Source organism: Pleurodeles waltl, chromosome 5, assembly GCF_031143425.1.
Source record: "Pleurodeles waltl isolate 20211129_DDA chromosome 5, aPleWal1.hap1.20221129, whole genome shotgun sequence".
NCBI lineage: Eukaryota > Metazoa > Chordata > Amphibia > Caudata > Salamandridae > Pleurodeles > Pleurodeles waltl.
This window is the reverse complement of record NC_090444.1, coordinates 1761760267-1761832355: the sequence shown is the minus strand read 5'-3', so window position 1 is coordinate 1761832355 and position 72089 is coordinate 1761760267.

The following is a 72089-nucleotide window of genomic DNA, read 5'->3' as shown; positions in this document are numbered from 1 at the left end:
TTCTTGAACCTGTCAACAAACCCATTGGTACGCGGGATGGCAGGGTTTGGAGAGTGGTGGAGCGAAGCTGTCAGGTCGGGTGTAGAAGGATAGCCGTCTGTTGAGGTATTCTGGTCCGGTGTTGTGCAGTGCCTTGTGAGCGTGGGTGAGGAGTTTGAACGTGATTCTCTTGTTGACAGGGAGCCAGTGTTGGTCTCTCGGGTGGGCTTTGATGTGGCGGGGGATGTCCAGGATGAGGACTGCAGAGGCGTTCTGTATGCATTGCAGTCTTTTCTGGAGTTTGCCCGTGGTTCCTGCATAGAGGGCATTGCCGTAGTCCAGTTTGCTGCTTACAAAGGTTTGGGTGACCGTCCTTCTGGTTTCAGTGGGGATCCATTTGTAGATCTTCCGAAGCATGCAGAGGGTGTTGAAGCAGGAGGAGGAGATGGCGTTGACTTGCTGGGTCATAGATAGTGAAAAGTCCAGGATGAATCCCAGGTTGCATACGTGGTAGGCGGATGTCGGTACAGTTTCCACTGTGGCAGGCGACCAGGAGTTGTCCCATGCGGAGGGGGTGGAGCTGAAGATAATGACCTCAGTCTTGTCAGGAGCAATAACACTGATCTGGTCAGTAAACCGCTCTGCCTCCCGTAGCTCCACCTGTAAGTAGAGCCCTTGTTCCTCTGAACTCCTGACCCCTGTCAGGAGTTCGAGGCCCTCCTCCACCTGCAGGCTTCTGCCTGCACCTCATCCCTGGTGTCTAGTGTGAGAGCTCTGCTTTCCTACTCGGCTGCCCTCTGCCTCTCTGCTTCGCTCTCTGTGTGCTCTCTCTTCTGTGTCTGCCCCCTTGTGCCCCTTTTGCCGTTCGCTCCCCACAGTGCTCCTTTTGACTTTTGCTTTCACTCTTTCTTTTCTTTTCCCTCCACTCCGCTCTAAGTGTGCTTTCTCCTCCGTGTCTACCCCTTTGTGCCCCTTTTGCCGTTCGCTCCCCACAGTGCTCCCTTTGAATTTTGCTTTCACTCTTTCTTCCCTTTTCACTCCACTTCACTCCACTCTCTCTCTCTCTCTCTCGCTCCTCCTCTCATTCTCCCGCTGCTGCTGCACCTGCCCCTGCCCCTGCGGCCCACCCCCTCCTCTCTCTCGCGCTGCACTCCTGCCGCTGCAGCCCCAGCGCCCCTGCCCCCTTGTTCCACGCTGTTTTCGCCCCATCTCCCAGCTGTCCTCTCCCTCCCCCTCCCTACTCAATGGCGGCCGCTGAGTGGTAGGTCGAGCAATATCACTGACCTGGTCAGTGAACTGCTCTGCTCCCGTATCGCCACCTGTAAGTAGAGCCCTCGTTCCTCTGAACTCCTGACCCCTGTCAGGAGTGTGAGACCCTCCTCCACCCGCAGGCTCTGCCTGTGCCTCATCCCTGGTGTCTGGTGGGAGAGCTCTGCTTTCCTGCTAGACTGCCCTCTGCCTCTCTCCTTTACTCTGCTTCGCTCTCTCTGTGCTCTCTCTTCCGTGTTTGCCCGTTTGTGCCCCTTTTGTCGTTCTCTCCCCACAGTGCTCCTTTTGACTTTTGCTTTCACTCTTTCTTTGCTTTTCCCTCCACTCCGCTCTCTGTGTGCTCTCTCCTCCATGTCTGCCCCCTTGTGTCCCTTTTGCCGTTCGCTCCCCACTGTGCTCCTTTTGACTTTTGCTTTCACCCTTTCTTCTCATTTCCCTTCACTCCGCTCTCTCTCTCTCTCACTCTTGCTCTCCCCCGCTGCTGCTGCCCCTGCGGCCCGGCCCCACTCCTCTCTATTGCACTGCCCTCATGTCGCTGCTGCCCCCACAGCCCCACCCCCTTTTTTGCACAGTTTTCGTCCCTGCTCCCGCCTCTCAGCTGTCCTCTCCTCCCCCGCCTACTTAATGGTGTCCGCTACGCCGCTGGTGCGCCAAAGACAAGCCCATCTGCACCTATCTGTACCTAGACCGTTGCCTAGCGCAGGAACCTCTGGTTCTCGTCCCCCCCACCACTGCTACACCTGACTCCGCTACGACACCACCACCCTCCACACACTCAACACCAGCCGCTCATCCACCTGCCATCATGCCACCCCGCAGCTCACCCACTAACCCGTCTCCTGCTGAACTGCACCTTCACCAGCCTCCACGCCAATGACCCATGCACCAAGGCAGGACGCAACCATCTCAGATGCATCCTACTCAACACCCACTCCGTCCACAAACACGCCGTCGAACTTTGGAATCTACTCGACTCAGCCTCCCCAGACGTCGCCTTCCTGACTGAGGCCTGGATGAACCCCTCCTCTTTCTGGCAGATACCTGGGCCATTTTTCCTGGCTCCGGGTCCTCTTACCTACCCTCTTCGACTGCAGTAGTCTTTGTGGTGAGGCTCTCAGGCAACCTTAACATTTCCAGGTGGGACTGTACCTCCACTTCTTTCCAGATGGTGTGTTCCAAGTCATTACCAGTCAGATAATCCACTGGTCTGTTAGCACTCACAGCTAGAAGAAGACATCTAACAATAGTCATGCTGACTACTGTGTTTCTCAGAGCCTGACCCCTGCCTGTTGGTGGTGACACAATGTCTATACTGAAAAGTAATGGTTGGCAGGTGGCTTTTTGCACCATCTCTTTATCACCCAGTGACACCAGGGTAATGTGAGAAATTGGGTTCCTAGTTGAGGGCGTGTAACCGTATTAGCGCGTAGTAATCACACATGAACCGGCTGTTCCATGTACAAGGTGTTTATTTGTTGATATTGTGGGTTAGAGTCAGGATACTTTTAGGTCTTTCTTCTCTTGGTGTTTGTTTCTTCTGGCTTGTTATGGATGTTTTAAGTATCGGATTATGTTCTTCACCCTTCTCCTTTATCTCCTCGCCTCACAGGTTCCCCGGGAAGCGTATGTGGAGAGAAAGAGAGGAACAGAGGTAAGTGACTTATTTGAAGATACTCTTGGATTTTGTTATTCTCTTTTCTGTCTCCTTTCTTGTCTTTCCTTCTTTTGGTTCCTCTCCACTTTGGTATCTTTTCTTCCTTATTCGTTTTCTATAACTATGGTCTATCTCCTTCTACTGGGTTCTTCCCAGTTCCATCCTTTTCCCTTTTCTTCCTTTTAATGACATACCAATCTAGTAGTCTCCTATTGGCCTCCTTGTCTGGTGAGTCTCTGTGCGCGGTGCCTTGGTGCTGCCTCTATTCTGGGTGCTTGATATTTCAGTGAATTCATGCGGTAGTGCTCCCCTCACCCCTTTCCCCTTCGTTCTTTAACCCTCGGTTGCTCTTTCTCTTTCTTCCCCTCCTTCCCCTTTTCTCCCCGCCATCCCGCTCCCCCAGGGCAGGGCCCTCACGCACCTGGAACTGCCACGCTTCTCCAGAAGCGTGGCGGGGTGCAGCGTTCCATCTTCCTGGATTCCTGCAGGTATGGGCCCCGTCTCTGGTGTCTGGTCCCGTCGTTGGGCTGAACTCCGCTCTTCCTTCTCCAGGTTCCTCTCGCGTCTCCAAGCTTCTTTGTCCTCCTCCTCGTCGTCCTCGCCATCCTCGCCATCCTGTCCTTCAACACCGGTGCCGTCTCCGCCTTTTCTTCCGTCTCCTCCGACCTCTTGTTCTGCTACTGGGGTTTTTGACCTCCCGGCTTCCTGCGCCGAAGGTCCCGTCAGCCAATCACGGGAAGGGAAGCCGGGGAGGTCGGAACAGCACGGGCAGCGCCAGCACCAGTCAGTTCAATGTGCGGGCGATCCACATCGAGCCCATCACAGGGCGGTGTAAATCCTTATGAAACAACAACCACAGTCCTTGTCAGGGTGAACCACAAGAGTCACTAATTTAACCTAAATTAGCCTAAATGAACTCTCTGGTTGATTGCACAAAAGTAGTCTGGCTTAATTTAGAGGCAATCAGTAAAGAGTTTATGCAGAACACAGTCTATAATATAGTGCAAGCTCAACACAAAGGATATCCCATAGAGTAACAATTAATAAACAATTTGGGACCAAAGCGAATAAAATCCAAATTGTAGAACCGCAGATATGCAATTTCAAAGATTTAGGTATGTATAGTACCTAGAAACACAAAGTGCCGCTCGCGGTCATCTCATCATGCTAGACTGAGGGGAAGTCACAAGTTTAAACCAATGAAGTTGGGCACGCTGAAAAAGCTACATTATCAAAATATGGTGTGGAGAGTCAAGTTTGTGGTGGAGGAGGTCACGAGGATCAGGAAAAGCATCGTTGATGTTCACCACTGTAGCGCAAAGAGCAGGCAGGGCGTCATGAATGGTCGTTGCTATAGCACGAAGATTCTGTCAGCGTGACAGACGGTCTTTGCTGGAGCTTCATGTGGCAGCCACTGGAGGCTGTCGATGCTGTAGCACACAAAGGTTGGATCAACCTGAACTTTTCGTTTGCGGTCATCACTGGTGGCAAGACTTTTGTGCATACGGGCCTGTCTGTGTCACATAGAGCACAAAAACTTCAGGATTTCTCTTTTTCTTCAAAGGAGATGCCCAACTGATGCTAGCAAAGGGTCCAGGACATGGGGAGTCACCTCTTGTGGATCGGTAACTCACTCCAGCAGAAGCCAGCAGGGCTCAGGCACATCCAGCTGCAGGTTCAGGCAGGTGCAATGCAGCAGGTCATCTGGACAGTTGCAGGGAGGCATCTGGAGCTTGGTGTGTCCCCATAGATCAGAAAAGGATGTCAGCCAGCAGCCCCTTAGACTTACTGAGCTTAGCTTGGCGTGAAGGGAGCAGGTCCAGTCTTCCTTCTCAGAGAGCAGGGCAAGCTTCAAACAGCAGGACAGTCCTTTTTCTTTAATGTCATCAGGTCCAGGAATGTACTGAACAGTTGGTCTGAAGTCCCAATATTTATACCTGGTGCCATCTTTAAAGTGGGAGGGGAAAACATTTAGACTTCCCCTGCCCAGGCTCCAAGAGGTCTGGGTGACAATAGGCTTGTGTCGAATTCTTTTTGAGTGTGTTGAAGGCAGCCTCTTTGAAATGTAACAGGGGCAGGGTACAGCTCTGCCCCTCCCTTCTGGGCGGGATGGTCCATTATGTGAACACCTAGTCCCCCTTTGTCTCACTGTCTATGAAGAGTGCACAAAGTCCAACTGCCAACTACGTCCAGTCATGTGACCTAAAATACAGGGTGCAGGTACCAAATGGTTAGGACAAGAAAATGGCAACTTTCTAAAAGTTGCATTTTCAGAATTGCGACTTAAAATCCAACTTTACCATTTAGGAGGGGTTTAAACTACAATTCACTTGAGTGTAGAAATGGCATTTCTATCTGCTCCCAGTCACCAGTTATCCCTTATTAAATGTAATAAGATAACCCAATGTCACCCAATGTGAGTGATAGACCTTACAGTAGTGAAAAACATTTTTTTGATATTTTTACTACCAGGGCATGTAAAACTTAAACAGACATATCCTATTTTTTAAATACAATGGTCCATGTCCAATGGGCTGTTTATGACCTAACCTAGGGATAATATAGTTTAGGCCAGGGAAAAAGTTTGTTTTACCAGGTCGAAATGGCAGTTTTAACCTGCACGCAGGCTGTAAGGGCAGCCCTGAGACATGTTTTACAGGGCTACTCAAGTGGGTGGCACAGTATGTGCTGCAAGCCCACAAGTAGTGTTTAATTTACAGGCCCTGGTACATGTAGCACCACTTTACTAAGGTCTTAGAAGTAAATTATATGTGCCAATTAGGTGTAGCCAGTGCTAACATGTATAGAGAGAGAGCACAAGTGGCAAAGTGCACAGATTCCTAAGTCAAAATAAAGAAGAATTTTAGCAAACAGGAGGGGAAAAAGGCAAAACTTTGGAGGAAGACCACACCACAAGCTGACAGAACTAACATGTGTCTCCCACCTAGCTGAAAGTGGGGAGAGCTATCTACTCTCATGGGAATTCTCATCACTTAGGCAGAATAACCTAGATAGACCATCAGCATTCAAATAATCTGACCCATGGCGGTGTTACACCATGAAGTCCATTACCTGTAGAAATATGGACCACCTCAACAATTTGAGATTCTTACATGATCCATCTGAGGGGTCTGTGATTTGTCTGAAGTGAGACCCAGTCAACAGCAAAGGCTTCTCTCTCAATAGCATGCCATCTTTTCTCCCTGGGTAGTAACCTCCTACTGATGAAAGCTACAGGTTGGTTTAGGCCCTCCTCATGCACTGTAGCATTTGTCTGCACAGTTAATCCTCTGGATAATAAGTTAGAAGCCTTGAGTACAGGTTCTGTCTGTACGCATAGCCTCCTTGAGGATTCCAAGACTTTCTGGAAAGCCTCCCTCTAGATTAGCTACTTTGGCTGTTTCTTTGAAGTCAGCTCAGTCAGAGGGGCACCAATGCTGCCATACCACTTGACAAACCTAGTCTAGTATCCAGTGAAACCCGGGAAGGCCCTTGAATATTAGGCGATTCCCATGCCACAATAGTCTCTATCTTAGCCTGGAGGAGCTGCACCTTGCACTCCACCACTAGGTGTCCCAGATACACCACAGAACCCTGCCCTATCTGGCACCTGCTAGCCTTGATAGACAGGCCTTCCTGTTGCAAAGCCTGGAGCCCCTCCTGGAGATGAAACAGGTGATCCTTGCAGCTGAAGATATCTATTGCATCAAGATAGGCCACATTGAAAGCCTCCATCCCAGCCAGGACTCTGTTTACCTAACTCTGAAAGTTGGCAGGAGCATTCTTCAACCCAAAGGGCATCACCCTAAATTGGAAGTGGCCCCCTGGGTTGAATGCAGACCTCCCTTAGTTCCCTCAGTCAGGGCAACCTGCCAGTATCCTGATGTGAGATCAAAGGTAGTCAGGAACTTGGCAATTCCTAACCTGTCCATGGGCTCATCTGCTCAGGGGATGGGGTGAACTTCAGGCTTGGTAACTGAGGTGAGTGCCCTGTAATCCACACAGAACCTGAGATGTAGGGCAGCACCTGAAGTGGTGACTAGGCTGGACCAGGGACTACTGGAGTGCTGAACCACCCAATTCAAGCCTCTTGGAGACCTCCTCCTTAATGCTATCTCTCACCTTGCAAGATAGCCTGAACATTTTATCCTTCACAGGCATACTGCCCTCTTTGCCCATGCCATGGGTACATACATGTGTAAGCCCAGTAGTGAGAGAGAACAATTAGGCAAACCTTCCCAGTAACTGGTGACGGCCCCTCTGCTGTTCTGAGGTCAGTGTAGGGGAGAGGTTTATACCTTCCACTGAACCATCCTGCTCCTTTGAAAAAGGGAGATCTGGGAGAGGTTCACTCAACTCTTCCACTCCATCATCTGTCACCAGGAGCATGATGAGTTCAGACCTCTCATAATGGGATTTGAGGAGATTGACATGGGCTACTCTTAAGGGGTTCCTGTGGTTTTTGAGGCCCACCAAGTAGGAGACCTCTCCCTTTCTCTCTTTCACCTCATAAGGCCTTGGCCAACAGTCTTGAAGAGCCCGGGGCTCCATCACCAACATGTTTTGTCCAAATTGAAACATGACAAGAGTGGCCTTCCGATTATACCAGAACTTCATCACCTCGTGGCTGGCTTCCAGAATCTCACTCACTCTAGTAGAGACCAGCAGAAGCACTGCACCTGGTGTCTAAGAGCCAACATGTAGCTGACTACATCCTGGTATGGCTTCTTGGTAGCTTGTTCCAACCTATCCTTTACCATATTGAGAGGTCCTCCTAACAGGGTGGCCTTGGAGGAGCACAAATGGGCTAAACTCAACTCCAGCCCCTGGCATCTCCCAGTAGGCAAAAAGCAGACATGGTAAGAGAAAATCCAACTTCTGCCTCATGGGTTCAGGCAGGGCCATGATAATACCCTTAAGGGTCTTGGTGAACCTCTCTACAAACCCACTGATCTGAGGTGATCTGTGGTGTTGAACTTATAAGTCTTCTACACTCATCCTACTGCTTCCTGTATGCAGAGAAGACGTCTGTGCCCCTGTCAAATACTACTTCTTTGGGGGAACCCTACCCAGATAAGAATCCTAATCAGGGCCCTAGCCCTAGCCCTAGCCGTATGTGCAGTCACCAAGACCAGGATAAACATGTTGCCCAGGACAGTCTTGGCATCCAAGAGCCCAACAAGGTCTAGACCCATCCTTTTAACCCCTTCGCTGCCAGGCCTTTTCCCCCTCCTGTGCCGAGCCTTTTTTTGGCTATTTGGAGCAGTTCGCGCTTAGGCCCTCATAACTTTTTGTTCACATAAGCTACCCACGCCAAATTTGCGTCCTTTTTTTCCAACATCCTAGGGATTCTAGAGGTACCCAGACTTTGTGGGTTCCCCAGAAGGAGGCCAAGAAATTAGCCAAAAAAGAGTGAAAATTTCGTTTTTTTCAAAAAAATTGGGAAAATGGGCTGCAGAAGAAGGCTTGTGGTTTTTTCCCTGAAAAGGGCATCAACAAAGGGTTTGCGGTGATAAAATCACCAGCTTCCCAGCTTTCAGGAACAGGCAGCCTTGAATCAGAAAACCCAATTTTTCAACACAATTTTGGCATTTTACTGGGACATACCCCATTTTTACGATTTTTTGTGCTTTCAGCCTCCTTCCAGTCAGTGACAGAAATGGGCATGAAACCAACGCTGGATCCCAGAAACCGCAACATTTTTGAAAAGTAGACAAAAATCTGAATTCAGCAAGGGGTCATTTGTGTAGATCCTACAAGGGTTTCCTACAGAAAATAACAACTGAAAAAGAAAAATATTGAAATTGAGGTGAAAAAAACATCAATTTTTCTCTACGTTTTACTCTGTAACTTTTTCCAGCAATGTCAGATTTTCAAAAGCAATATACCGTTACGTCTGCTGGACTCTTCTGGTTGCGGGGATATATAGGGCTTATAGGTTTATCAAGAACTCCAGCTACCCAGAGCCAATAAATGACCTGCACCCTGCAGTGGGTTTTCAATCTATGCCGGGTATACAGCAATTCATTTGCTGAAATATAAAGAGTAAAAAGTAGCTATCAAGAAAACCTTTGTATTTCCAAAATGGGCACAAGATAAGGTGTTGAGAAGCAGTGGTTATTTGCACATCTCTGAATTCCGGGGTGCCCATACTAGCATGTGAATTACAGGGCATTTCTCAAATAGACGTGTTTTTTACACACTCTCTTACATTTGGAAGGAAAAAATTTAGAGAAAGACAAGGGGCAATAACACTTGTTTTGCTATTCTATGTTCCCCCAAGTCTCCCGATAAAAATGATACCTCACTTGTGTGGGTAGGCCTAGCGCCCACGACAGGATATGCCCCAAAACACAACGTGGACACATCACAGAAAACAGAGGTGTTTTTTGCAAAGTGCCTACCTGTAGATTTTGGCCTGTAGCTCAGCCGCCACCTAGGGAAACCTACCAAACCTTTGCATTTCTGAAAACTAGAGACCTAGGGGAATCCAAGATGGGGTGACTTGTGTGGCTCAGACCAGGTTCTGTTACCCAGAATCCTTTGCAAACCTCCAAATTTGGCTAAAAAAACACATGTTCCTCACATTTCTGTGGCAGAAAGTTCTGGAATCTGAGAGGAACCACGAATTTCCTTCCCCCCAGCGTTCCCCTATGTCTCCCGATAAAAATGATACCTCACTTGTGTGGGTAGGCCTAGCGCCCGTGACAGGAAACGCCCCAAAGCGCAACGTGGACACAGCCAAATTGGTGAAGGAAAACAGAGGTGTTTTTTGCAAAGTGCCTACCTGTAGATTTTGGCCTGTAGCTCAGCCGCAACCTAGGGAAACCTACCAAACCTGTGCATTTCTGAAAACTAGAGACCTAGGGGAATCCAAGATGGGGTGACTTGTGTGGCTCGGACCAGGTTCTGTTACCCAGAATCCTTTGCAAACCTCAAAATTTGGCTAAAAAAACACATGTTCCTCACATTTCTGTGGCAGAAAGTTCTGGAATCTGAGAGGAGCCACGAATTTCCTTCCACCCAGCGTTCCCCCATGTCTCCCGATAAAAATGATACCTCACTTGTGTGGGTAGGCCTAGCGCCCGCGACAGGAAACGCCCCAAAGCGCAACGTGGACACAGCCAAATTGGTGAAGGAAAACAGAGGTGTTTTTTGCAAAGTGCCTACCTGTAGATTTTGGCCTGTAGCTCAGCCGCCACCTAGGGAAACCTACCAAACCTGTGCATTTCTGAAAACTAGAGACCTAGGGGAATCCAAGATGGGGTGACTTGTGTGGCTCGGACCAGGTTCTGTTACCCAGAATCCTTTGCAAACCTCAAAATGTGGCTAAAAAAAAACATGTTCCTCACATTTCTGTTGCAGAAAGTTCTGGAATCTGAGAGGACCCACGAATTTCCTTCCACCCAGCGTTCCCCCACGTCTCCCGATACAAATGATACCTCATTTGTGTGGGTAGGCCTAGCGCCCGCGACAGGAAACGCCCCAAAGGGCAACGTGGACACAGCCAAATTGGTGAAGGAAAACAGAGGTGTTTTTTGCAAAGTGCCTACCTGTAGATTTTGGCCTGTAGCTCAGCCGCCACCTAGGGAAACCTACCAAACCTGTGCATTTCTGAAAACTAGAGACCGAGGGGAATCCAAGATGGGGTGACTTGTGTGGCTCGGACCAGGTTCTGTTACCCAGAATCCTTTGCAAACCTCAAAATTTGGCTAAAAAAACACATGTTCCTCACATTTCTGTGGCAGAAAGTTCTGGAATCTGAGAGGAGCCACGAATTTCCTTCCACCCAGCGTTCCCCCACGTCTCCCGATAAAAATGATACCTCACTTGTGTGGGTAGGCCTAGCGCCCGCGACAGGAAACGCCCCAAAGCGCAACGTGGACACAGCCAAATTGGTGAAGGAAAACAGAGGTGTTTTTTGCAAAGTGCCTACCTGTAGATTTTGGCCTGTAGCTCAGCCGCCACCTAGGGAAACCTACCAAACCTGTGCATTTCTGAAAACTAGAGACCTAGGGGAATCCAAGATGGGGTGACTTGTGTGGCTCGGACCAGGTTCTGTTATCCAGAATCCTTTGCAAACCTCAAAATTTGGCTAAAAAAACACATGTTCCTCACATTTCTGTGGCAGAAAGTTCTGGAATCTGAGAGGAGCCACGAATTTCCTTCCACCCAGCGTTCCCCCACGTCTCCCGATAAAAATGATACCTCACTTGTGTGGGTAGGCCTAGCGCCCGCGACAGGAAACGCCCCAAAGCGCAACGTGGACACAGCCAAATTGGTGAAGGAAAACAGAGGTGTTTTTTGCAAAGTGCCTACCTGTAGATTTTGGCCTGTAGCTCAGCCGCCACCTAGGGAAACCTACCAAACCTGTGCATTTCTGAAAACTAGAGACCTAGGGGAATCCAAGATGGGGTGACTTGTGTGGCTCGGACCAGGTTCTGTTACCCAGAATCCTTTGCAAACCTCAAAATTTGGCTAAAAAAACACATGTTCCTCACATTTCTGTGGCAGAAAGTTCTGGAATCTGAGAGGAGCCACGAATTTCCTTCCACCCAGCGTTCCCCCACGTCTCCCGATAAAAATGATACCTCACTTGTGTGGGTAGGCCTAGCGCCCACGACAGGAAACGCCCCAAAGCGCAACGTGGACACAGCCAAATTGGTGAAGGAAAACAGGTGTTTTTTGCAAAGTGCCTACCTGTAGATTTTGGCCTGTAGCTCAGCCGCCACCTAGGGAAACCTACCAAACCTGTGCATTTCTGAAAACTAGAGACCTAGGGGAATCCAAGATGGGGTGACTTGTGTGGCTCGGACCAGGTTCTGTTACCCAGAATCCTTTGCAAACCTCAAAATTTGGCTAAAAAAACACATGTTCCTCACATTTCTGTGGCAGAAAGTTCTGGAATCTGAGAGGAGCCACGAATTTCCTTCCACCCAGCGTTCCCCCACGTCTCCCGATAAAAATGATACCTCACTTGTGTGGGTAGGCCTAGCGCCCGCGACAGGAAACACCCCAAAGCGCAACGTGGACACAGCCAAATTGGTGAAGGAAAACAGAGGTGTTTTTTGCAAAGTGCCTACCTGTAGATTTTGGCCTGTAGCTCAGCCGCCACCTAGGGAAACCTACCAAACCTGTGCATTTCTGAAAACTAGAGACCTAGGGGAATCCGAGATGGGGTGACTTGTGTGGCTCGGACCAGGTTCTGTTACCCAGAATCCTTTGCAAACCTCAAAATTTGGCTAAAAAAACACATGTTCCTCACATTTCTGTGGCAGAAAGTTCTGGAATCTGAGAGGAGCCACGAATTTCCTTCCTCCCAGCGTTCCCCTACGTCTCCCGATAAAAATGATACCTCACTTGTGTGGGTAGCCCTAGCGCCCGCGACAGGAAACGCCCCAAAGCGCAACGTGGACACAGCCAAATTGGGGAAGGAAAACAGAGGTGTTTTTTGCAAAGTGCCTACCTGTAGATTTTGGCCTGTAGCTCAGCCGCCACCTAGGGAAACCTACAAAACCTGTGCATTACTGAAAACTAAAGACCTAGGGGAATCCAAGATGGGGTGACTTGTGTGGCTCGGACCAGGTTCTGTTACCCAGAATCCTTTGCAAACCTCAAAATTTGGCTAAAAAAACACATGTTCCTCACATTTCTGTGGCAGAAAGTTCTGGAATCTGAGAGGAGCCACGAATTTCCTTCCACCCAGCGTTCCCCCACGTCTCCCGATAAAAATGATACCTCACTTGTGTGGGTAGGCCTAGCGCCCGCGACAGGAAACGCCCCAAAGCGCAACGTGGACACAGCCAAATTGGTGAAGGAAAACAAAGGTGTTTTTTGCAAAGTGCCTACCTGTAGATTTTGGCCTGTAGCTCAGCCGCCACCTAGGGAAACCTACCAAACCTGTGCATTTCTGATAACTAGAGACCCAGGGGAATCCAAGATGGGGTGACTTGTGTGGCTCGGACCAGGTTCTGTTACCCAGAATCCTTTGCAAACCTCAAAATTTGGCTAAAAAAACACATGTTCCTCACATTTCTGTGGCAGAAAGTTCTGGAATCTGAGAGGAGCCACGAATTTCCTTCCACCCAGCGTTCCCCCACGTCTCCCGATAAAAATGATACCTCACTTGTGTGGGTAGGCCTAGCGCCCGCGACAGGAAACGCCCCAAAGCGCAACGTGGACACAGCCAAATTGGTGAAGGAAAACAAAGGTGTTTTTTGCAAAGTGCCTACCTGTAGATTTTGGCCTGTAGCTCAGCCGCCACCTAGGGAAACCTACCAAACCTGTGCATTTCTGATAACTAGAGACCCAGGGGAATCCAAGATGGGGTGACTTGTGTGGCTCGGACCAGGTTCTGTTACCCAGAATCCTTTGCAAACCTCAAAATGTGGCTAAAAAAACACATGTTCCTCACATTTCTGTGGCAGAAAGTTCTGGAATCGGAGAGGAGCCACGAATTTCCTTCCACCCAGCGTTCCCCCACGTCTCCCGATAAAAATGATACCTCACTTGTGTGGGTAGGCCTAGCGCCCGCGACAGGAAACGCCCCAAAGCGCAACGTGGACACAGCCAAATTGGTGAAAGAAAACAGAGGTGTTTTTTGCAAAGTGCCTACCTGTAGATTTTGGCCTGTAGCTCAGCCGCCACCTAGGGAAACCTACCAAACCTGTGCATTTCTGAAAACTAGAGACCTAGGGGAATCCAAGATGGGGTGACTTGTGTGGCTCGGACCAGGTTCTGTTACCCAGAATCCTTTGCAAACCTCAAAATGTGGCTAAAAAAAAACATGTTCCTCACATTTCTGTTGCAGAAAGTTCTGGAATCTGAGAGGAGCCACGAATTTCCTTCCACCCAGCGTTCCCCCACGTCTCCCAATAAAAATGATACCTCACTTGTGTGGGTAGGCCTAGCGCCCGCGACAGGAAGCGCCCCAAAGCGCAACGTGGACACAGCCAAATTGGTGAAGGAAAACAGAGGTGTTTTTTGCAAAGTGCCTACCTGTAGATTTTGGCCTGTAGCTCAGCCGCCACCTAGGGAAACCTACCAAACCTGTGCATTTCTGAAAACTACAGACCTAGGGGAATCCAAGATGGGGTGACTTGTGTGGCTCGGACCAGGTTCTGTTACCCAGAATCCTTTGCAAACCTCAAAATTTGGCTAAAAAAACACATGTTCCTCACATTTCTGTGGCAGAAAGTTCTGGAATCTGAGAGGAGCCACGAATTTCCTTCCACCCAGCGTTCCCCCACGTCTCCCGATAAAAATGATACCTCACTTGTGTGGGTAGGCCTAGCGCCCGCGACAGGAAACGCCCCAAAGCGCAACGTGGACACAGCCAAATTGGTGAAGGAAAACAGAGGTGTTTTTTGCAAAGTGCCTACCTGTAGATTTTGGCCTGTAGCTCAGCCGCCACCTAGGGAAACCTACCAAACCTGTGCATTTCTGAAAACTAAAGACCTAGGGGAATCCAAGATGGGGTGACTTGTGTGGCTCGGACCAGGTTCTGTTACCCAGAATCCTTTGCAAACCTCAAAATTTGGCTAAAAAAACACATGTTCCTCACATTTCTGTGGCAGAAAGTTCTGGAATCTGAGAGGAGCCACGAATTTCCTTCCACCCAGCGTTCCCCCACGTCTCCCGATAAAAATGATACCTCACTTGTGTGGGTAGGCCTAGCGCCCGCGACAGGAAGCGCCCCAAAGCGCAACGTGGACACAGCCAAATTGGTGAAAGAAAACAGAGGTGTTTTTTGCAAAGTGCCTACCTGTAGATTTTGGCCTGTAGCTCAGCCGCCACCTAGGGAAACCTACCAAACCTGTGCATTTCTGAAAACTAGAGACCTAGGGGAATCCGAGATGGGGTGACTTGTGTGGCTCGGACCAGGTTCTGTTACCCAGAATCCTTTGCAAACCTCAAAATTTGGCTAAAAAAACACATGTTCCTCACATTTCTGTGGCAGAAAGTTCTGGAATCTGAGAGGAGCCACGAATTTCCTTCCTCCCAGCGTTCCCCTACGTCTCCCGATAAAAATGATACCTCACTTGTGTGGGTAGGCCTAGCGCCCGCGACAGGAAACGCCCCAAAGCGCAACGTGGACACAGCCAAATTGGTGAAGGAAAACAGAGGTGTTTTTTGCAAAGTGCCTACCTGTAGATTTTGGCATGTAGCTCAGCCGCCACCTAGGGAAACCTACCAAACCTGTGCATTTCTGAAAACTAGAGACCTAGGGGAATCCAAGATGGGGTGACTTGTGTGGCTCGGACCAGGTTCTGTTACCCAGAATCCTTTGCAAACCTCAAAATGTGGCTAAAAAAAAACATGTTCCTCACATTTCTGTTGCAGAAAGTTCTGGAATCTGAGAGGACCCACGAATTTCCTTCCACCCAGCGTTCCCCCACGTCTCCCGATACAAATGATACCTCATTTGTGTGGGTAGGCCTAGCGCCCGCGACAGGAAACGCCCCAAAGGGCAACGTGGACACAGCCAAATTGGTGAAGGAAAACAGAGGTGTTTTTTGCAAAGTGCCTACCTGTAGATTTTGGCCTGTAGCTCAGCCGCCACCTAGGGAAACCTACCAAACCTGTGCATTTCTGAAAACTAGAGACCGAGGGGAATCCAAGATGGGGTGACTTGTGTGGCTCGGACCAGGTTCTGTTACCCAGAATCCTTTGCAAACCTCAAAATTTGGCTAAAAAAACACATGTTCCTCACATTTCTGTGGCAGAAAGTTCTGGAATCTGAGAGGAGCCACGAATTTCCTTCCACCCAGCGTTCCCCCACGTCTCCCGATAAAAATGATACCTCACTTGTGTGGGTAGGCCTAGCGCCCGCGACAGGAAACGCCCCAAAGCGCAACGTGGACACAGCCAAATTGGTGAAGGAAAACAGAGGTGTTTTTTGCAAAGTGCCTACCTGTAGATTTTGGCCTGTAGCTCAGCCGCCACCTAGGGAAACCTACCAAACCTGTGCATTTCTGAAAACTAGAGACCTAGGGGAATCCAAGATGGGGTGACTTGTGTGGCTCGGACCAGGTTCTGTTATCCAGAATCCTTTGCAAACCTCAAAATTTGGCTAAAAAAACACATGTTCCTCACATTTCTGTGGCAGAAAGTTCTGGAATCTGAGAGGAGCCACGAATTTCCTTCCACCCAGCGTTCCCCCACGTCTCCCGATAAAAATGATACCTCACTTGTGTGGGTAGGCCTAGCGCCCGCGACAGGAAACGCCCCAAAGCGCAACGTGGACACAGCCAAATTGGTGAAGGAAAACAGAGGTGTTTTTTGCAAAGTGCCTACCTGTAGATTTTGGCCTGTAGCTCAGCCGCCACCTAGGGAAACCTACCAAACCTGTGCATTTCTGAAAACTAGAGACCTAGGGGAATCCAAGATGGGGTGACTTGTGTGGCTCGGACCAGGTTCTGTTACCCAGAATCCTTTGCAAACCTCAAAATTTGGCTAAAAAAACACATGTTCCTCACATTTCTGTGGCAGAAAGTTCTGGAATCTGAGAGGAGCCACGAATTTCCTTCCACCCAGCGTTCCCCCACGTCTCCCGATAAAAATGATACCTCACTTGTGTGGGTAGGCCTAGCGCCCACGACAGGAAACGCCCCAAAGCGCAACGTGGACACAGCCAAATTGGTGAAGGAAAACAGGTGTTTTTTGCAAAGTGCCTACCTGTAGATTTTGGCCTGTAGCTCAGCCGCCACCTAGGGAAACCTACCAAACCTGTGCATTTCTGAAAACTAGAGACCTAGGGGAATCCAAGATGGGGTGACTTGTGTGGCTCGGACCAGGTTCTGTTACCCAGAATCCTTTGCAAACCTCAAAATTTGGCTAAAAAAACACATGTTCCTCACATTTCTGTGGCAGAAAGTTCTGGAATCTGAGAGGAGCCACGAATTTCCTTCCACCCAGCGTTCCCCCACGTCTCCCGATAAAAATGATACCTCACTTGTGTGGGTAGGCCTAGCGCCCGCGACAGGAAACACCCCAAAGCGCAACGTGGACACAGCCAAATTGGTGAAGGAAAACAGAGGTGTTTTTTGCAAAGTGCCTACCTGTAGATTTTGGCCTGTAGCTCAGCCGCCACCTAGGGAAACCTACCAAACCTGTGCATTTCTGAAAACTAGAGACCTAGGGGAATCCGAGATGGGGTGACTTGTGTGGCTCGGACCAGGTTCTGTTACCCAGAATCCTTTGCAAACCTCAAAATTTGGCTAAAAAAACACATGTTCCTCACATTTCTGTGGCAGAAAGTTCTGGAATCTGAGAGGAGCCACGAATTTCCTTCCTCCCAGCGTTCCCCTACGTCTCCCGATAAAAATGATACCTCACTTGTGTGGGTAGGCCTAGCGCCCGCGACAGGAAACGCCCCAAAGCGCAACGTGGACACAGCCAAATTGGGGAAGGAAAACAGAGGTGTTTTTTGCAAAGTGCCTACCTGTAGATTTTGGCCTGTAGCTCAGCCGCCACCTAGGGAAACCTACAAAACCTGTGCATTACTGAAAACTAAAGACCTAGGGGAATCCAAGATGGGGTGACTTGTGTGGCTCGGACCAGGTTCTGTTACCCAGAATCCTTTGCAAACCTCAAAATTTGGCTAAAAAAACACATGTTCCTCACATTTCTGTGGCAGAAAGTTCTGGAATCTGAGAGGAGCCACGAATTTCCTTCCACCCAGCGTTCCCCCACGTCTCCCGATAAAAATGATACCTCACTTGTGTGGGTAGGCCTAGCGCCCGCGACAGGAAACGCCCCAAAGCGCAACGTGGACACAGCCAAATTGGTGAAAGAAAACAGAGGTGTTTTTTGCAAAGTGCCTACCTGTAGATTTTGGCCTGTAGCTCAGCCGCCACCTAGGGAAACCTACCAAACCTGTGCATTTCTGAAAACTAGAGACCTAGGGGAATCCAAGATGGGGTGACTTGTGTGGCTCGGACCAGGTTCTGTTACCCAGAATCCTTTGCAAACCTCAAAATGTGGCTAAAAAAAAACATGTTCCTCACATTTCTGTTGCAGAAAGTTCTGGAATCTGAGAGGAGCCACGAATTTCCTTCCACCCAGCGTTCCCCCACGTCTCCCAATAAAAATGATACCTCACTTGTGTGGGTAGGCCTAGCGCCCGCGACAGGAAGCGCCCCAAAGCGCAACGTGGACACAGCCAAATTGGTGAAGGAAAACAGAGGTGTTTTTTGCAAAGTGCCTACCTGTAGATTTTGGCCTGTAGCTCAGCCGCCACCTAGGGAAACCTACCAAACCTGTGCATTTCTGAAAACTACAGACCTAGGGGAATCCAAGATGGGGTGACTTGTGTGGCTCGGACCAGGTTCTGTTACCCAGAATCCTTTGCAAACCTCAAAATTTGGCTAAAAAAACACATGTTCCTCACATTTCTGTGGCAGAAAGTTCTGGAATCTGAGAGGAGCCACGAATTTCCTTCCACCCAGCGTTCCCCCACGTCTCCCGATAAAAATGATACCTCACTTGTGTGGGTAGGCCTAGCGCCCGCGACAGGAAACGCCCCAAAGCGCAACGTGGACACAGCCAAATTGGTGAAGGAAAACAGAGGTGTTTTTTGCAAAGTGCCTACCTGTAGATTTTGGCCTGTAGCTCAGCCGCCACCTAGGGAAACCTACCAAACCTGTGCATTTCTGAAAACTAAAGACCTAGGGGAATCCAAGATGGGGTGACTTGTGTGGCTCGGACCAGGTTCTGTTACCCAGAATCCTTTGCAAACCTCAAAATTTGGCTAAAAAAACACATGTTCCTCACATTTCTGTGGCAGAAAGTTCTGGAATCTGAGAGGAGCCACGAATTTCCTTCCACCCAGCGTTCCCCCACGTCTCCCGATAAAAATGATACCTCACTTGTGTGGGTAGGCCTAGCGCCCGCGACAGGAAGCGCCCCAAAGCGCAACGTGGACACAGCCAAATTGGTGAAGGAAAACAGAGGTGTTTTTTGCAAAGTGCCTACCTGTAGATTTTGGCCTGTAGCTCAGCCGCCACCTAGGGAAACCTACCAAACCTGTGCATTTCTGAAAACTAGAGACCTAGGGGAATCCGAGATGGGGTGACTTGTGTGGCTCGGACCAGGTTCTGTTACCCAGAATCCTTTGCAAACCTCAAAATTTGGCTAAAAAAACACATGTTCCTCACATTTCTGTGGCAGAAAGTTCTGGAATCTGAGAGGAGCCACGAATTTCCTTCCTCCCAGCGTTCCCCTACGTCTCCCGATAAAAATGATACCTCACTTGTGTGGGTAGGCCTAGCGCCCGCGACAGGAAACAACCCAAAGCGCAACGTGGACACAGCCAAATTGGGGAAGGAAAACAGAGGTGTTTTTTGCAAAGTGCCTACCTGTAGATTTTGGCCTGTAGCTCAGCCGCCACCTAGGGAAACCTACCAAACCTGTGCATTTCTGAAAACTAGAGACCTAGGGGAATCCAAGATGGGGTGACTTGTGTGGCTCGGACCAGGTTCTGTTACCCAGAATCCTTTGCAAACCTCAAAATTTGGCTAAAAAAACACATGTTCCTCACATTTCTGTGGCAGAAAGTTCTGGAATCTGAGAGGAGCCACGAATTTCCTTCCACCCAGCGTTCCCCCACGTCTCCCGATAAAAATGATACCTCACTTGTGTGGGTAGGCCTAGCTCCCGCGACAGGAAACGCCCCAAAGCGCAACGTGGACACAGCCAAATTGGTGAAGGAAAACAAAGGTGTTTTTTGCAAAGTGCCTACCTGTAGATTTTGGCCTGTAGCTCAGCCGCCACCTAGGGAAACCTACCAAACCTGTGCCTTTCTGAAAACTAGAGACCTAGGGGAATCCAAGATGGGGTGACTTGTGTGGCTCGGACCAGGTTCTGTTACCCAGAATCCTTTGCAAACCTCAAAATGTGGCTAAAAAAACACATGTTCCTCACATTTCTGTGGCAGAAAGTTCTGGAATCTGAGAGGAGCCACGAATTTCCTTCCACCCAGCGTTCCCCCACGTCTCCCGATAAAAATGATACCTCACTTGTGTGGGTAGGCCTAGCGCCTGCGACAGGAAACGGCCTAAAGCGCAACGTGGACACAGCCAAATTGGTGAAGGAAAACAGAGGTGTTTTTTGCAAAGTGCCTACCTGTAGATTTTGGCCTGTAGCTCAGCTGCCACCTAGGGAAACCTACCAAACCTGTGCATTTCTGAAAACTAGAGACCTAGGGGAATCCAAGATGGGGTGACTTGTGTGGCTCGGACCAGGTTCTGTTACCCAGAATCCTTTGCAAACCTCAAAATTTGGCTAAAAAACACATGTTCCTCACATTTCTGTGGCAGAAAGTTCTGGAATCTGAGAGGAGCCACGAATTTCCTTCCCCCCAGCGTTCCCCTACGTCTCCCGATAAAAATGATACCTCACTTGTGTGGGTAGGCCTAGCGCCCGCGACAGGAAACGCCCCAAAGCTCAACGTGGACACAGCCAAATTGGGGAAGGAAAACAGAGGTGTTTTTTGCAAAGTGCCTACCTGTAGGTTTTGTCCTGTAGCTCAGCCGCCACCTAGGGAAACCTACCAAACCTGTGCATTTCTGAAAACTAGAGACCTAGGGGAATCCAAGATGGGGTGACTTGTGTGGCTCGGACCAGGTTCTGTTACCCAGAATCCTTTGCAAACCTCAAAATTTGGCTAAAAAAACACATGTTCCTCACATTTCTGTGGCAGAAAGTTCTGGAATCTGAGAGGAGCCACGAATTTCCTTCCACCCAGCGTTCCCCCACGTCTCCCGATAAAAATGATACCTCACTTGTGTGGGTAGGCCTAGCGCCCGCGACAGGAAGCGCCCCAAAGCGCAACGTGGACACAGCCAAATTGGTGAAGGAAAACAGAGGTGTTTTTTGCAAAGTGCCTACCTGTAGATTTTGGCCTGTAGCTCAGCCGCCACCTAGGGAAACCTACCAAACCTGTGCATTTCTGAAAACTAGAGACCTAGGGGAATCCGAGATGGGGTGACTTGTGTGGCTCGGACCAGGTTCTGTTACCCAGAATCCTTTGCAAACCTCAAAATTTGGCTAAAAAAACACATGTTCCTCACATTTCTGTGGCAGAAAGTTCTGGAATCTGAGAGGAGCCACGAATTTCCTTCCTCCCAGCGTTCCCCTACGTCTCCCGATAAAAATGATACCTCACTTGTGTGGGTAGGCCTAGCGCCCGCGACAGGAAACGCCCCAAAGCGCAACGTGGACACAGCCAAATTGGGGAAGGAAAACAGAGGTGTTTTTTGCAAAGTGCCTACCTGTAGATTTTGGCCTGTAGCTCAGCCGCCACCTAGGGAAACCTACCAAACCTGTGCATTTCTGAAAACTAGAGACCTAGGGGAATCCAAGATGGGGTGACTTGTGTGGCTCGGACCAGGTTCTGTTACCCAGAATCCTTTGCAAACCTCAAAATTTGGCTAAAAAAACACATGTTCCTCACATTTCTGTGGCAGAAAGTTCTGGAATCTGAGAGGAGCCACGAATTTCCTTCCACCCAGCGTTCCCCCACGTCTCCCGATAAAAATGATACCTCACTTGTGTGGGTAGGCCTAGCGCCCGCGACAGGAAACGCCCCAAAGCGCAACGTGGACACAGCCAAATTGGTGAAGGAAAACAAAGGTGTTTTTTGCAAAGTGCCTACCTGTAGATTTTGGCCTGTAGCTCAGCCGCCACCTAGGGAAACCTACCAAACCTGTGCCTTTCTGAAAACTAGAGACCTAGGGGAATCCAAGATGGGGTGACTTGTGTGGCTCGGACCAGGTTCTGTTACCCAGAATCCTTTGCAAACCTCAAAATGTGGCTAAAAAAACACATGTTCCTCACATTTCTGTGGCAGAAAGTTCTGGAATCTGAGAGGAGCCACGAATTTCCTTCCACCCAGCGTTCCCCCACGTCTCCCGATAAAAATGATACCTCACTTGTGTGGGTAGGTCTAGCGCCCGCGACAGGAAACGCCCCAAAGCGCAACGTGGACACAGCCAAATTGGTGAAGGAAAACAAAGGTGTTTTTTGCAAAGTGCCTACCTGTAGATTTTGGCCTGTAGCTCAGCCGCCACCTAGGGAAACCTACCAAACCTGTGCCTTTCTGAAAACTAGAGACCTAGGGGAATCCAAGATGGGGTGACTTGTGTGGCTCGGACCAGGTTCTGTTACCCAGAATCCTTTGCAAACCTCAAAATGTGGCTAAAAAAACACATGTTCCTCACATTTCTGTGGCAGAAAGTTCTGGAATCTGAGAGGAGCCACGAATTTCCTTCCACCCAGCGTTCCCCCACGTCTCCCGATAAAAATGATACCTCACTTGTGTGGGTAGGCCTAGCGCCCGCGACAGGAAACGCCCCAAAGCGCAACGTGGACACAGCCAAATTGGTGAAAGAAAACAGAGGTGTTTTTTGCAAAGTGCCTACCTGTAGATTTTGGCCTGTAGCTCAGCCGCCACCTAGGGAAACCTACCAAACCTGTGCATTTCTGAAAACTAGAGACCTAGGGGAATCCAAGATGGGGTGACTTGTGTGGCTCGTACCAGGTTCTGTTACCCAGAATCCTTTGCAAACCTCAAAATTTGGCTAAAAAAACACATGTTCCTCACATTTCTGTGGCAGAATGTTCTGGAATCTGAGAGGAGCCACGAATTTCCTTCCACCCAGCGTTTCCCCACGTCTCACGATAAAAATTATACCTCACTTGTGTGGGTAGGCCTAGCGCCCGCGACAGGAAACACCCCAAAGCGCAACGTGGACACAGCTAAATTGGTGAAGTAAAACAGAGGTGTTTTTTGCAAAGTGCCTACCTGTAGATTTTGGCCTGTAGCTCTGCCGCCACCTAGGGAAACCTACCAAACCTGTGCATTTCTGAAAACTAGAGACCTAGGGGAATCCAAGATGGGGTGACTTGTGTGGCTCGGACCAGGTTCTGTTACCCAGAATCCTTTGCAAACCTCAAAATGTGGCTAAAAAAACACATGTTCCTCACATTTCTGTGGCAGAAAGTTCTGGAATCTGAGAGGAGCCACGAATTTCCTTCCACCCAGCGTTCCCCCACGTCTCCCGATAAAAATGATACCTCACTTGTGTGGGTAGGCCTAGCGCCTGCGACAGGAAACGGCCTAAAGCGCAACGTGGACACAGCCAAATTGGTGAAGGAAAACAGAGGTGTTTTTTGCAAAGTGCCTACCTGTAGATTTTGGCCTGTAGCTCAGCTGCCACCTAGGGAAACCTACCAAACCTGTGCATTTCTGAAAACTAGAGACCTAGGGGAATCCAAGATGGGGTGACTTGTGTGGCTCGGACCAGGTTCTGTTACCCAGAATCCTTTGCAAACCTCAAAATTTGGCTAAAAAACACATGTTCCTCACATTTCTGTGGCAGAAAGTTCTGGAATCTGAGAGGAGCCACGAATTTCCTTCCCCCCAGCGTTCCCCTACGTCTCCCGATAAAAATGATACCTCACTTGTGTGGGTAGGCCTAGCGCCCGCGACAGGAAACGCCCCAAAGCTCAACGTGGACACAGCCAAATTGGGGAAGGAAAACAGAGGTGTTTTTTGCAAAGTGCCTACCTGTAGGTTTTGTCCTGTAGCTCAGCCGCCACCTAGGGAAACCTACCAAACCTGTGCATTTCTGAAAACTAGAGACCTAGGGGAATCCAAGATGGGGTGACTTGTGTGGCTCGGACCAGGTTCTGTTACCCAGAATCCTTTGTAAACCTCAAAATTTGGCTAAAAAAACACATGTTCCTCACATTTCTGTGGCAGAAAGTTCTGGAATCTGAGAGGAGCCACGAATTTCCTTCCACCCAGCGTTCCCCCACGTCTCCCGATAAAAATGATACCTCACTTGTGTGGGTAGGCCTAGCGCCCGCGACAGGAAGCGCCCCAAAGCGCAACGTGGACACAGCCAAATTGGTGAAGGAAAACAGAGGTGTTTTTTGCAAAGTGCCTACCTGTAGATTTTGGCCTGTAGCTCAGCCGCCACCTAGGGAAACCTACCAAACCTGTGCATTTCTGAAAACTAGAGACCTAGGGGAATCCGAGATGGGGTGACTTGTGTGGCTCGGACCAGGTTCTGTTACCCAGAATCCTTTGCAAACCTCAAAATTTGGCTAAAAAAACACATGTTCCTCACATTTCTGTGGCAGAAAGTTCTGGAATCTGAGAGGAGCCACGAATTTCCTTCCTCCCAGCGTTCCCCTACGTCTCCCGATAAAAATGATACCTCACTTGTGTGGGTAGGCCTAGCGCCCGCGACAGGAAACGCCCCAAAGCGCAACGTGGACACAGCCAAATTGGGGAAGGAAAACAGAGGTGTTTTTTGCAAAGTGCCTACCTGTAGATTTTGGCCTGTAGCTCAGCCGCCACCTAGGGAAACCTACCAAACCTGTGCATTTCTGAAAACTAGAGACCTAGGGGAATCCAAGATGGGGTGACTTGTGTGGCTCGGACCAGGTTCTGTTACCCAGAATCCTTTGCAAACCTCAAAATTTGGCTAAAAAAACACATGTTCCTCACATTTCTGTGGCAGAAAGTTCTGGAATCTGAGAGGAGCCACGAATTTCCTTCCACCCAGCGTTCCCCCACGTCTCCCGATAAAAATGATACCTCACTTGTGTGGGTAGGCCTAGCGCCCGCGACAGGAAACGCCCCAAAGCGCAACGTGGACACAGCCAAATTGGTGAAGGAAAACAAAGGTGTTTTTTGCAAAGTGCCTACCTGTAGATTTTGGCCTGTAGCTCAGCCGCCACCTAGGGAAACCTACCAAACCTGTGCCTTTCTGAAAACTAGAGACCTAGGGGAATCCAAGATGGGGTGACTTGTGTGGCTCGGACCAGGTTCTGTTACCCAGAATCCTTTGCAAACCTCAAAATGTGGCTAAAAAAACACATGTTCCTCACATTTCTGTGGCAGAAAGTTCTGGAATCTGAGAGGAGCCACGAATTTCCTTCCACCCAGCGTTCCCCCACGTCTCCCGATAAAAATGATACCTCACTTGTGTGGGTAGGCCTAGCGCCCGCGACAGGAAACGCCCCAAAGCGCAACGTGGACACAGCCAAATTGGTGAAAGAAAACAGAGGTGTTTTTTGCAAAGTGCCTACCTGTAGATTTTGGCCTGTAGCTCAGCCGCCACCTAGGGAAACCTACCAAACCTGTGCATTTCTGAAAACTAGAGACCTAGGGGAATCCAAGATGGGGTGACTTGTGTGGCTCGTACCAGGTTCTGTTACCCAGAATCCTTTGCAAACCTCAAAATTTGGCTAAAAAAACACATGTTCCTCACATTTCTGTGGCAGAATGTTCTGGAATCTGAGAGGAGCCACGAATTTCCTTCCACCCAGCGTTTCCCCACGTCTCACGATAAAAATTATACCTCACTTGTGTGGGTAGGCCTAGCGCCCGCGACAGGAAACACCCCAAAGCGCAACGTGGACACAGCTAAATTGGTGAAGTAAAACAGAGGTGTTTTTTGCAAAGTGCCTACCTGTAGATTTTGGCCTGTAGCTCTGCCGCCACCTAGGGAAACCTACCAAACCTGTGCATTTCTGAAAACTAGAGACCTAGGGGAATCCAAGATGGGGTGACTTGTGTGGCTCGGACCAGGTTCTGTTACCCAGAATCCTTTGCAAACCTCAAAATGTGGCTAAAAAAACACATGTTCCTCACATTTCTGTGGCAGAAAGTTCTGGAATCTGAGAGGAGCCACGAATTTCCTTCCACCCAGCGTTCCCCCACGTCTCCCGATAAAAATGATACCTCACTTGTGTGGGTAGGCCTAGCGCCTGCGACAGGAAACGGCCTAAAGCGCAACGTGGACACAGCCAAATTGGTGAAGGAAAACAGAGGTGTTTTTTGCAAAGTGCCTACCTGTAGATTTTGGCCTGTAGCTCAGCTGCCACCTAGGGAAACCTACCAAACCTGTGCATTTCTGAAAACTAGAGACCTAGGGGAATCCAAGATGGGGTGACTTGTGTGGCTCGGACCAGGTTCTGTTACCCAGAATCCTTTGCAAACCTCAAAATTTGGCTAAAAAACACATGTTCCTCACATTTCTGTGGCAGAAAGTTCTGGAATCTGAGAGGAGCCACGAATTTCCTTCCCCCCAGCGTTCCCCTACGTCTCCCGATAAAAATGATACCTCACTTGTGTGGGTAGGCCTAGCGCCCGCGACAGGAAACGCCCCAAAGCTCAACGTGGACACAGCCAAATTGGGGAAGGAAAACAGAGGTGTTTTTTGCAAAGTGCCTACCTGTAGGTTTTGTCCTGTAGCTCAGCCGCCACCTAGGGAAACCTACCAAACCTGTGCATTTCTGAAAACTAGAGACCTAGGGGAATCCAAGATGGGGTGACTTGTGTGGCTCGGACCAGGTTCTGTTACCCAGAATCCTTTGCAAACCTCAAAATTTGGCTAAAAAAACACATGTTCCTCACATTTCTGTGGCAGAAAGTTCTGGAATCTGAGAGGAGCCACGAATTTCCTTCCACCCAGCGTTCCCCCACGTCTCCCGATAAAAATGATACCTCACTTGTGTGGGTAGGCCTAGCGCCCGCGACAGGAAACGCCCCAAAGCGCAACGTGGACACAGCCAAATTGGTGAAGGAAAACAGAGGTGTTTTTTGCAAAGTGCCTACCTGTAGATTTTGGCCTGTAGCTCAGCCGCCACCTAGGGAAACCTACCAAACCTGTGCATTTCTGAAAACTAGAGACCTAGGGGAATCCAAGATGGGGTGACTTGTGTGGCTCAGACCAGGTTCTGTTACCCAGAATCCTTTGCAAACCTCACAATTTGGCTAAAAAAACACATGTTCCTCACATTTCTTTGGCAGAAAGTTCTGGAATCTGAGAGGAGCCACGAATTTCCTTCCACCCAGCGTTCCCCCACGTCTCCCGATAAAAATGATACCTCACTTGTGTGGGTAGGCCTAGCGCCCGCGACAGGAAACGCCCCAAAGCGCAACGTGGACACATCACATTTTTTCATTGAAAACAGTGCCTACCTGTAGATTTTGGCCTCTAGCTCAGCCGGCACCTAGGGTAACCTACCAAATCTGTGCATTTCTGAAAACTAGAGACCTAGGGGAATCCAAGATGGGGTGACTTGTGTGGCTCGGACCAGGTTATGTTACCCAGAATCCTTTGCAAACCTCAAATTCTGTCTAAAAAAACACATTCTCCACACATTTCGGTGACAGAAAGTTCTGGAATCTGAGTGGAGCCACAAATTTCCTTCCACCCAGTGTTCCCCCAAGTCTCCCGATAAAAATGATACCTCACTTGTGTGGGTGGGCCAGGTGCCTGCAACAGAATAAGGCCCAAAACTTGTAGAGATAGAGGGGATAGCACAGCAAGTTCATAAGGACATATTCTTTTATACATCTTTAGACTGACTCTGCTTTGGGGACCCACATAAGTGAGGTGTCATTTTACTTGGGAGGCTGAGGGGAACACTGGGGAGTAGGAATTTTGTGCTGGAGTGGTGATCCTACGAAGAAAAGTCAGGAAAATATGCTTTTTTTAAGCACATTGAGGTTTACAGAGGAGTCTGGGTAAGAAAATGTTAGGGGAACCACGCAAGCCACACCTCCCTGGACTCCTTGGGGTGTCTAGTTTTATAAAATGTCTGGGTTTGGTAAGTTTCCCTAGATGAAGGCCGCACACAGGACCAAAAACATAGGTGCCCTCTCCCCCCCAAACACAGGTAGTTTTGTAATATATCGTTTTGATGTGCCCACATACGTCCGTGATGTGCCAAACACTAAAATTTTGAAAAGAAACACAGTTAGGTTATGTGAAAAAGACCCCTCACCCACCAACAAAGTTGGTGGCATGCTTCATCATCGGGGTCCCACCTGAGGCACCTAGCGTGTCACAGGTGTGCTGCGACGCCTGATTACAGCGGAGCAGGTTTTGTCATTTTTACCACACATACTGGTTGGATTTGGCACGAGGGTGAGTGATGGTTCAGTGGATCAAATTTTACTAACAAGAGCTTTCACAAAAATGAAATGCACTGTTAGTAACTGAAAGGCAAAAAACTGAACCAATGACTCACAGCTCGTGAGCTGTAAAGCTGCGACAAGGCACCAACCGCTTTACAGTCCATTCACACAACTTTCATACATGACACACACAAGGCCATTCACACCGCCAGCCACGGGCCCAGCACATTACAACACTCACATCGACAGACAGCGCCACTCAAGGGCCCATCACTTACATACGCCCACGTGCCTGATACAACAATCACACCAGCTGATGGGAGTGTGTGGACTGGTGTTTGGCTGGCAGTGTGTTGCAGTAGCCAACAGCAAGTCAATATGTACACTCTCAGCCAAGCCCCACTCCACCCACAATGGCATCATTTTTTTTTTTTTTTTTTTTAACAGAGGAACCCCTAACAAAGTAGAAAGAATTACAAAACTACAAACACAAAAGCTCTAACTAAGAACATGACAGAAATGCTAACCATGAAACTAAACACATGAAAATACAAAACAGACATGAGTTTACACTCATGGTTGTTCCCAGAAATTCTTCTGGGTGTGGTAGTTCTTAAAACAAGCACCGGCACACAGCCCAGGCTTGGAAGGACAATCCGGGCAGTACATTCGAGACTCCCTCCGGATACCTCTTCGAAAACACACTCTACATTTCTTAGCTGGAAAGTCTTTTTTGGGTGTGGGAGGAATGTGCTCAGCAAAGTGGCGATCTTTCAATCTAGCCACATCCTCCACCACTGCTTCTCTAGGAACTCTGGCCTGTTCCACCACAATAAGGCTCTCTATCACTGACTCCTGAAATTTCACAAAAGTCATCTTTGACTCTGCAGACCTATCCCTAAACACAATAAAAGCATTGAAGGTTGCTAAGTGGAAGAGGTGAAGTGCTAACTTCTTATACCAAACGTAAGACTTACGAATAGCAGTATAAGGTTCCAACCTCTGGTCAACTCTATCTACACCTCCCATGTGCTTATTATAATCTAAAATGCACACAGGTTTGCGCACTTCAGCAACCTGGCCCCAAACAGTCACAGGGGAAGTACTCTCATCATGGATGGTACTTAGCATGTAGACATCCCTCTTATCTGAAAATTTCAAAGCTAGCAGCTCCTCGTTCCGCAAGGCACAGCACTGTCCTCTCTCAAGTTTTTTACAGACAAGCTCCCTTGGATAGCCTTTCCGGTTAGAACGGATTGTGCCACAAGCAACTGTGTCCACTCTAAACAATTCCTTGAACAATTGCACACCAGTGTAGAAGTTATCTACATACAAATGGTGACCTTTGTTGAACAGTCGTCTACCAAGATCCCACACAATTTTCTCAGTAACTCCAAAAGTGGGAGGACAACCAGGGGGGTCAATATTGGAATCCCTACCAGTGTACACACGGAAACTATACACATATCCTGTCCTACTTTCAGACAGCATATACAATTTAATTCCATATCGTGCCCTTTTGCTAGGAATGTACTGCCTAAAAACCAAACGACCCTTGAAGAGGACCAAAGACTCGTCCACACTTAACTCTTTGCCTGGAACATAGACCTCCGAAAACCGATCTACAAAATGATCAAGGACAGGCCTAATCTTAAAAAGACGGTCAGAATCTAGGTGATCTCGTGGCAAGGCTAATGCATTGTCAACAAAATGCAGCATCCTAAGAAGAAGCAAATACCGATTACGACTCATGGTCGCTGGAAATATAGCTGTTGCCATCAAGGGACTAGTAGACCAATAAGAAGCCAGTGGCGGCTTCCTTATCAACCCCATCAAAAAAGTCAAACCCCAAAACTTTTTTAACTCCTCCAAATTAGTGGGAATCCACTGGGCAGCTCTAGAGTGTGGCCTAAGTCTAGCAGCGTTGTCCCTCAAATGCTGCTCCGCATACAAATTAGTCTGCTCAACAATCTCTTCCAAAAACACATCATCCATGAATAACTCAAAGAAATTGATAGGCATAAAGTTCTCTGTATTGGCGTTACACCCCGGGAGACCAGTAAAGGCAGGCAACTCTGGCTGCTGCATGTTTGGGGCAACCCAGACATCAGGTCTTATAACGGGAAACCTTTCAGCCCCAGGTTGCTGCACTATTGGCACATCAATGTCCTCCTCTACAACAGGCCCTTCATCTGCACTGAGTGTGGCTTCATCATCAGAAGATTCCCCTCCAAGAGAAACATCACTGCCAGAATCTCTGACTTCCTCCTCTGCCTCAGATGCAGAGTCTGTCTCATAGTCATGATCAGACTGTGACTCAAAAAGCATACCAACCACCTGCTGAGCGGTCATCCTGCGGCTAGCCATGATATCTCCTGCTAAAATTAACTGGACAAATTCACCACCAACAACCAGCACTGTGTAAGACAAGTGACAAAGTGTAGCTTTGTTAGTAAGAGTTGTAAACTCAAAAACTATACCGCTCACTTGCCTGAAAAAGCTTGATTCACCAGCAACTACACAGCAATCACCAATGATATCCCACTAAAAATAAAGAAAGAAAGGCAAATTAGAAATAAGACAAAACAAATATCATTGTGCACAAACCTAAGGACAATTTCACACACAATCCTGCATTTAGTACACCCCCTACAAACATGTCATTCATGCATGGCAACAATACTCCTTTGGAGTAAATTGTTTTTACTTACCTAAAACATGCAACTGTGCAAACTGCAGGTCAACCACCGCCAAAACCGCAAGGAGCCACAGCAAATAAAGCAAAAGTTTTGAACTAGAACAAAAAGGAGGAAAACATTTTTTATCACAAATGCAAAGACTTCTTCAGTTGACAAACACCCCACCATCAAACATTTAGAAATTGGTGCCTAAGTGGATTCTGCCATGGGGCAGATGGGCCTACTAATAAAATAGACCTGTCTACCCCAAGGAAGCCAGAAAATACCTTTAGTAGTGTGTCCCCATGGAGAGCGACCCTTGCCAAAGGGGACAGCCCTCAAAAAAAAAAGCAACAAAAAAAAAAAACACACACACAACACTATCCCTGGTGCCTAAGTGGCTTCTGCCCCCCTTGGGGGCAGGTGGGCCTAAGAAAATAGGCCCATCTGCCCCCAGGGGGTGTAGAAATGGGCAACAGGTCAATGCCCCCCTTGGGGGGGCGCCCCGTGACCAAGGGGACGCCCCCCACAAAAAAAAACAAATAAAAAAAAAACCCTGGCGTTCTAGTAGTTTCTGCCCCCCTTGGGGGCAGACCAGCCTAAAAATTATTGGCTGATCTGTCTCCAAGGGGTGCAGAAATGGCCTGGGTACATGTGCCCCCAAAGTGGGGGGCAACCCTTGCCCAAGGCCCCACCCATCCACTAACACACACACACACACACACACTATCCCTGGTGTCTAAGTGGCTTCTGCCCCCCTTGGGGGCAGGTGGGCCTAAGAAAATAGGCCCATCTGCCCCCAGGGGGTGTAGAAATGGGCAACAGGTCAATGCCCCCCTTGGGGGGGCGCCCCGTGACCAAGGGGACGCCCCCCCACAAAAATAAACAAATAAAAAAACATCCCTGGCGTTCTAGTAGTTTCTGCCCCCCCTTGGGGGCAGACCAGCCTAAAAATAATAGGCTGATCTGTCTCCAAGGGGTGCAGAAATGGCCTGGGTACATGTGCCCCCAAAGTGGGGGGCGACCCTTGCCCAAGGCCCCACCCATCCACTAACACACACACACACACACACACACACTATCCCTGGTGTCTAAGTGGCTTCTGCCCCCCTTGGGGGCAGGTGGGCCTAAGAAAATAGGCCCATCTGCCCCCAGGGGGTGTAGAAATGGGCAACAGGTCAATGCCCCCCTTGGGGGGGCGCCCCGTGACCAAGGGGATGCCCCCCCACAAAAATAAACAAATAAAAAAAAATCCCTGGCGTTCTAGTAGTTTCTGCCCCCCTTGGGGGCAGACCAGCCTAAAAATAATAGGCTGATCTGTCTCCAAGGGGTGCAGAAATGGCCTGGGTACATGTGCCCCCAAAGTGGGGGGCGACCCTTGCCCAAGGCCCCACCCATCCACTAACACACACACACACACACACACACACACACTATCCCTGGTGTCTAAGTGGCTTCTGCCCCCCTTGGGGGCAGGTGGGCCTAAGAAAATAGGCCCATCTGCCCCCAGGGGGTGTAGAAATGGGCAACAGGTCAATGCCCCCCTTGGGGGGGCGCCCCGTGACCAAGGGGACGCCCCCCAACAAAAATAAACAAATTTAAAAAAATCCCTGGCGTTCTAGTAGTTTCTGCCCCCCTTGGGGGCAGACCAGCCTAAAAATAATAGGCTGATCTGTCTCCAAGGGGTGCAGAAATGGCCTGGGTACATGTGCCCCCAAAGTGGGGGGCGACCCTTGCCCAAGGCCCCACCCATCCACTAACACACACACACACACACACACACACACTATCCCTGGTGTCTAAGTGGCTTCTGCCCCCCTTGGGGGCAGGTGGGCCTAAGAAAATAGGCCCATCTGCCCCAGGGGTGTAGAAATGGGCAACAGGTCAATGCCCCCCTTGGGGGGGCGCCCCGTGATCAAGGGGACGCCCCCCCACAAAAATAAACAAATAAAAAAAAATCCCTGGCGTTCTAGTAGTTTCTGCCCCCCTTGGGGGCAGACCAGCCTAAAGATAATAGGCTGATCTGTCTCCAAGGGGTGCAGAAATGGCCTGGGTACATGTGCCCCCAAAGTGGGGGGCGACCCTTGCCCAAGGCCCCACCCATCCACTAACACACACACACACACACACACACACACACACTATCCCTGGTGTCTAAGTGGCTTCTGCCCACCTTGGGGGCAGGTGGGCCTAAGAAAATAGGCCCATCTGCCCCCAGGGGGTGTAGAAATGGGCAACAGGTCAATGCCCCCCTTGGGGGGGCGCCCCGTGACCAAGGGGACGCCCCCCCACAAAAATAAACAAATTTAAAAAAATCCCTGGCGTTCTAGTAGTTTCTGCCCCCCTTGGGGGCAGACCAGCCTAAAAATAATAGGCTGATCTGTCTCCAAGGGGTGCAGAAATGGCCTGGGTACATGTGCCCCCAAAGTGGGGGGCGACCCTTGCCCAAGGCCCCACCCATCCACTAACACACACACACACACACACACACACACTATCCCTGGTGTCTAAGTGGCTTCTGCCCCCCTTGGGGGCGGGTGGGCCTAAGAAAATAGGCCCATCTGCCCCCAGGGGGTTTAGAAATGGGCAACAGGTCAATGCCCCCCTTGGGGGGGCACCCCGTGACCAAGGGGACGCCCCCCCACAAAAATAAACAAATTTAAAAAAATCCCTGGCGTTCTAGTAGTTTCTGCCCCCCTTGGGGGCAGACCAGCCTAAAAATAATAGGCTGATCTGTCTCCAAGGGGTGCAGAAATGGCCTGGGTACATGTGCCCCCAAAGTGGGGGGCGACCCTTGCCCAAGGCCCCACCCATCCACTAACACACACACACACACACACACACACACTATCCCTGGTGTCTAAGTGGCTTCTGCCCCCCTTGGGGGCAGGTGGGCCTAAGAAAATAGGCCCATCTGCCCCCAGGGGGTGTAGAAATGGGCAACAGGTCAATGCCCCCCTTGGGGGGGCGCCCCGTGACCAAGGGGACGCCCCCCCACAAAAATAAACAAAAAAAAAAAAAAATCCCTGGCGTTCTAGTAGTTTCTGCCCCCCTTGGGGGCAGACCAGCCTAAAAATAATAGGCTGATCTGTCTCCAAGGGGTGCAGAAATGGCCTGGGTACATGTGCCCCCAAAGTGGGGGGCGACCCTTGCCCAAGGCCCCACCCATCCACTAACACACACACACACACACACACACACACTATCCCTGGTGTCTAAGTGGCTTCTGCCCCCCTTGGGGGCAGGTGGGCCTAAGAAAATAGGCCCATCTGCCCCCAGGGGGTGTAGAAATGGGCAACAGGTCAATGCCCCCCTTGGGGGGGACGCCCCGTGACCAAGGGGACGCCCCCCCCACAAAAATAAACAAATAAAAAAAGAATCCCTGGCGTTCTAGTAGTTTCTGCCCCCCTTGGGGGCAGACCAGCCTAAAAATAATAGGCTGATCTGTCTCCAAGGGGTGCAGAAATGGCCTGGGTACATGTGCCCCCAAAGTGGGGGGCGACCCTTGCCCAAGGCCCCACCCATCCACTAACACACACACACACACACACACACACTATCCCTGGTGTCTAAGTGGCTTCTGCCCCCCTTGGGGGCAGGTGGGCCTAAGAAAATAGGCCCATCTGCCCCCAGGGGGTGTAGAAATGGGCAACAGCTCAATGCCCCCCTTGGGGGGGCGCCCCGTGATCAAGGAGACGCCCCCCCACAAAAATAAACAAATACAAAAAAAATCCCTGGCGTTCCAGTAGTTTCTGCCCCCCTTGGGGGCAGACCAGCCTAAAAATAATAGGCTGATCTGTCTCCAAGGGGTGCAGAAATGGCCTGGGTACATGTGCCCCCAAAGTGGGGGGCGACCCTTGCCCAAGGCCCCACCCATCCACTAACACACACACACACACACACACACACACACACACACACACACTATCCCTGGTGTCTAAGTGGCTTCTGCCCCCCTTGGGGGCAGGTGGGCCTAAGAAAATAGGCCCATCTACCCCCAGGGGGTGTAGAAATGGGCAACAGGTCAATGCCCCCCTTGGGGGGGCGCCCCGTGACCAAGGGGACGCCCCCCCACAAAAATAAACAAATAAAAAAAAATACCTGGCGTTCTAGTAGTTTCTGCCCCCCTTGGGGGCAGACCAGCCTAAAAATAATAGGCTGATCTGTCTCCAAGGGGTGCAGAAATGGCCTGGGTACATGTGCCCCCAAAGTGGGGGGCGACCCTTGCCCAAGGCCCCACCCATCCACTAACACACACACACACACACACACACACACACACTATCCCTGGTGTCTAAGTGGCTTCTGCCCCCCTTGGGGGCAGGTGGGCCTAAGAAAATAGGCCCATCTGCCCCCAGGGGGTGTAGAAATGGGCAACAGGTCAATGCCCCCCTTGGGGGGGCGCCCCGTGACCAAGGGGACGCCCCCCCACAAAAATAAACAAATTAAAAAAAATCCCTGGCGTTCTAGTAGTTTCTGCCCCCCTTGGGGGCAGACCAGCCTAAAAATAATAGGCTGATCTGTCTCCAAGGGGTGCAGAAATGGCCTGGGTACATGTGCCCCCAAAGTGGGGGGCGACCCTTGCCCAAGGCCCCACCCATCCACTAACACACACACACACACACACACACTATCCCTGGTGTCTAAGTGGCTTCTGCCCCCCTTGAGGGCAGGTGGGCCTAAGAAAATAGGCCCATCTGCCCCCAGGGGGTGTAGAAATGGGCAACAGGTCAATGCCCCCCTTGGGGGGGCGCCCCGTGACCAAGGGGACACCCCCCCACAAAAATAAACAAATAAAAAAAAATCCCTGGCGTTCTAGTAGTTTCTGCCCCCCTTGGGGGCAGACCAGCCTAAAAATAATAGGCTGATCTGTCTCCAAGGGGTGCAGAAATGGCCTGGGTACATGTGCCCCCAAAGTGGGGGGCGACCCTTGCCCAAGGCCCCACCCATCCACTAACACACACACACACACACACACACTATCCCTGGTGTCTAAGTGGCTTCTGACCCCCTTGGGGGCAGGTGGGCCTAAGAAAATAGGCCCATCTGCCCCCAGGGGGTGTAGAAATGGGCAACAGGTCAATGCCCCCCTTGGGGGGGCGCCCCGTGACCAAGGGGACGCCCCCCCACAAAAATAAACAAATAAAAAAAAATCCCTGGCGTTCTAGTAGTTTCTGCCCCCCTTGGGGGCAGACCAGCCTAAAAATAATAGGCTGATCTGTCTCCAAGGGGTGCAGAAATGGCCTGGGTACATGTGCCCCCAAAGTGGGGGGCGACCCTTGCCCAAGCCCCCACCCATCCACTAACACACACACACACACACACACACACACACTATCCCTGGTGTCTAAGTGGCTTCTGCCCCCCTTGGGGGCAGGTGGGCCTAAGAAAATAGGCCCATCTGCCCCCAGGGGGTGTAGAAATGGGCAACAGGTCAATGCCCCCCTTGGGGGGGCGCCCCGTGACCAAGGGGACGCCCCCCCACAAAAATAAACAAATTAAAAAAAATCCCTGGCGTTCTAGTAGTTTCTACCCCCCTTGGGGGCAGACCAGCCTAAAAATAATAGGCTGATCTGTCTCCAAGGGGTGCAGAAATGGCCTGGGTACATGTGCCCCCAAAGTGGGGGGCGACCCTTGCCCAAGGCCCCACCCATCCACTAACACACACACACACACACTATCCCTGGTGTCTAAGTGGCTTCTGCCCCCCTTGGGGGCAGGTGGGCCTAAGAAAATAGGCCCATCTGCCCCAGGGGGTGTAGAAATGGGCAACAGGTCAATGCCCCCCTTGGGGGGGCGCCCCGTGACCAAGGGGACGCCCCCCCACAAAAATAAACAAATAAAAAAAAATCCCTGGCGTTCTAGTAGTTTCTGCCCCCCTTGGGGGCAGACCAGCCTAAAAATAATAGGCTTATCTGCCCTCAAGGGGGGCATAAATGGCCCTAAAAGACATGCCCCCCAAAGGGGAGCGACCCTTGCCCAAGGGGGCGCCCCCCCATCCACTACACACACAATCCCTGGTGCCTAAGTGGCTTCTGCCCCCATTGGGGGCAGATGGACCTAAAAAAAATAGGCGAAAAGGCCAACAGTTCTCTGCCCCCTTGGGGGGGGCGCCCCTTGCCCAAGGGGGCACCCCCAACACATAAATGCAAAAAAAAATAATAATCCCTGGTGATCTAGTGTTTTCTGCCCCCCTTGGGGGCAGATCTGGCTGAAAAGTAGCCAATCTGCCCCCAAGGGGGGCAGAAATGGCCGTAGTAATTGCCCCCCTAAAGGGGAGCGACCCTTGCCCAAGGGGCCGCTCCCCGCGTGCCAAAAAACGTAAAAAACAATGAAGAAAACAAATCCCTGGTGTCTAGTGGGCATTCCTGCTGCCCGATCGCAATGCGATCGGGCAGCAGGAATGCTCAAAGAGACACCGGGGAAAAGGAAAAGCCTTTCCTTTTCCCCGGAGCCTCTTTAGCCCCAACCCCCCACCCACCGGGAAGAGGAACTCACCTCTTCTCTCGTCGCCGCACAGGAAGCAAATGGCTTCCTGTGCGGCGAGGAACCCATAATGAAGTCAGCGCACGATCGCGCGCTGACGTCATTATGGGGGGGTGGGGGGTCGGGGGTGGAAGGGGAAGGGCTTCCCCTTCCATCCCCGACTTTGGGGGGTGGGAGGGAAGCACACAGAGGGAGCAAGAGCGCTCCCTCTGGGCTGTGTGCCGAGGACGTAGTGGTTACGTCCTCGGCACAGCAGCACTGTGCCGCGGGACGTAACCACTACGTCTGCGGCACAGAAGGGGTTAAAGGGGTTGCCAGTGACAAGTAAGGGAACCAATCAGGAGCATTGAGCTTTTTCCTCAACTTCTCACTGGCCTGGCATGTGGGACATGCATGGATCTGAATCTGTCTTCATCCAGGGCCAATAAAAGTCACTTATAAGCTGCAAAAGGTATTTTCCTGCCACAGACGGCCTGCCAGGGGTATATCCAGATCCAGCTCTGTAGCACTGTGGGACAACCAACACATGAGTTTCCCCAGTCTCAGAACCTTAGGCTCACTATATAGAAAGTCATTCTCCCAATGGAGAGGGGTGTCACCAGCTGTCTAGGACTCAGCCTGCAACCTTCAGCCCTCTAGAAATGGGCACTATTTCTGTGCTGCACAAAAACCCTCCCTGGTGGGTCCACCCTCATCTTGCACATGCCCAAGGTGGGGAAGGACACCTCTCTTATACTAGAGGTGGGGGATCAGATTAAATATTCTCCCATGAAGGCCATTCAGCCATCCAGCAAGCAGGTCTTCCAAGGCAGCAATGTCCTCCCATGTATGCTCCATGGTGGTGCCCTCAGACTCTTCCTGTACCATGGGAGTTTCCCAGGCTGGCTTTCCATGCTGCTTGCCTTTCCTCTTTTGGGCAGTTACCTGGGCCATTTTTCCAGGCTCGATGGCCCCTTGACTCCCCTCTTGGGCTGCTCTGGACCTTGTGATCAGGCACAATCACTCAAGCATTCCTCCTCACATCTCCATGTTGACCAGAGCTCCACTTCCTTTCAGATACTGTGCTCCAAATCATTACCTAGAAGAAAACCAACAGTCATGTCAGGACTCACAGCTAGCTTTGGAGAACCTGATGCCCCCCCCCCATTCAAAGAGAACAAGAACTACGGGGTAGTGACTCTCATGGTTGTCTTTTACTATAACCTGGCAGAATGTATTGGGGATTACCTGCTTTGAGGATACCAGATGACACCTTTAAGAAGTCATCCTGGCTCCTGTGTCCCTCATAGTCTCCACCCTCTGCCCACTGGTGGTGATCCACTGTCTGTATCTGGAAGTATTGTAAGGCATGTGGGCTTTGGGTACCATCTCCTTGTCACGCAGGGTAACCTCTGTTCTGCCTGCCATGCTACCTTGAACAATCTCCCCAAGCGGTACACAGCCAATCCTTGACTCTGCCCACCAGTGAAAGGCTGTGCCCTCTTGGGACACTTGGCATTCCCTTTCACGTGCCCATATATATAGCACTCATGGTACTTAGGGACAAGCTCCCCCCGTCTTTTTATCAAGAAGTCTGTCTCCTTTGTAAGCTCCCTGGGGTCTGTTAACTTGGTGTTAATCAGGAGTTAGTACAACTCTGCCAAGTACTGAGCTTGTGCTCTCTCAAAATTAGATTATATAATCTGTTGAAATCACTCATTTTACCACCCCTCACCCAACCACACAGTACCTTGCTGGCGTTATCCAAGAAATCCACCGAAGATTGGTTTGTCATTTCGGGCTGTCCCTGAATCTAATGTGATTCTTCTTCTCAGGGGTCAGCCCAAACTTTGGTGGTCATTACAACCCTGGTGGTTGGTGTTAAAGCGGCGGTAAACCGCCAACAGGCCGGCGGTAAACAAATTGCAATTACGACCGTGGCGGAAATCGCCAACAAAGACAGCCACTTTAACACTCAGACCGCCACGGCGGTACAAACAAACAGCGCGGCGGTCACCGCCAACAGACAGGCGGGAGACAATGTACTACCCACACTATTATGACAGGCCAATCCGCCACCTTTTCCGGGGCAGATTCACCATGGATAAAAACACGGCGGAAACAGGAATTTCGAAGGGAAAACGCTCACCTCTACACACCCCACGAGGAATGAGGACACCATGGACCCGGAACTCCAAATTCTACCTGCGATAGTCTTCCTGTTCCTCTACCAGGAGCGCGAACGCCTGCGGCGAAGACCACAGTGAGTATTGCACCTACGATACAGGGGAGGCAAAAAACAGGGACACGCCACACGCAACACCCCCACCCTCACCCACTACAACACACACAAATGCATATCAATACATCACAGTTACACCCCCCAAACCACCCGGAAGAATGCAAAGACAATAGAAAATGAGTGTAACCATTGTAATATATTAAAAACAAGTAGGCAGAAATATATATATACACCATGTACAAAATATATACCAAGCACAGTAGTCCAGGTAGTGCACTAAGAAAGTCCGTGGAACACTGGGACCACACGGTATGGGCGAGGCCCGCACAAGATCCCCGACCATGACGGAGAGAACACTGCAGGGGCATCAGATACCAATAAAACAGACACCTCGGGGAGGGAAAGGGGGGGCACCTCAGCCGCTTGAGTGCACAACACCAAATCCACAAAGGGGCCACATGCCCACTGTTCCATCCTGGGGAGTGCAAAGCCACAGTCTCTCAAGTTTCTACAGTGGGTGGGTTGCCCATTGTTCCATCCTGGGGAGTGCAAAGCCACAGTCTCTCAAGTCTCTACAGTGGGTGGCTTGCCCACTTTTCCATTCTGGGGAGTGCAAAGCCACAGTCTCTCAAGTCTCTACAGTGGGTGGTTTGCCCACTGTTCAATCCTGGGGAGTGCAAAGCCACAGTCTCACAAGTGGATGACAGTCTCCACTGGTTCTGGAGGGGGCATGGTGCCCAGAGTGCTTCATCCTGTTAAGGACAGAGGTAGTGGATGACAGTCTCCACTGGTTCTGGAGGGGGCATGGTGCCCAGAGTGCTTCATCCTGTTAAGGACAGAGGTAGTGGATGTATCTCTCCACTGGTTCTGGAGGGGGCATGGTGCCCAGAGGGCTTCATCCTATTAAGGACAGAGGTAGTGGATGACAGTCTCCACTGGTTCTGGAGGGGGCATGGTGCCCAGAGTGCTTCATCCTGTTAAGGACAGAGGTAGTGGATGGTTCTGGAGGGGGCATGGTGCCCAGAGTGAATCATTCACCCCGTGACGGACTCAGTTGCGTCAGTGCCCTTGCCACTCATGGGCTAGCGGTGCTTGAGATGGCGGTGCCCTGTTCAGCGGTGCTTGAGAAGGCGGTGCCCTGTTCAGCGGTGTTTGAGATGGCGGTGCCCTGTTCAGCGGTGCTTGAGATGGCGGTGCCCTGTTCAGCGGTGCTTGAGATGGTGGTGCCCTGTTCAGCGGTGCTTGAGATGGCGGTCTCCATTGCGGGGTCTCAGCTGCTGGCGGTCCTTCATGGCCCAGCGGGGCTGGTGCTGGCGGTCCTTCATGGCCCAGCGGGGCTGGTGCTGGCGGTCCTTCATGGCCCAGTGGGGCTGGTGGTGGCCTCCTGGGCAGCTGGGCTGGTGCTGGCGGTGGCCTCCTGGGCAGCTGGGCTGGTACTGGCGGTGGCCTCCTGGGCAGCTGGGCTGGTGCTGGGGGTGGCCTCCTGGGCCGCTGGGCTGATGGCGGTCTTCTCCGCCGTACTGCCCTTCCATGACTTGCCGGGTTTCTTGTGGCCCTTCCCCACCTTAGAAGGTGTCACAGCTGACTCCACACTCCCAATGGGACCCCTGGGAGCAGCTTTGGTGGCTGGAGTCTTCCCCACATCCCGCCGGGCACTGGCCAACTTCTGATGCTTCACAGGTGGGGGACTGTCTGTACTGTGTCTCCGTGCCACACTGGCTGCCCTGGTGGCCGGTGCACTCCAGATTCCGGTGACTACAGGCACCACTGGTCCCAGAGATGTTGGGGTGTACTACGCCACGCTCTTGGGCTCCATGTTGAATTTCTGGGAAATGGCCTACAAGGCTATGGACGACATCTGCACACATAGATGACACAGGGGCATGACTAGGTGTACTTGGCACTCTACAGAGGTGGGCTGGGGTGCCACATGGCCTGCCTTACAGAGGGGCCTTGCCTACGGAACTCGCCCTGGCCTAGGGAAACCCACAGCCCACCTCCACAACCCAGATACCTCCAATGCGCGCAAAGTCAGCAGAATGAGAGTGTACTCACCCCCTTGTGGCTGCTGTGATGCCCTCAAGCGCCCATCCAACTCCGGGTAGGCCACCGCCAGGATCCTGAACATCAGGGGGGTCATGGTGCAACGGGCACCCCTCTCACGTTGGGAGGCCATCCCCAGCTGAGCCTCCGCCGTCTTCTTGCTCCAGCGGCGAATGTCCTCCCATCTTTTCCGGCAGTGGGTGCTCTGTCTGTGGTAGACCCCCAGGGTCCGGATGTCCTTGGCGATGGCACGCCAAATATCTTTCTTCTGGTGGGCGCTGACCTACATGAAATGTACAGGGGAAAAAGAGAAGTTATTACCAACTGCACCGTCAAAGTGATTGGCCCCCATCCCTACCCTTGCCATGTGGCACATGCATTCACCGTCTTTCATGCACGCAGCACTCTCCCCCCTTCCTTCTTACATCCAGCCCTCCCCACACAGGCATAGCCCATACAACATGCTCCCTGTGTACTTACCTGTTTGTCTGGAGGACCGTAGAGTAGCGTGTACTGGGGGAGGACCCCATCCACGAGCTTCTCCAACTCCTCTGATGTGAAGGCAGAGGCCCTTTCCCCAGAAACTCGAGCCACTGTCTCTTCCAGACTGAGGTCACAGCAGCACTTGCAGTGTATGTCCTCTCCTGTCGAAGATCAGGTATCGAGTGATTGAACAGATAGAAAATGGCGGTCACGTCCCCGGAGGTGCGTACCGTCACCGCCGGCGTACATCGCCATTGGCTCCTGGGACCACTAGGGTCCAATGTTAACCAATGCAGCATTGCGCCGCGGTCTTTGACCGCCTACCGCGATGGTGTACAACGCCAGAGCAGTTACCTCACATCCCATTGTCCCACTTTACAGGTCAGGCAGCCGCCATTTCAGGGGCCCACATGGCTTCATTTCCAACTGCGTCACACATACCTAGGACTAGACTCAACCCACATAAAGGCCACCTTTTGTGTATGATTGGTGTTCTGTGTAAACTGTGGGTACGTACCTCTGAGTTGTTTGACTCTGTGCTCGCTGTTGTCCTTCATAGGCACCATCCGCTGGGACATTTGAGGAGATGGCGGCATCCTCCGGTGTACGGACCGTTGGTGGACCTGTTGACAATGGAGGAGCGACATTTGATTTTCACATACAGGCTTGACCGTGCCACAGTCCAGGAACTGTGTACCCAGTTGGAGCCAGACATGATGTCAGCAATCCGCCATCCCACAGGAATCCCCCCTCAAGTGCAGGTGCTGTCAGTGCTCCATTTCCTTGCAAGTGGGTAATTTCAAACAACAGTGGCCATAGCTTCAGGGATGTCCCAGCCTATGTTTTTAAACGTATTGTCCTGAGTGTTGTCTGCCCTATTGAAACACATGCGGAGCTACATCGTTTTCCCTCAGGTGGAGGATTTGCCTACAGTGAAAGGGGATTTCTATGGCCTGGGACACATCCCCAACATCATAGGTGCCATTGATGGGACACACGTGGCTTTGGTACCCCCCCACAGGAGTGAACAGGTGTACAGAAACCGGAAGAGTTATCATTCTGTGAATGTACAGATGGTATGTTTGGCAGACCAGTACATCTCCCATGTGAATGCCAAGTTCCCTGGCTCAGTGCATGACGCCTACATCCTGCGGAATAGCAGCATCCCTTATGTGATGGGTCAACTCCAGAGGCACCGTGTGTGGCTATTAAGTGAGCACCTGGAAGCAAGTCAGTAGGAATGGTTGTCTGGGTCTGGGGATATCCCTCCAGGTTAGTGCGTGTCTAACAGTTGTCCCTCACCATTTGCAGGTGACTCTGGTTACCCCAACCTGTCATGGCTACTGACCCCAGTGAGGAATCACAGGACAAGGGCAGAGGAACACTACAATGAGGCCCATGGGCGAACTAGGAGGGTGATCGAGCGGACATTCGGCCTCCTGAAGGCCAGGTTCAGGTGCCTCCATATGACAGGTAGATCCCTATTCTACTCACCAAAGAAGGTGTGCCAGATCATCGTAGCCTGCTGTATGCTTCACGACTTGGCTTTGCGACAACAGGTGCCTTTTCTGCAGGAGGATAGTCCAGATGGCGGTGTTGTTGCAGCTGTGGAGCCTGTGGACAGTGAAGACGAGGAAGCAGAGGAAGAAGACATGCACAACAGGGACTCAGTGATCCAGCAATATTTCCAGTGAGACACAGGTAAGAGTACAGACCTGCCTACTACATGTACTTTAACACTACTACCTCTCTACTGTGTGTCTTTTTCACCCAGTGTATGGTCACTGAGTTGTCACTTTCCATTACGATTTCACAGATGTGGGTCCCACTGTATGACATCTACTTAGATTCCTCATGGACTAGAGCTGTGTGACATAGGTATGTTGACATTAAACTTGAAAGAGCATTTTGTCACTGTAATTGCTAATACACTATTTCGAAATCACAGACAGACTCCAGATTGTTTTGTGCTTTAAGGGTGTTTATTTAAGTGCTCAATATTGGAGGGGGTAGTGAAATGGTGAAGGGTGATGGCGGAGGAATATCCATGGCAGAGTCCAGTCTATTAGTCTCACAGGTGCATTGCCCAAATGGGCATAGGAAGTGGAGCTGGGGCAGTTTAAGTATGGACAGGGTGACAAAGTGGGACAGTAGGATGACAATCAGGGTGGTCTCATTTCTTGGCGGGGGTCTTGGCATCGTGCTCTGTCTTTGTCCTGGATCTCAGGGACCGTTTGCAGGGTGGTTCTCCGTCTGCAGGGGGTGGGGTGCTGGTGTGGTGGTCCTGTGGCTGTGCCTCCTGTCCACTAGCGCCGGCGGAGGTGGTGGGCAGTTCATTGTCCATGCTAGTGTCAGGGGCCCCTTGTAGTGCCACAGTGTCCCTCGTGGTGTTGAGTACTTCCTTCAGCACCCCTACGATGGTGCCCAGGGTGGAGCTGATGGTTCTGAGTTCCTCCCTGAAGCCCATATACTGTTCCTCCTGCAGGCTCTGGATCTCCTGAAACTTGGCCAGTACCGTTGCTATCGTCTCCTGGTAGTGGTGGTATGCTCCCATGATGGAGGAGAGGGCCTCGTGGAGAGTGGGTTCCCTTGGCCTGTCCGCCCCCTGTCGCACAGCAGCCCTCCCAGTTTCTCTGTGTTCCTGGGCCGCCGTCCCCTGGACCGTGTGCCCAATGCCACTGCCCCCAGGTCCCTGTTGTTGTTGGGGTGGTGGGTTATCCTGGGTTCCCTGTAGTGCTGGACACACTGCTGATTGACGTGTCCTGGGGACGGAGGTATGGGCCCCCTGGGTGGGTGCTGTGCTGGTGTTTCCAGAGGGTGGAAGCTCTGTAGTGGCCTGTGACTGTGTGATGGGAACCGACTGTCCCGAGGTCCCCGATGGGCCGGGCTGGTCATCTAGATCCAGTTGGACAGAGCTGCTGTCATCACTGTGGGCCTCTTCTGTTGGTGGTGTGGACCCTCCTGTCCGGTGACGTTGGGAAGGGGTCCTGCAGGGGTATAAAAGGATGGTTATTACATCTGTGTGTGTCATGGTGTGCAATGGGTGGGTGACCGTGTACCCCAGTGTTTGCATTCCTGTGTGGGACCTTGTGTGAGGATAGTTTAGGGGGTTGTATGGGTATGTGCAGTGGGCATGCTTTAGTGATGGGTGTCCATGCTTTGTAGTTGCATGCAGGGCTTGGTGTTGGGATGGGTGGTTTGTGATGTTGGGACATATGTGAGGAGTTGGGGTGCTGGGGGTGAGGGTGAGGGTGGGGGTATGTGATAGCATGCAGGTAGGGTGGGGTTTGTAATAGTTAAGATTTGTCTTACCAGAGTCCATTCCTCCAGCTACTCCTTCAAGGCCCTAAGGATGCAGAATCACCAAGACCTGCTCCTCCCATGTTGTTAGTTGTGGGGGAGGAGGGTGGGGCCGCCGCCAGTTCTCTGAACCGCCAGGTGGTGTCTTGAGACCACGGAACGCACCTTCCCCCGTAGGTCGTTCCACCGCTTCCTGATGTCCTCCCGATTTCTTGGGTGCTGTCCCACTGCATTGACCCTGTCCACTCTTCGCCATAGCTCCATCTTCCTTGCAATTGAGGTGTGCTTCACCTGTGCTCCGAATAGCTGTGGCTCTACCCGGCCGATTTCCTCCACCAGGACCTTGAGCTCCTCCTCCAAGAACCTGGGGTGTCTTTGCCGTGCCATGGGGTGGTTTAGGTGATGTGTGGGGTGGAGTGTGTGGTGATATGTGGGGTGATATGTAGTGGTGTGTTGTGTGAGGTGCATGGAAGTTCTGTGGGTGATGGTGTTGTGTGCCTGTGGATGCTGTTGTTCTTGCTGGTGCTCTCTCTCTGGCCTTCTTTCTGAATTTTTTGTCATGGGGGTATGTGGGTGATTTGGATATGTGTTTTATATTGTAATGGGTGTGTGGGAGTGGTGTGTGCATGTATATCAGGTGTGTGTATTTCGAATTGTCCAATGTGGCTGTCTTTTGTAAAAGTGTGTGTATTTTGATCGCGGCGGTGTGTACCACCAAGGGAATACTGCGGTTGAAAGACCGCTGCGTGGATTCGTGTGTCGTGATAGTGTGGACGTATTTCTGTTGGTGTCACGGTGGAGGTTTTGTTTTCACCAGTTTATCACTGACCTTTGGTGGGGCGGACTTGTGTGGGTGTCTGAATTTTGGCAGATTCCGACATGTGGGTCATAATAGCTGTGGCGGAATTCCGCGGCGGTGTGTTGGAGGTCTTCTGCACGGCAGTAAGCGGCTTTTACCGCCAATGGTGTAATGAGGGCCTTAGTCACTAAAATGGCTTTCTTGGGAGCATATTTCGTTTGACTCCCAACTCTAGTGTAAGAAGAATGTCCTTCCTCACTGTGGGCATGTGTTTCCCCAAGCTAGCATCCCAATCCTCCTCTGGGACCCCATGCATCTTCAGGGATACCTCATAGGCAGAAAGTCATGTGTCTATATCACCTCCACCACGTAGCCGGGCAGCAGGTCTTGTGGTATGCGGTCTCCCACCTCTTCATGGGACTGGATTGCTGCCACCATTGCTGATGGACTCAGTTGCTTGCTCATCTTTAAGGTCCAACAACTTCAGGCTCACCACATGAGCCAATACAGTTTCCTTTCAGCCAAGGCCCTTTCAGCTTCAGCCATCTCCTTTTCTAGGGCTTGCTTTTTCTTTGCCTAGGCTCTTTCTGCCGCAGCCCTCCTCTCCTCCAAGGCCCTCTGGGCAGCAGTCTTCTCTGTCACCCTCTTTGCAGCAACCTCCTCCAGGGTTCTCTCTGCAGCAACCTCTGCCTTGACTACATCGCTCTTGGTAGCTGCCTCCTCCATCCTGTATCACCAGCTGCAGCTTGAACTCCCTCTCTGCTCTCCTGTCCTCCTCTGCTATCCTGTCCTACAGCTCCTCTGGAGATGATTGCGGGAAATTATGTTGCTGCTTACTCTGGATCTGGCAGGGGACCTCACTCCTGTGGGTCTTCTTTTCTCGGGAGCCATGATCGAGGGACTGACATTCTCATTTCCTTCCTCTACTCCTGTTTCTCTTCAATGCCCACCTCCTCATACTCCTCCTGTGCTGCAGCCTGCAACTGGTGGGCCTCCTCCCAGGCCTTGGGGGGCTTCTGGAGCACCTTCATCTTGAGTTCCTGCTTGGTGGAAGCCCCCTCTCCTTGAGCTCAGTCACAGTATAGCTCTCCAAATTGTTGAGCTCAAACCCAATGCTTGCAGCAGGCAGAGTCACAGGTACACAAAGTCAGGTAGAATAGAAGCAAATTTGTAAAAAGCAAAAGAGTCCATTGAAGGAGAATTTAAAAAGAGGCTGAATCTGGCATCAGGTCACTCATATATGATTTTAGTGTTACACCAAATCACCGAATGATACTGCACAAACACGTACTGAATCCCACCAGTGAACACCAATGTGAGAAATTGGGTTATTGGTTGAGGGAGCTGTAATCCTTTCTCAAGCAACAACCACAATCCTTGTCAGGGTGAACCACAAGAGCCACAAAAATAACCTGTGCGTAACCCTCTGATCACTTGGCACAAAAGCAGTCAAGCTTAAGTTAGAGGCAATATGTAAAGTATTTAGGCAGCACCCAAGCAGTAACAAGGTGGAAACACAACACAAGAAAAATCTAGCTCCAATTGAGACAAATAGAGTATCATTTAATAAATATTTGAGACCAAAATTACAAAAATCCAATCAGTCGAACCGGAGTTATGCAATTTCAAAGATTTAGGTAAGAACAGTGCATAGAAACACAAAGCCACACTCGCAGTCATTGGGTCGTGCTAGATCTGAATCACAAGATCAGGCCGACTGGCACAGGCCAGTTACAGGGACCAACTCAAAAAGGGGAAAATGAGATACAGATTTGCACTGTTGGGAGCCAGGCTAGCAAAAAGATTATTGTGTGCAACCAGAAAGTCCTCTTAAGAATGCCTGGATTAAAGATATATTTGGAATGGGCATTAGCAGAAAAATCCCAACTAAAATGGTCAGAAGAGATGAAAAAGCAGCAAAAAATATTACTATAGGGGTTGAAGTTAAGCAGTCAATGGCAGAATTTATCAGAGGAGGCATTGTAAAGGTTTCAGGTCTTTAAGAAGCGACATGGGTGAGTTTGACAGATCAAAATATATAACTTTGAAAAGTGGTGTGAGGTCCATGGAACATACAGAATTCATACCGGGAAATAAGGCAAAAAAAAGTGAATGTAATGAAAAATTCTATTTGAGATGCTAATGAAGGAGGCTACAGTTGTCAGGTATGTTATTTATGTTGACTGAAAATTAAAGCATAAAATAGCCCTGCAGGAAGAGGGATTGTCAAGGAGGAGTCAAGTGCAGTGAGACCCCAGTTCAGGTCGGGTCTGACAGAGGAAGGAGGATGGAGGAGATTGATCTGCATGCCCCATGTGTTGGCGGGCAACAGGCTCTTCTTTCAGTGGTTCCAGATGAGAACTGTGGAATCACATCTGCCCGGTGCTGTTATGATAAGGATTGTGAGAGTGTCTGATTATGTGCAACTGTGACCCAAAGAACTGTTATTATGGCTGATCTTGTGCTACTTTGTGACTCAAAGAACTGTAACCGTGGCTGATCTCATGCCACTGTGACCCAAAGAACTGTGACCACAGTTTATCCTGAGCCTCTCTGGACTTTTGCAGCTGCCATGCACTGTTAGACCTCATCTAAAGAGGCTTGCCCATGTGCTGCTGACATCGAAGAGACAGATATGTGGGCCAGCCACTTTCGCAAAGGAGCCTAGGGCCAGATGTAGGTAGCAAAACAATTGCGAGTCGGAAATTGTGAGTCTTTGCGACTCGCAATTTCCGACTCGCAAACAGGTATCCAACAAGAAAAAGCGACTTCATTTTGCGACTCCCAAATGAAGTCGCACCACAGATTGCGAGTCCACAGTTTGCGAGGTCGCTTTTTGCGACCTCACTAAAAACGAACACCAAATTGCGAGTGGGTGTCGCAAATTGCGACTGTGCCGCAAATTGCATGCAGGTGCAGCAGAACGCTCTGGAAAACACTTCCTGGCTCTTGATGATGACATCACAGCCAGGAAGTTTGCAAATACACCTGGGAGGAGGGAGGACCACACCCATTTCCAACTGCTGAACAATCAACAGGAGGAACAGCAGTAATAATGGAGGAATCATGCAGGAAGAGGAAAATCAAATTTTCTGAAAAGGAACTGGAGGTGCTGACAGATGAATGCTGCCAGCACCATGATCAACTTTTTGGAAGAGCAGCCCTCAGTGTGCCTGAGTTGGACAAAAGAATTTGGATGGACATCCTGGAGAAGGTGAATGCAATTGGGGTGAGCCACAGGAGCATAGACGAACTGAAAAAAAGATGGTATGACCTGCGCTCCAGGACGAAGGAGAGGGTGGCAGAGCGCCTCCGGGAGATGAGGGGCACAGGAGGAGGCCCATCTACCGTCCCCCCACCCACACCCATGGAGAAACGAGTGCAAGAGACCCTGGAGCCAGAGGCAGTGGCTGGAATAGGAGATCTGGACACGTCAGCGCCAGGACCATCAACCAGTGAGTACCATGAAACATGCATGTACACCCATATCTGCCATACCCCCACCCACCCAGTACACAGCAGCATGCACAACCAAATTAGCTCCATTTCAGAGTAGCAACCACCAGAATGGTGCATTATGGGCAATGTAGTCCAGTAGGCAGCTAATAGGCAACAGTTTATTAGGAAGCATACAACAGATAGTAGATACTGATAGTGTGTTCCCTATGTCCCACAGGTCTCCCACAAGACACCACCACCAGCCACACCGCCCAGGGTGCAGAGGTCAGCCAACAGGCAGCACAGGACCCAGGAGCAGCCACCACAGGGCCCTGCACCACCCGACCACAGTCCCCTCCAGATGCACCAGTGGCCATAGTGGAGATTGACACAGCACCCGGTCCCAGCCACAGTGCCAGCCAAAAGGACCCTGATGCTCCACCGCGTCGCAGACGATGTGTGCATGTCCCTGCAGTGTCCCAGGGAGATGTAGGGGACTCCTCCATGTCTGCCGCCGAGGCAGCACTCATCGAAGGTCAGCGCCTGCAGACAAGGCAAATGAGACTGATATCAGGGGCCATGTGGCGAATGGAGAGGAATCAGACAACAGGGCTGGCACAGGTCCACACAGACCTTCAAAACCTGAGCAGTAATGTAGGTGACCTGGCACTCTCCATCAGGCAACTAGTGTCTGAACTTGTTACGGAGAGAGAGAGTGCAAGGCGCCGTGAACGCCAACTAATCCACCGTTTAGACCGCATGGCTGCCTCCATTGTCCGCCTGGCTGTGAATACTACAGGGCTGTCACGCCGCACAGTCAGTCTACAAGTTGACATGGGCCACTTTGCCAGCGATGTGGCTCGTGGCCTGGAACGGATAAGCCATGCTGTGGACATGATGGAGGCAAGACAGGTGGCTAGGGGCGCGGCAGACACGCCGCAAGATAGTGAGGAGGGCTCTACTATCAGTAGTGCATCTGCCACAGACACCAGTGTCTTGCGGAGTGGCAGTGCACGGCAGGGATCTGCAGACGCTCCAGGCACTAGCCATGCTGGGCGTTCCAGGCGTAGGATTTGAGCTACGCACCTACAAACAATTGAGGCACATGAGGTTAATGTGTCCTCATAGCAGGTGGACATTTACAGCCCCTGACCAATAGTTCAGTTCTATCGTTTTTTGGTTCACTTAATTAAAGTTCTTGTTTGTTCCACTTCACACCTGGGCTCTTTGTGTGTGACATTCGTGTGTGTGGTGACAGGCAGCACATACCTTCCAAAGTATTGGTTTGCAATGTGGTCCCGTCTCTGTCTGCCTTGATTTGCAATGCTTCTATCCCCATGATGGCGATGTGGTAGCTCTTGCTCGTCATCCTCCGAATCTGGGTCTTCAGGGGTGAGATGTAGCCCACGTCTGGTGGCAATGTTGTGCAGTATAGCGCATGCTCCAACGATCTTGAATGCTGTTATTGGGGCATCCTGGAGGGCACCTCCACTTCTGTGGAGGCATCTGAATCTTGCCTTCAACAGTCCAAAGGTCCTCTCTATAACATTTCGGGTCCTCCTATGTGCACTGTTGTATCGCCTCTCTGTCTCATTGCTGGGTGTTAAGTACGGGGTAAGTATCCATGGTCGTAGTGCATATGCACTGTCACCTGTTTGGCAAAAATGAACAATGTTAGCAGGGCATGGATGGGTTCCACACTGACCTGTGTGTATGTCTGCAAGGTGTATTTAGCTATACCTAATAGATATCCGTCTCCAAACTCCCCACGTTCTAGGCGTTGGTGTATCCCACTGTGCCTGAAAATGTAAGAGTCATGTGTACTCCCTGGAAATTTGGCTACCATGTCAGTGATAACATAATGGGCGTCACATACCACCTGGATGTTCAGTGAGTGGGTACACTTCCGGTTGTGGAACAGATATTCCAGATTTGCAGGAGGGCATATTTGTATATGTGTCCCGTCTACACACCCTATTACAAGTGGGAAGTTGGCAATCCTGTAGAATTCCAACTTGGTGCTGTTGATTTCTGCCTCATTCCTGGGTAGGTATATGAATCTGGACATGTGTGTGAGTATGGCGTCTAGGAATGATCTAAAGAACCGTGAGAGTGCACTTTGAGATACCCCACCTGCCACAGCAATGACCCCCTGATAGCTACCCGAGGCCGAGAGTTGCAGTGAGCATAGCACTTGCACATGTGTGGGGATGGCACTGCCGCGCACAGTCTGGCATTGCAGCTGCGGATTGAGTAGATCTATTAATTCTAATATTGCTGCACTGCTGAGTCTGTATTTATCATATATCTCCTCCTCAGTTTGTTGGAAAAGTGTCTGCCTGGTTCTGTATATCTTCTCCTGTCTCTGGCTCCTCCTCCTCATCTGCTGTGCGGCGTGGGCTCTCCTCCTCCTTGCTATCACATATATCTCCGCCATCTTGAGTAACCCAGGTGCCTTCTGGGTCTCCTTTTATACTTTGGTTCTGGTTACCACCTGCTCTGAGTTAGTGGTAAATTGGGTGTGCAAAATGGGCTTTTTGCGACTAGTCGCAATTTGCGAGTGGCTTTTTCATATGGTTTGCGACTCGCAAATTGCGACTTCCTATTTGCGGGTCGCACAATGGGGTCGCAATTTTTGCGAGTCGGTAATGGCTCGCGGCGCAATTTGCGATTCGGAAATGGGGTTTTTGCATCCCATTTCCGATTTTGCGGGGTCGCAAATTGTGATTCGGGCCATTTGCGACTCGCAAAATTTTGCTACATCTGGCCCCTAGTCCCCTAAAGTGAGGCCTGTGTGAAGCCTAGCACTTGAGTGTGGCCATGAAGAGAACTTCCCACTTTAGGGCATTGCGACTCTAGGTTACCTGTTTTGACGTCTCTGTAGCCTTTCCGCTATGTACTCCCACTGCCACTCTTTATCCTCGGCCTCACTGTAGCAAGAGGAAACTGTATCGGAAACGCTGTGTGCATGTCCTCCCAGAAGCTGCCCAACAGCGGAACGCCTTCAGGACTGACCGTAATAAAAAGTAATTTGCCCCTGAGCCTTAATTCATGTTAATACTAGTATTCCTACAAAGAGGCAAACAGCATAGACCAGCCCGGTCTCCCAGTTCACTAAATTATACCTATTATTGCATGTGTATCATTTAGTTTTGGTGTATATTAGAGTATTTTTCTTTTGAAAAGTAAAGCAATGGATTGGACATTCAGTTATTGGTCTGCTGTGTGGTTGTTGACTTCTGAGATTGAGCTTCGCCACTCTATCTCCTGAGAAGCCTTTGACTGCTCGCCATTGTTACCACTGAAACTCAAATGCTTAAGGGGCTGTACTTGGTCTGGTTTGCAGAGTCATAGTAGGGTGGATCCTGGGGCATCATAGGCAAATGACTCCAACTCACATTGTTGAGGCCCAGTAGACCCTGCTTGTGCTGTAAGGGAGGGAGTCTGACATGAATCAACATGTTGGAATGGAAGGTGAAGCTCCACTCCATGAAAAATCACTTGGGAATCACACTAGTGATACCGACGGTGGAGCTCTAATCAATGAAGAATCGCTTGTGAATCACTTTAATGATACCAAAGGTGAGGCTCTCTTGCATGAAGAAATGTTTGTGAATCAATATGTTGAAACACCAGGTGGGGCTATTTGTGAGAGGCTACTACCAGATGGGTTGTTTTTTTAGAGATAATAAACTTGGAGTTGTCCGCAAACAGCATTATTTTCAGGGTTTAAGAGACTGCTTTAATGGGATCTGTTGATGAATATCGAGGAGAGATCAGCACTGTCGAAGATCGGATTTTACATAGATTTGATAACCGATGGCGTTACTTGTATATCCTTCTTAAAGTTGGATGGTTCTAGCGCCTCTCAGGTTTTCCTGTCCAAGTCACTACCCATATTTATACTTTATTAGCGCCGCATTTGCATCTTTTTTTGACGCAAAATCGGCGCAAATTTACAAAATACAATTGTATTTTGTAAATTTGCGCCGATTTTGCGTCAAAAAGGGGCGCAAATGAGGCTCTAAAAAAGTATAAATATGGGCCTTCGTTGCTGTAATTAGAGATGGTGCTGCTTAAATACCAATAGACAGCTGCCTCAGGGAGTAAGCAAAAAACAAAAGCCACAAGATGTCACCATACTGAAACAAACGAACGCAAAAGTTACACAGTCGGGAGCATGGGGCGGTGGGTCAGATGATAAAATGTGGGGCTCTTGAAATGTTTCAGATAGAGCGGCATGCATTGAGACTTTCCGGAAGTGATGAATGTGGTACCTTGGCAAACCCACCCAATCCAATTAAGCATACTGGAGTTTCAGCTTAATGCTTGCTGCCCTCCTGCAAAGTTGTCATGACTAGGCTGTCGTGACCATCACAACAAACCTTTGCAATAACAACCTTTCTACATTGTGACACCAAACCTACCGTGGTATGTAGCGCGCCCCGAGTCGCCTCTTCTTCTAAGCTGCGCACATTGCATCCTGTTGGGCCGTACCTCTCAGCCTCTCACCTTCCTGCACGGCCCCAATTTACGAATCACTCCACCTCCTTATGTGCGCGGCCTACCTCTGCACTGTCCTCTATCCCTCTCTCCACAGAGACCCTAACTTAGTATAAACTTAGCACTGTTTCCTTCACATCCACGATCAGTGGTATGCTCTTTCAAGCCTTTAGTGTTCACTCGAGCAGTACAGCTGGCCCTACGTCTGTCGAGCGAGCCAACACCCTTCCAGTCTGTATGCCCACCTGCATGCCTTGCGAGGGCGGCGTGACAGCAGGCTGTGAGCCAGAGTACTGTAAACCAGATTACTGTAAGAAATGCTCCATAAAATAACAAGAACATATCATTAGGGAAATGTGAGCTGTCAGAACCCATTGCCATATAGTGGGTATCTCATCCTTTATTGTCCTCATACAGCTGATGTACAGCTACAGTTACTTGAGCCAACGTTATCTATTAATGCAGTAGAGGACAATGAGGTGAATTGTTGAGAGCTGATGCTGTATGTAAGCATTTTGTTCTGATAAACTTTTAGAGTTTTCTAAATATAAAGGATCCGATTCGCAGAAGAGGCATTTTCCCCCATGGGGCCACTCCCATGCGTGGAGCTATTTTCTATTTTTTTTAGACTTATGAAAAAAAACCTCGAGAGCCCTGTCTTAGTTTTCTAAGAGTGCTCGCGTCTAACATTTACATATGCAAAAAATATACCAAGTATACGGTTGGAAATATAAATGAGATGTGAATTTGCGTATTCAACTTATTTTGGGTTTCTTCAAAATATGATTTCCCACGGATAAAGCCCTGCCCCTGTGTTCCCATACACCCCAATTAATTTTGATGACGATTCCCTTCACTTCTACCCTGAACATGATTACATTTGCAAGTATTCCCAAGGCATGAAACTACCTAGAAATTGTTGGTGAATATATTCAAATGAATGACTTTGCAGATTCATGCCAGAATTCTGAGTAGACCCCCCTCCAGTGCCTTAACAAATGTGTGAATGCAGAAATGTCACCATCCTTGCCGAGCCACTGTTTTAAAAACTGCACTGTGCACATGAAAAAATCCACCAATGAAAATAATGCAGCAGTAGGAGGGATACCACTGAACGGGGAGTGTCTCAAATCAAGGACTACACAACAAACCAGGCACCATGTTTGGTTTTAGGAATTACTCGTGGGCTGTATTTATTAAGTTTTTCAAGAAAAGGAAATCGTAAGAACAATTATTCAATTTCACATCATGAGTATTACAGTGTGAGCAAACAACATATTCATAGTGGAAGCTGGACATAAACAATCCTAAAATCAGAATCCCAGTGTGAGAATATGGATTATTAGTTGATGTGGATGTGAGCCCTCACCAACTAATAAGGTCCACTCAGGTCTCAACAATGTAAACCTGAGCTCAACCCTTGGTAGCTGTAGCACAGAGCAGACATAGTTAACCTAGGAAAAACATGTAAATCATTTGGCAGTTCCAATACAATTAAAAAGCAGAAAACAGAAGACAATAAAAATCCAACTCCAATTTACAAAAATAGAGTAAAATTGAATGCACATATAGACACCAAAACAACAAAAATCAGATGTAGGGAACCGAAGATATGATTTTAAGAAGTTTTAAGTCAAAATAGCACCTAAAAGCGCAAAGTGCCAATCATGATTATCTGGTTGCACTATACCAAGTCCAAGTCAAAAGGTAAGGCTGACCACAAGCTGCTGCCAGTCAGACACAGGGACCAGGTTTATCCCAGTAGATAGTTTGTCGTCTGACTTAAAATATTTTCTAAAGAAATGTCCTTGTTAACGGCTCGTTGGCGAGTCGGGCTGCAGGCTGAGTCCGAATGAAAGCTCATTGATGACAGCTTGGTAAAGCCCAGGCCCAAAAAGGGCTTGTTGGCGGTTGCATGCTGTTCAATGTGGATCTCGGTGAAGCCTCTCTACATTGGAACTTAAAAACTTTCTTGAAAATTGGAATCCTTTCAACGAGGGGCAGCAGTAATTTGAATCTGACGGACGATTTAGCGGCTGCACCTTTAGCGTGCGTCCCGTCTATGCTGGTTCTCTGCAGGAAAAGTTCTAAAAAAGTTTCTAAGTGTCCAGTTTTGCAGATTTTAGGGTCAGAGGAGTACACTATAAGACTGGCCAGTAGTCCAGGATCTTGTTGGCACCAATTGGGGAACAAGACTCCCTTTCCCTGCAGCCAGCGGCAGTTGCCAGGGAAAATCCAGCTGTAAATGGTCAGCTGGGCTGTTGGAAAAAAGTAGGCTTCATGCAGCTTTTGAGGCCCTGTGCCTTAAGAGGAGGTCATCCAACTGACCCTTGTAATCCAATTCTGTGTCCTGGGTGCAAGTGGGAACCGGACCAACCCATCTCGTTTCTCTTTACAGGTTGAACAGCAGGTGCAGTCCTTCTTTTTTTTCTTCTACAGGTCCTGATGTGTTCTGAAAAAGATACCCAGGGATGCCACATTTATGCCTGCACTAGCCTGGAGGTAGGGGAGACTCCCTGAACAATAGCAAAGAAGTTTATAGGCACAACCCTGCCCACTTTGACATCACTTCCTGGGGGCTGCCCTACATAATCCCGTAGTGCACTGATCTGCCATAATCCAACATGGCAGAGCCTTTCTTCCCATGGGCGGACCTCTAGGCTCAACCCTGAGGTGTGTTACGGGAAATGAGGTACTCCCCCTGCAAATCTCTTCTGAAACATCTTTTCCCCCGGTGGGATTGGTGCCAACCTGACTACTGTGACAATAGAAAGGGCAGGCCATATCTCTGATACATTTGTCTGTGACAGGGGATGCCCCTTTGAGTGGTTACACCTCCTCCCACCCAAGGAATTTTTGTTCCCAGAGCCATTCACACCTCGTTGCATGGGATCAGCATGCTACCAGGTGGCAGTTGGGGATTAACTTTGAAAAGGCAACCACAGCCTTTAGGAAGGAACATGGGGGTTATTACAACTTTGGAGGAGGTGTTAATCCGTCCCAAAAGTGATGGTAAAGTGATGGATATACCACCAGCCGTATTACGAGTCCATTATTTCCTATGGAACTCGTAATACGGCTGGTGGTATATCCGTCACTTTTGGGACGGATTAACATCTCCTCCAAAGTTGTAATAACCCCCATAGTGTTTTTCTAAAGTCACCATTTTTTAAATATTTAGAGAGAATTCAACTTGGGCCTTTGCTAAATGACCAACAAGAAACATATTTCCAAGCAGAAAGTATGCTTGGCCTGACTGGAGATGTCTTGAACCCGTGGCTTAAAAAGAAGAACAGTCAGATACAGAGATCTGCAGTCCAATACATTGTTGTCAATTAAATTCTCAGCTAGAAGAGAAGAGCCACATTATCTCTAAAAACCTGGTAGTGATGGAATTAGTTTTAAATATTCTGTGAGCCCTGATGAAAAAAAGAGTTTGAGAATATGAACTTTATGAACTGAACACAAGACTTGAAAAAACTGTGTTTTATTTTGATTTTTGATTGTTGTTTTAAAAAAAGAGAGTTTGTTGATTTTTGGAGTTCCATGTTTCCTTTTTGTTTTAGATCTTAATAGAAATGGCTTACAGGAGATACTGTAAAATTGTTAGCTTGATTTCCTTGATAACAATACTAACCATTTTAGTAGATTTATTGTCATGTATTATTTCTCCAGGGTGATATGACTGCACAGAGATTGAATTAACTATAGAACGTAATGGAGATGGATCTTATATACTGTCACAAATGGAACATTTATTTAGAAGATGTGATGTATTGACAAAACTTATACTAAAATGTTGGGTGAGTATGAAGACATAGTGAGAGTTAAGAATTGCTTTGTATGTACTTTTCTCCTTTCTTCTGCCATTCAAAGCGACACCTATTTACAGCTACAAATGTGTTATGGTCTTTCTTGCAATGTGTGTTTTAGTATATTTAATAAACATGAGTTTCTATTGCCATATCTGTTGGATTTCAACATTTCATTGGAAACTCCTCCTATTTCCAAAGATGATAAAATGGGGTAAATTTATGTATACAATTACACAAATTACCTATAACACTATAAGGACTAAACTGGAGCAGGGGTGTATTTTGAGTAAAGAGAAGTGTGAACCCATTAAAGAACTTAATAATAGAAGAGTGACATTGTGAGAGATTGGGAAGATGAGAGATTAAAGAGCAGATGAAGACTGAAGAAGAATTTAGAGTTTTGATTTTGCATCCAAAATTAAGAATGGAGCATGCGAGAAAGGGTCAGTTGTGTATGGTGCATCGTGAACCTACAGAAGGTAGGTCAATAGAGTTTGTTTGTGAGAGTAAGCATGAAAAAAGTTATGTTGTTAGTGGTGATTTCCTGGTTGAGAAAGAGGCGATTTTAAAAGGGATTTGTTGTGTGTGTGGCAAAACTGGCTTCTTCAACCTTCCTCGTAATTGGGTGGGTTCTTGCTACTTAGCTTTATGTGAGTGAAATGAATGACGGTGTTGGTTTGAAGAAAGTAAAACGTGATTTGGGGCAGATAGTGTTAGGCATATTAGGAACTATGATTCAATCTATAGGTGCAGCTATGAATGATGTGAAAATTAGAAGAATGTCTACCCTTTGTGTATAAGCTTGCTTCGAATACAGCAATGGCCCTAACCCTATATTACTAGCTATACATGCAATGATTATGCAAATCACTTAGCGCTAAATATTCTTATTGCAAAGGAAAGCTTTGGTCGCACGGTTTTGAAGATGAGAGTGTTGCACCTTCATACCCAATAACAGTAGAGGTATTAATGCTTATATACAAAACATTACTAATATTTCTTGTGAAGGTCAAGCGTGAAAAGATCATAGCTTGTGTAAAACAGTATGTTCCTGGCTTATTGGTATGGTAAAGGGGTTTAGTAAGGTTGATGAGTGGTTCGATAGCCCAGGATGTGGTATTTTTAGGTTAATATTAACCTCTGTAATTATTGTATTGATTTGTGCAACTGTCAAGTTTTTCTTGTCCAAATTTTCTGAAATTGTGTTTTTAAAATGAAGGTGTAAAGAGAAAAAAGGGTCTTCTAAGAGGAAAAGCAAGGAATTAAGATGGAAAATATTAGAGTTCTCTTGTAGGGGATCTACATTTATAGTCACAAGCATTTCAATAGGTCCACCCACATGTGGGTATCCCAGAACACTTCTGTATATGATATCTACTTAAGCGTAGACATTCGCCTTACTTCGGGAAGGCCTATAGAAACACTTAAGAAAGAACATAATATGCAGCCTAGGCAAAAAGGTTACAGTGATGCAATTCTTCAGATTGTACTTAGAAAAAAATGGCCAAACACCCCCCATATAGCTTGAGGTAAATGGTTTACAAAACAGCTTAAATCTCCTTTACAAACCCTTTTCTGGAAAAGTAAGAGATGAAGAATAAAAGGACAGTGTAACCCCATAGGCTGTTATTATGTGAGTGTAAAACAGTGACTGTGCCTTTAAGGCTGCAGAGACCACCGGTATCCCATCATGCTCAGCCGGTGGCAGTTGCTTCAGTTCTTTTTTCCGGTACCTGGGGTCAGGATCCTAGAGCACTGAACTTCGCCTTTTAGGCTTTTTTTTTTTCTTCAAATTCACCTGTGAATTTGGTTTAAACTGTTTCACTTGACATCTTTCATCATTCTGTCACCTTTTAAGGCTTTTGCAGATGGAAATTTGAGGCATTTTTCCATTTATCATGTCTTCCCTGTTTGACAAATGACCTGTGACTGTGTTTTCTGTCTTCCCTCATGTCATCATCCGGAGCAGTGTCCTCACTGCAAATAGTTTTTGGGCCGCACCCTGAGAAAGAGAGAAAAGATTTGACTTCATGGCAAGGAAGAACGGCACAGACAGCAAGTCCAGTCTCAAGGTGAGACCTCAGAGGGAGGAGAGGGTCAGTCCTGTACCAGGGCTGTCAGGGCCAGATGTAGGTAGGCTGCATTTTGCAATTCTCTAATTGCAAAAAATTGTGATTCGCAATTAGAGAATTGCAATTTTGCGAATCGCGAAGTGTTTGCTACGGTACATAGGGAAATGCAAACTGCAATACTTAATTACTCGCAAATTGCAATGGGGGGGGTCACAAATTGCAATTTGGAATCGCAAATTGCAATTCCATCGAAACATAGCAGGGAAAGTGCTTCCTAGGTCATTGGAAGGACCCCCAACCACAGGAAGTGCTGCCCACATGAAGCCAGTTGACCAGCTGCCGTATGGAGGACAGAAAAGCTGCTTAACACCAGTAAGTTAAGGAGGGCTGAGAGCAGTGTAAGACTGCGCAAGACTGTCTAGCCAGCAGCCACAGAAGAGGACACCCGCAAGGAAGCACAAACAGAAGTTCTCAGGGAAAGAACTCGAAATACTGACGGAGGAGTGCTGTAGCTACCATGAGCAACTCTTTGGACGTGCATCCCTGACCATGCCTGGAACACAGAAACACAAGATCTGGAAGGAGATGCAATCTAAGATTAATTTTGTTGGTGTTGCACAGCGTTTGGTTGAAGAAATATGCTAGAGATGGTATGACTTCCGGTCTCGCACTAAGGAACGTGTGGCCAGTCGCTTCAATGGGTCCCGTGCAACAGGAGGTGGTGGTGGCAATGGTGGAGACTACCCTGGAGCATGAGGCAGTTGTGAGAGTTGGCAGCCTTGACATGTCAGCAGCTGCATCCTCACCAGGTAAGTGTACCCCTGTCTCACTGTAAGTTAGGTGCATGATAACCTAGAACAGTAAGACAGATTAACATGGCACCATTACACAGCAACAGTAACCCTCATGGTGCATCATGGGACTTATATTTAAAAAAAAACAAGATGCAGTCGGTGTCAGACATTTATTGCAAATTATGTGTGTAGCTCAAATGGCATCCCCAAACATAAAAATTGATAGTTTATCCTTTACCCCCAATAGATGCATGTGATGAAGGATTAGTCTGCAACTGCTGAGGTAGACGAAGAGGTCCCAATGGAAGAGGGAGGAGCAGTATTTGGGGACATTGGAGTCACAACATCTCATGCCCACCCCAGCGGTGCCTCATTCTCACCACAGCCACCTTCATGTGATGAAGTGAAGTCCATCATGCCACCCAACATCATCCAGCCACAAGTTGTCAACCCCCAAAACCAGCATACTGCAGTGCGAGCCCGCAGGCATCTTGAAAGAACACAGGTGCATGCATGTTGTGGCTCCCAGCCCAGTGCAGGACAAGAAAAAATGTTCAGTGATCTTGAGGCAGCCATGCTTCAGATTTGGTGCCTGCAGCACAAAGACAAAAAAGGGTTGAATCGGAAATCACATAACATGCAGCATGTGACATCCATGGGATTCAAAACAATGGACAGGCTGACTGATATGATGGCACAGGTTGCTACCATCTTACAGGCAATCACCGGTCCATATTGCAGGGCACCCCCCCTTTTGTGCAGGCAGCAAAACCTTGATTTCAGTTGCCCAAAGGTGTGCTCAATCACAGTTCTTGTTGGACAATGTGCTGTGTTGTATCTCCTCTCATTCTGGTTGTTGATCGAGAGGTATGGAGTGAGTATCCATGGGCATAGAGTGTATGCACTGTCACCTGAAAGATGTGAAAATTTGTAAGGCTACATATTTTTTGTATTTCCTGTGCAATTACATTCTTGTTTGGCTATGTGTTTCCAATACCTAATATGTATCCATCATAATGCTCCGCAGTTTAAAGTCATCTGTATATGCTTGAATCATGTGCTTCCTGAAATTTGGCCACAATATCTGTGATCAGGTTTTGAGCATTGCACACAACCTGTATGTTGATTGAATGTGTATTTTTGAGGTTCCTAAACAGGTATTCTATGGGACGGTGGACATATGGCTACATGTGTCCCATATATACAGCCTATTATATGGTGGAAATTGGCTATTATGTAGAAATTCATTTTTTTGCTTTGTATTTCCTGTGCATTCCTGGGCAGCTATCTATAGAGGTTTATGCATGGCATCTAGAAATCTACTAAAGAAACCGGAAAGCACACTTTATGACAACCCTCCTGTCAGACCTGTCACATCCTGTTATGTTCCACTGGCTAATAAGTGCAATGAGCACAACACCTGCACATGGGCAGGGATAGCGAAGGCACGCCACGTTGTGCTTTGTAAATGTGGCCTTAACAGCTCAATAATGTCCAGGATGACTGTGCTACTTAGCCTGTACTGGTCATATATTTCCTCCTCTGTCTTGTTAAACAGCGTCAGAATGCGCCTCCTCCTAGCCATCAGGTATACACCAACCATTTTGGAGTTGCCAAAATGCATGCTGGGCCTGTTTTTATAGTTTGCACCAATTTACCACCTGCTCTGAGTTGGTGGTAAATTCCAGGTGCAAACTGACCAAATTGCGCATATTCACAATTTGTGACAGCCTTATACATGCATTAAGTGACTCAGTATTTGTGAATCGCTAATACCAAATCGCTAAATGGATTTGCACATTTTTGCAATTCGCAATTCAGTCGCAAATGGAATTGGAGTTTGGGAGTGGCTTTGTTGCATACAGTGAGGCTCGTTTAGACTTGCAAACCCGTTTGTGACTTGGAAATCGGTCATACATCTGGCCCTTACATATGCCTCTGAGAGACGTGGAGCTCAAAAACAACATATTTCCTGGTCAATGTTAATGGAGTCGATATTGAGACCAGGCATAGCACTGACTTGCTTGCTGTTGAGGAATAAATTGTCATCAAAGAAACCGTACAGATTGACATCTAGACAAAGTGGAGCTCATATGCCATTGACGTGGTGAGATCAACGTCTGGAAGTCTGTCAAGATCAAGACCGCCTAAGCTTTCGCCGTCAAGGAGCAGCTCTGCGTCAAGATGGCGAAGGAGAAACTCTACATTGAGTATGTGCCGGAGATCACTATCAAGACATTGTGGGAGGTCGATGTTGAAGTCCATCTCGACTTCAAGGACAGAAAGGAAGAGCAAAAGGAGACGCATCTATTCTTCTTCAGATTTGGAGTACTCCAGGGCATATTCCCCTTCTTCACTGATAATACTACTGGGCATGCCTTCTCCACCCCCTCCTCCTTCTCCGCCTTTGCTTCCTCGTCCTCCACCTCCACTACCGACACAACCTGCTCCTACCCCTCCAGTGTCAACACCCCTGCTAAGACCTAGATCGCGCTACAAAATGTGCCATCCGTCACACCATCACAGGCATCATTCTAGGCGCTCATCATCCTCCAGGTGCTCTTGTCATCATAGCCACCAATCTCAAACCTGTACTACATCAAGGCAATGGTACAGATGCACAACGTTCAGATCTTCATCATTTACAGGATGATACTCACCAACACTAACAGATTCTGCTCCTCCTCGCATCTCCCTGGTGGACGACATCACTACCTTCCAGGAGGTTCCAGTGAGGGGTGCAGCAAAACCTAACATACAGATGTTAGTTCCTGCACCTACCACATCTGTCATTTTTTAGACGTATTACCAGCGATCAGCATCAAGCCCTCTGCTGCCATTGGTGCCAGGACTCCTAGAGTCCACAATGTAACTGATTCTGGCCGCAACCTCAATCAAACAGACCCTTCGAGACTGCAGAAAAGATATAGTCCTCCGGAACAAGATCCTCTATTCCTTAGAGCAAATGTACCCCCTGATTCGGTAGTGATTCTTGCGGGGAAGAAGCAGCACCTTACCATTCCAGCTTCTTCTGTTCTTCCTGATAAGGAGAGTAAAAAAATAGGCTCACAAGGTTTGCAACACAGCCGCAACCTCCATGAAGGTGCCAGTACCACCGGGACTCTATCCAGCAATGTGCTGACCATCTTCCCACAGACAGGAGAAAGGACTTCGTAGAGCTCATGATTGAAGGACTCATGGTGTCCAACCTAGTCGTCAGTGCCGCAGTGGACACCTCCTTGTTAGCGGCACATGAGTATTGTCACAGGATTGCCTTAAGACGGCATTCTTGGCTACACCTTACATTGCTAAAATAAGAGCTGCAGCAGAGGATTTTAAATTTCCTTTCTCAGGATCTACCCTCATCAGCAGCCACACAGACAATGTGATGGCTCACATGAAGTCCGAAATGAAGACTCTTTAAGGCTATTGGCTTAGAAAGACCAAAAGACCAGCAGCATCCCTTCAGACCTTAACAATGCCGGTTTTACCCTTAGAGGATTCAAACCACTCTTTGGTAACATAGTCGCTAACAACCACAACAACAGCGACCTTAACAACAGCGACCTTACCAACAGCAGCAGCGGAGACAATCTAGAGGGCAGTCTTCCCAATAACCCTCCTAAGGGGGTAAACCCACAACAGTTGCAAAACAGGGAATCTCCCCTTCCCTCGCTTCAGTTACCCACTCCGGTAGGGGGAAGCATCTCACATCTCCTGCCTGGGTGCTGAATATTGTTCAGAATGGATATTTTCTCAGATTCACCAGCCCTTCCCCGACCATACCACCAAAAGCATCGAACCTTCATTTACCAGTGCTTTGCAAAGAAGTCAACATCTTGCTGCAGAAGCATGCAGTGGAGGTCGTCCCCACAAACACTGGGCTACAGGCATCTACTCCAGATACTTTCTGGTGAACAAAAGGGACAAATGAATCCAGACCAATTCTTGACTTCAATATAGCCAACAATTGGATTTGAAGAGAGAGGTTTCGGATGCTGGCACTGCATCTGACCTATTCACAAATAGAACAAGGAGACTGTTCCATGGACCTCAACGACATGTACTTTAATTACTTTCATAGACCCATCATCAAGAAACACCACAAGTTCTTGAGGTTTGTAGTGGGGCAGGATTACAATTTGACCGCAAGTCAGCCCTTAGAGCCTTCTCCAAGTGCAGGCAGTGGTAGTTGCTCATTTCAGTAGGCACTGAATCTTCGTCTATCCATATCTGGATGATTGGTTAATCAAGTCCTCAATTTCACAAGAAGCCCAGCGGCATTACAATTGGACATGCAAAGTAGTGCAGCAGTTGGGACTTCACATCAACCAGGCCAGAGCAAGTCAATCTCCACTCTGGTTCAGACTATGCAGTATTTAGGGGCTAGCATCGACACCATGCAGGCAAGAGTGTGTCCTTCAGAGGAAAGATTTTAATTGATCCTTTGGAAATGTCACTCTCTAATGAAAGCCTCTCATCCCATGGGGAGGTCAGTGTTAAGCCTCCTCGGATCCATCGCCCCAGGTATCTCTCTCACCCTGAGTGCACACCTCCACATGCGTCCCCTTCAGGAATGTCTTGAGGACCAGTGGGACCAAGCAACAGGTAGCGGAGAAGACAAGATCACTCTTTCCCCTCATGGGAAGCAATCTCTGATGTGGTGGTGCTCTCCGACCAACCTCCTTCAGGGGATGCCCTTCCACCAGCAAGCTTCTTCTCGAACCATAGTAACAGAGGTATTGCTCGGGATAGGGAGCCAACATGGATCATCTTTAAATTCAAGGCAAATGTTCTCAGAAGGAAATGACATATCACATCAACCTCCTCAAGCTCTAAGCAGCCCACCTAGCACTCAAAGCGTTTTGCCTGTCGATCAAGAAGATCCACTCCCTGCTTGTTCATACTGACAATACAACCACCATTTACTACCTGAACAGTCAAGGGGGAACGAGGTCCAGACATTTGTCCCATGAAGACCAAGCAATTTGGAGATGGCTCATAGCCAGAAACCTGCGGATCACAGCAACTCACCACCCAGGTGTGCAAAATGTGCAGACAGATGCCCTCAGCTGCACTCTACAAGAAAACCACAAAAGGGTCCTTCACGAGATCATCATGCAAGACATTTTGAGGCTGTGGGGCTCTCTACACATTGACTTGTTCGCCACTGCAGAAAACAAGACATGCCAAGACTTTGCCTCGAGGTACTTCCAACCAGGGACCCTGGGGAATGCTCTGTGGATCGATTGGTCAGGCAAAGTTCTCTATGCCTTGCCTCCAATCCCTCTGATCCCGGCAGTCCTCCTGAAGCTGTCCCACTTGAGAGCCAGGCTCATTCTGATAGCCCCGGAGTGGCCACGCCAGTGGTGCTTGATGGACCTCCTTTACCAGTCACAGCGTCCACATCTCAATCTGCCATGCCGACCAGACCTATTAACGAAGTTCAGAGGCCAGATGGTTCATCCCAATCTCTCCTCCTTGAATTTGGCAGCATGGCTCCTGGAATAGTGCAGTAGGGCCATTTGAACGTACCACAAGGCTGCATAGACATTCTCAAAGAGGCTAAGCAGCCGTCTACCCATACACCGTATGTCTTCAAGTGGAAGAGATTTTGCATTTGCTGTTCTTCCAAGAACATAGACCCTACATCTTGCCAGGGAGAAGCCATTCTTCCTTACCTCCTCTACTTTGCAAAATCTGGTTCACAATTCTCTTTTATAAAGGTTCACTTACTGGCTCTTACTGCCTACAGAATATGTACTTCACAAACCTCTTTTTAAAAAATCCCAGTAATAAAAGATTTCCTTGAAGGGTTAAAAAAGGCATTCCTTTCCATCGGCGTCCTTCACCTCCCTGGGAGCTTAAGGTAGTCCTTTCACGTCTGATGCAGGATCCTTTTGAACCCATTTATGAGACATCTCTCTTGGAAAACAACTTTCCTCGTAGCCATCATATCACGTTGTAGGGTTAGCAAAATCTAACCGTTGTGTGTACAGTTTCCCACTCTAATAAAGTAATTCTAAGAACTCACCCAAAATTTCTTCCCAAAGTTATTGTGGATTTTCATGTCAATCATACAATATCTTTGCCAACCTTCTTTTCAAAACCTTCAACACCGGCTGGGAGAACTCTTTATTCACTGGATGTTAGATGGATTTAGAAATTTTCCATAGATAAAACTTGCAACATGCGCAGATTGATAAAAAGTTGGTCCAATTATGGTCTGGTCTGTACAGGTTTAGCCACTTCCAAACAACATATTTCCCACTGGATAGTCTCCTGCAAAACGTCAACAAGCCTTTGTTGGCTAGACCTAAGGCACATTCTACAAGCTGTAGCTGCTTAGATGAAAAATGTCCCTATTGGTGACATTTGTAAAGCAGCTACATGGAGATCTGTTCATGCATTCACCATGCATTACTGTTTGGACTCGGATGCTATGGCATATACTCAAGTGGGTCAAGCTTCCCTCCTAAATTACTTGCCTAATCAAGTCTTTCTCTCTCCTCTGTTCTTTCCACTGCGATTATTACGGATGGTCTTGCTTTTCTATTCAAATGCTCATGACTATTGATGGTGATCCCATACGAGAGAAATAATAGTTTCTTACCTGTAGCTCCAGTTCTCTTGTAGGGGCATCTCCATTGAAGCGATAAGCAACCTTTCCTCCTCCCCGGTGGATAGAGCAGAGGAAAGAATTTGACTTACCTATCACTGACACTTATCGCTGTTAGAAATGGGATCTCTAGTTGGCAATCAGTTTACACCCTGTCCAAGAAAGGACCCTCACGGTAGTCAGGGTAAGGGAGATACACAGCTCAGATAACCGTCTACTTACCCCCTTGGTAGCCTGGTTCAAGCAGTCAGGCTTATCTCATAGGCAATGTGTAAACTATTTGTACCAACACACAGTAACACAGTGATTACACCTTTAACGAACTCCACATCATTTTAGAAAAATAGCCAATATTTATCTAAATCACACAAGACCAAAATGACAAAAATCCAACATACACAAGCAAAGATATACATTTTTAAAGTAAAAAGAGTTTTAATCCATAGGAATCAATGGATGTGTCGTTTTAGCACAAACTACCTGGTATGCATCAAAAATAAAGCCGCAAGGGTGATGGTACATCAGAAAAGCAAGCGATGCATCGATTCTTCACTCGCACCGAAGGCCGTGAGTCAATTCTTTAGTCGCAAGGGAGGCTGTGCATCGATTCCGGGTGCTCAGCCTCGGGTCCGTGTGGTGATATTTGCAGATTCTGACATCCAGGATACATGTGTGGAAATTTCCGACACACTCTGCGAAGAGTCCACATCGAGAATAGGTGCTGTTTTGTTTCTCCAGCTCCTGCGTTAAATATTCAGCCACGGGATGGGCAGTGCGTCGATTTTTCTGACACACACACACACACACACACACACACACACACACACACACACATGTGCATGGATTGTCCCCAGCTTCCACTTCTAAGGGCCCAGACACTGGATTTGGCACCACTTAGCAAGGTAGGACTCTCATCAGAAGAGCCCAGACACTGGCAGATGAAGTGTTTGATGTCCCTAGGACTTCAGAACAGGGGGCAAGCTCGGTCCAAGTCCTTGGAGAAACTACACAAGCAGGATCTCAGAAAGCAAAGTACAGTTCTTTCCCTCTTCAGGCAGAAGCAGCAGCAGGCCAGCACAGCAAAGCAAATGGCAGAGTGGCAGATCCTCCTCAAGCATCAAGCTCTTCTCCTTGGCAGAGGTTCCTCTTGATCCAGAAGTAATCTGAAAGTCTGGGGTTTTGGGTCCACTATTTATACCTATTCCTGCCTTTGAAGTAGGGAACCTTCAAAAGAAAGTCTCTGTTGTTCACAAGATCCTGCTTTGCCCAGGCATGGCCCCTGACACACTCTAGGGGCTTGGAGCCTGCATTGTGGGAGGACAGGCACAGCCCTTTCAGGTTCAGGTGCAGGTGTCAGCTCCTCCCTCCCCACCCTAGCCCAGGAGACTCATCAGGATATGCATGACACACCTCAGCATCCCTTGTGTCACTGTCTAGAGAGAATTGACAAACAGCCTAACTGTCAGCCTGACCCAGACGTGGATTCCACAGGCAGGCACAGAATGGTTAAGCAAGAAAATGCCCACTTTCTAAAAGTGCCATTTTCAAACACACGATCTAAAAAACAACTCTACCAAAATATGTATTTTTAAATTGTGACTTCAGAGACCCCAAACTCCAAATCCCTAACTGTTCCTTATGGAGCCTGCACTGAAAATATATTTAAAGGCAGTCCCCATGTTAACCTATGGGAGAGATAGGCCTTGCAACAGTGAAAAAAGAAATGTGGCAGTATTTCACTATCAGGACATGTAAAACACACCAGTACATGTCCTACCTTTCAAATACACTCCACCCTGCCTCTAGGTCTACCTAGGGCCTACCCAGGGTGACTTACATGTAGTAACAGGGAAGGTTTGGGCCTGGCAAGTGGGTACACTTGCCAGATCAAATTGGCCATGCCAAACTGCACACAAGGACACTGCAGTGGCAGGTCTGAGACATATTTACAGGGCTACTCATATGGGTGGCATAATCAGTGCTGCAGGCCCACTAGTAGCATTTGATTTACAGGCCCTGGACCTACATAGTGCACTTTACTATGGACTTACCGGTAACTCATATATGCCAATCATGGATAAACCAATCACCAACACAATTTAGACAGAGAGCAAATGCACTTTTGCAGTGGTGAAGTGCCCAAAGTCCTATAGCCAACAAAAACTGGTCAGAAAAAATAGATAGGGGGAAGGAGGTGAAATGTTTTGGGATGGCCCTGCTAAAAGGGCAGGTCCAACACAACTCCCCACCAGACAAAAGCCAGGGGAGACCAATCAATACCTTGATGGACTTCCGTGATTGGGGCGACAGAACACGGACCCTGGCCCGCAACAGCAGGGGCATGTTCCAGTTCTACGCCTTCCTGAACCCAGTTGAATCCCTCTGTCCATACTTTCATGGCCCACTAAGCTAACCCCTGGGGGACCCCTCTCCTCACCAGTGTATACTGTTGGGCTTTTTTCATTACACAGGGTCATCCCCAGTCTTTTTGCCTCCTCCTCCTGGTTATTCCGACTTCTCGTTGTTGGCTCTAGGACTCTGAGCACTTTATCACTGCTGACCAGTGCTAAAGTGCAAGTGCTCTCCCATCTAAAGTTGGTATGATTGGCTTATACCTAATTGGCATATTTAATTTACCTGTAAGTCCCTTGTACAGTTGTATCTCTATACCCAGGGCCTGTAAATTAAATACTACTAGTGGGCCTGCAGCGCTGCTTGGGCCACCCACTGAAGTAGATTTTCAAACCTGTCTCAGGCCTGCTAACGCAGGGCCTGTGTGCGCAATTTTCTGCCACAGGGACCTGGTGTCTTAATTTACTTGCCAAGTCCAGAACTACCATTGTACTACATGTAAGTCACCCTTAAGGTACGCCCTGGATAGCCCTATGGGCAGGGTGCCATGTATGTAGAAGGCAGGACATGTGCCAAGTTGTGTGGCCTGTCCTGGTAGTGACAAACAGCCTAACTTGGTGTCTCACTGCTGTGAGTGCTGCTTTCTGATAGGATCGCATTAGAAATGCCCTGCCTTATGTGTAGGGGGTATTGTCTGATTTATGAGGGGTACCGTAGGCATGTTTGGGATGTTTGTGATGGTGATAATAAATGCTGCTTACTGGTGTAGGTGTATTTTTTATTACTATCACAGAAATGGCTCTTCTAGAAAGTGAGCATTTATCCGTGCTTATGACTGGTGTTTTGCAGCTTGACTCCAATCCACGTCTGGGCAGAGTGACAGTTGGGGCTTTGTGCATACTTTTCAGACAGCCTGTACGCAGGGAGGGTGGAGGTGTCACAAAGGTGCATCTGCGTACTGAATAGTCTTCCTAGGCTGAGAGAAGGGAGAGGCGGGGCACACCTACATTTGTAAAGGCTGTGCCCTGGCCTCACACAATAGGGTAGTTAACCCCCCCACTGATGTTTGGAGCCTGTGCTGAAGGAGAGAAGGGGCACTCCCAGAACCAGTTGTAACTGGCTGGAACCTTCTCTCCCTGCCATTGCAAAACATTGTAAGGACTGAGTATAAGTACATGGGAATTTTCCCCACAATTTGGAGACTCCTTGAACTTACCTGGAACTGGACACAGACTGCTGGAAGGACTCACCAGGAACCGCCATGGACGACTGCTGCTATGCTGACCTGTGATCTGCTTGGTCACTAAAGAGGACTTGCTACATACTCCTTGTGTTGGCCTGTTTTTGGGCCCTCCACCTGTGGACCTTTTCCTGCAAGCTTTGCTCCCCAGGGGCAGGGTGCTGTGGCCCCTGACTCCTGCATTGTCCCTGAAGCACGAGGAGTGCTTCAATACTTAAAAAAGCTAGCGCTTTGGGAAGCGCTCCACCTTTGGTAGAATTAGCGCTTAGGAAAAAGTGCTACACCGTGATCCTTTCCTAGGGCTTGAGAGCGCTCATTGTGCTGCCTGTACAAGTTCACCGCCGCAACCCGGGCTGTGTTTTGAGCAGCGCCGGAGTCGCGCTGCTCTCCGTGCCCCCGGGACACCATTGACTCAAGAAAAGGAGCGCCCCTGGGGCACAAGCAGGCACCGGCTTTGGTGTCTGCCTTCAGCTGCAGCCTGGGCGGGCTACAGTTTGAAGCCGGGCAGGGGGAAGGAAACCTCATTGGAGGTTCCCCCCCGGCCCCAACGAGGCCGTCCTGCATTTCCTATGACCGCAGGCGGGGCGAAAGCCTCGCTGGAGGCCCCTCGCGCCGCTGGTCTCATTGTTGTGGCCCTGTGTGGGCCAGTACTGTCATTGGTGGTCTCCCCCACAGCGGACGGCCAGGACCGGCCCGGAGGAGACCCTAGAAAACCATGGGCCCCTGGAGGGGCACGTCGCAAAGTCGGGGGGTGGCACCCCCCTCCTCCCACCTTATCTTGAGGACATTTGCCCCCCTCGTGAGGGCCGGTTGAAGCTCGGGGGGCCACTAGTGATCACAGGTCCCTGGAGGGGCCCATCCAGGAAAGAGAGGAGGTGCGTGCCACCCTCCTCTGGTCTAAAGGATAAGGGAGGCCCCCGTTTGGTGAAGAGGAGCGCGGGGGCCCCATTTTTCACCTTCTTCGTTCTTCTAGGCACTGGAGGTGCATGCTTCATCTTACACAGGTACTTACTAAGGACCAATATATAGAACTAAAGGGGTCATTACAACATTGGCAGTATAAGGCACTTACCGCCGTGCAGAAGACCGCCAATACACCGCCGCCGCCGCCCGCCACAGCTATTATGACACACATCACGGAATCTGCCGAAATTCAGACACCCACACAATACCGCCACACCAAAGGTCAGCGATAAACATGCGGAAACAAATCCTCCACCTCCACGCCAACAGAAACACACCCATGCTATTAACACCCACAAATCCACGCGGCGGTAATTCAACCGCGGTATTCCATTGGCGGTACACACCGCCGCGCTCAAAATACACACACAGCTCCAAAACACCGCCACATTGGACAATTCCAAATACACACACCTGATACACATACACACACCACACCCA